Here is a 72,089-nt window from a genome sequence, read left to right on the forward strand (position 1 = left end):
CACATATACACCATGGAATACTATGCAGCCATAAAAAAGGATGAGTTTGGGTCCTTTGTAGGGATATGGATGCAGCTGGAAACCATCATTCTTAGCAAACTATCACAAGAACAGAAAACCAAACACCACATGTTCTCACTCATAGGTGGGAACTGAACAATGAGATCACTTGGACTCAGGAAGGGGAACATCACACACTGGGGACTATCATGGGGAGGGAGGAGGGGGGAGGGATTGCATTGGGAGTTATACCTGATATAAATGATGAATTGATGGGTGCTGACGAGTTGATGGGTGCAGCACACCAACATGGCACAAGTATACATATGTAACAAACCTACATGTTATGACATGTACCCTAGAACTTAAAGTGTAATAATAAAAAAAAAAAACCCAAAAATGGCTAAAACTATGGTTTATTTTTGTAATTTTAAGTTTGGATGGTTCATTTAAAGTCTCTGTATCTCAAAAAAAAAAAAAAAAAAGACAAATGTTATCATTAACCATTTTAGAATATAGAAATATATTATGAAAAATAGATTACATTAAAAAGAACAACATTTTACTCTACTTATTAGGAGTAAATTTACAACTACTTATTAGAAGCTGTTGATATTATGTGTTCATTTAAACATTTTATGGCATTGTAGGTATCTTATATGATGTAAACATTTTACTTTCTGAACTAGGGCTCTTAATGTTTGAAAATGCTGAGGGAATAGATTTCTGGCTTATTCTCTGACGTAATAATGTTCACAGTAACCCACTTTTCATTCAGAATATAGCTATTTTCCAAATATGAACTATGACATATAATGCAGTATGTATAGTGTATATGCATGCTTCAAAGAATAACAACCATTTGTTTCCCATGTATTTTGGAAAACAAGGTGAAGAAATAAAAATAAACATGCAGTGTAGTCCTTCACTCAGCACATCTCTCTGCATGCTGAAAGTGTTTAGGTGAAGCTATTTTACTCAAAGACCCCTTTCCCTTTCAATAAGTAAACATATTCTTGATCAGGATTTACCCAAACTCAATTATTGTTTTATCCTTTGAAAACATTAACCTGCATCTTTTAAGAACAGCAATCAGAACAAGATTAGTATATTTTTAATGCAGAAATAGCGTACATGTCAGCCTGTTACCCAATTTCTATGGTTCCTATTACAGTTCTCTTATTACAGGCTCACAAGCACTGTTTTCCTAAAAGCACCTTTCAAGTCCCCTGCCTTTCACTGAAATGTGGCTGCTACTGTGTACTTATTTTAAAAATGGCTTGACAGAATTGCTAATGTTCTCATTCCTTCAGGATATTTCCTAATACTTGTAGCCTTTTCATGTTTCTAATTAGGCCAGTAATGGTCCCTGAAGTTAAACCAATTAAAATTATTTACTGTGACACACAGTGTGGAGATAATTATCTGATATCTGAATCCAACTTCTGCTTACTTCGCAACATTACTTAATAGAAAACAGAGAAACTGATGCCCATGCTTTCATTTTACTTGTCTACCAAATGTGTTTGCCCTATAGCAAACTGTTTAAATAAAGCATTAAAATCTTTGTGGTGCTAATCAAAATGTTTAAAATCCATTCACACTCCCTTTATAGTTCTGAAAAGCATATAAAAACTCCTACACATTACCTTTTACATTATAGTTGCTGACCAATGTAGTATTATAGCCACATTATATAGAGATAATGCAGCTTCTGCATTTTCTACCAGCCTTACTTTTCTCTATTCCTCCACTCATTTTATCTAATTATTATTTTTTCTTTTTAGCATTTCTCTTTTTCTTTGCTTTGCTTTTTTTCTATGTTTTGTTTCTCCATGCTTTGTTTCAGATTATGTGATTCACTATAAGGGTATAAGGGGCACAAAATGAATGCACTTTGAAATATATGTTTCATGTGAACAGGAGGTAATTCTGTGTAGTCTAAACAGTCATTATAGCATCAAACAAGTGAAGATTATAATCATTTTATTCTTTGCATAGGGTTGGGGGTTTTGGAAGCTTGAAGGTTTACAAAGAAGATTTTAATCAACAGCAGAAGTTTTAGCAAAAGTTTAGTTCATATTTAATGTAAAGCAAAATCCTGCTAGAAAAAAAAAAAAAAAAAAAAACAGAGGGAGCAAGTAAATCATGTCATAAAACAATGCTTTTCATTAAAAGTTGGCTGCCATCATGTAGGGAATTTGGATAAACGTAAAGACTGAGCTTGTAAGTTAGGCTTGCATATGCTGTAGTTAAATGCCAAAGTGCAGTCTCATAAAGAATTATAGCTTAGACACTTTGAGAACATTTAGCCCATAATCCCAATGCAAATTATTCTAAGAGAAAATTGAGTTTCATGCCAAAATGCTACCTTGAGACTGGCAATGTACAGTTGGACATTTAGCCTGATCTTAGAATGGATTCCTTTACTGTTTCCTGCTTTTTTTTTTTTTTCAAATATTCATGAACATCAGTACAGTTACAGTACAGACAATTTTCCAAGTCACCATGTGCCTAACTGGAGGCCCCTGGCAGTTTATAATAACTTTAATTTTGGGAAACAAACTGCAACAGGGAGAATTTAGGCATGCCATTCAATTCAGAACCATAGTCCAAGAGCTTGGTTTTTAGGCATTTCCAGTCCAGGCTTTGGATCCTGTTTGAGAATTCCTGCTTGTGAGGGATAGTCTGAGATGTTTAGTAATTTTCCCCTTGCAGGTACTAAGGGAAATGTTTGCCTATATACTCATATGCTTGGAAAGGCATGAGGTCAGTGGAGTGCCAGGAAAAGTACTAGAGACTGTTTAGAGAGACCTTGAGACCACTCAAATGTGGGATGAAATTCTTTGTACAAGCTCTTCTACCTCTAGCACTGAATTTTATCTTAGAAGAACTAATTTGCTTTTGGTGGTTTATGATTAAAAAACTCTGTGTTTCTTTTTCTCTTATACCACGTATTTTGCACATACTTACATTAGCACAACAAGCTTATTGCATTCTAATTATTTGTCTGTGTTGGTGATATTGTTTGGATTTGTGTCCCCACCCAAATTTTATGTGGAATTGGAGGAGGGGTCTACTGGGAGGTGACTGAATCATGGGGGCCAATTTCCCCCTTCCTGCTCTTGTTATAGTGAGTGAGTTCTCACGAGATCTGATGGTTCAAAAGTGGGTGGCACTTCCTCCTTGGTTTGCTCTTTCTCCTGTTCCATCATGATAATACCTGCTTGGTTCCCTTTCACCTTCTGCCATGACTGTAAGTTTCTTGAGGCCTCTCAGTCATGGTTCCTGTTAAGCCTGCAGAACTTTGAGTCAATTAAACCTTTTTTCTTCATAAATTACGCAGTCTCAGGTAGTTCTTTATAGTAGCATGAGAACGAACTAATACAGTTGGTAAATAACTCTTAAATTTAACTATAATCAAAAGCATGTCTTCACAATTAGTGATTTTTGGAACAGATGAGGGTATGGATAATTAATTTTAAAAACAGTTAAAAGATCAGCAAAAGATGGATACTCCAACTATTTTTACTAATCTAAACTTTGCTATCTTTTAAATTTTTATGTGTGCACAATATTTTATGTTAGTTTATTTGATACCATATGTACTGTAACAATATTATCTTTATTTTCTCAACTATTTCAGGATTGTGGTCCAAGTAGCCATGGATTAGAAAGCATTTGCCACAGAGAAGTTTACATAATAAATATTCAATTGTTAAATTTTATATATAATTCAAGAGCTATGGATTTTGTGCTGTGAATACAAGTGCTTAGGGATAAATGGGATGCAGGAATAAATAAAAATGACTGAGTCCCTCTCCTCAGGATTAAAGTCTGAGAGAAAGAGACGAGACAATAAGCATATTAATAAATAAGATGATATCAGGCACAGATAAATGCAAAGAAAAAGACAAAGCAGGGTAGTGAAGTAGTTACCAATGATAGGAGTTGATATTTCATTTGCTATGGTGGTTGGTGCCAAACTATAAAAGAAAGTTATGTGCCAAAGTCTGGAGAACAGAATGGACTTGGATTGTCTGGGCAGTATGGCTAGAGGGGAAAGAGAAAGAGGCAAGAGAAAGGATTTGAGTTTAGAGATATAGGCCATATCCAGATCATAATGTACTTATGGATTATGCTAAGGCCTTGAAATCTTATAGTGATGTTAGGCTGCAATTGGAAGCCACCAGAGGATTTTAAACATGGAAGTGAAACAATCTGAATTTACTTTTAGAGAAAATGTGAAACTCATAAAGGTTAAGTAATACATAGCCTTTCAATGTTGAGCAAAATGATGAAAATTACTGAGTGAAAAGTTTTAATGTTTGAAAAAGAAAATGACTGCAATAGATTACTTAATAATTTAAAAAAGCAACTACATCTGTGTACCAACAACTGTATTAGTTTGCTAGGGCTGCCGTAATACACTAGGTGTCTTAAACAACAGAAAGTTATCGTTGTACAATTTTGAAGGTTAGAAGTCTGAAATCAAGGTGTTGGCAGGTTTGGTTCTGCTATGGACTGAAAAATTGTATCCACAGCAAAGGCATATGTTGAAACCATAACCCCTCATGTGATGGTATTGGAGGTGGGCCTTTGGGAGGTAATTAGGTTTAGATGACATTGTAAGGGTGAAACCCTCATGGTAGAATTGGTGTCTTTATGAGAAATGTCACAGACCAGACAGAACTTGCTCTCTCTCCACCACAGTAGGACACAGTGAAAAGGTGGCTGTCTGTAAGACAGGAAGAGGGCACTTGCTAAAACCTAATCATACTGGAAACCTGATCTTGAACTTCTCCAAAACTGTGAGGATTGCATTTCTATATGGTATTTTGTTATAGCAGCCAGAGCAGACTAAAACTGATTCCTTCTGAGAGCTATAAGGGAAAAATCTGTTCCAGGCCTCTCTCCTTGGCTTGTAGATGGCCATCTTTATTTTCACATGGACTTCTCCTTGTAAACATGCCTGGGTCCAAATTTCCCCTTTTTTACAGGACAACAGTCCTATTGGAGTTGGGGCTCACTCCACTTCAGTATGAACTCATCTTAACTGACTACATTTGCAACAACTTTATTTCCAAATAAGGTCCTACTTGGAGGTACTGAAGATTAATACTCCATCCTATGAATTTGCGGGGCAGGGGGGAAGGGATGCAATTCAATCCATAACAATAAGTGTTTTATTAAACAAGCTGAAATTATTAAAGTATAAATCGCAAAAAAAAAAAAAAAGAATTCTATGTTAACAAGCCTTTAAAGTTACTCTGCAGAATATCTCTTCCTTTCTGCATAGATGAAATCTTGATCAGATTCTCTAATCTGTCTTTTTTTTTTTTTTTTTTTTTTTTTTTTTTTTTGCTAGTTCATGTGATTTTTCATCTCAAGAATAGCATTATTTTAAAAATTAAAACTTCTACCTCGTGGCATAATTGCATAATTTCTTATATGTGCAATGTAAAATTTCTTCCTTCTTACCTTATTATCTCTTTAAGTGAGGAAGCCTAGAGGATTTTACTCTGATTATACTCTCCTAGGAGCAGGAGAGTATAGTCAGACATTCTGTCTTTCCTATCTCCAACTCCTACTCTCCCCGCTCTGTTGCCTGATTTCGGATCCCTTCAGTGTTTTACCAAGGTGGGGAGAGTGATTTAGGGGAAAAGGTCTTATTAGAGACCACAATTGTGTACCAGGCTAGGGAAATATTTAAAGCTGGCTTTGACCTTTTGGGCTACTTTTGTCAGTTAAAAAACAAAGTTATTGGAACTTCACTCTGCAAAACATGGTAAAGGGAAATGGGGGTGATTTACTCTCTTAGGACACTGGCACTCAGCCCCTATGTGGTTTCTATCCGGACCATTTTTGTCGAGGCCATTTCCCCTTTAAATGGCTGTCTTGAGCAGAGTCCTATTTCAGATGGCTCTAGGCTTTTTGTTAGTTCATTCTTGTGTTGTTGTAAAGGAATACCTGAGGTTTGGTAATTTGTAATGAAAAGAGGTTTTATATTGGCTCTTGATTCTGCAGGCTTCATGTGAAGCGTAGTGCTGGCATCTGTTACTGGTGAGGGCCTCAGGAAGCTTACATTCATGGCAGAAGGCAGAGGGGAAGATGCGGCATCACATGGCAGGAGCAGGAAAGATGGGGGAGGAGCCAGGCTTTTTTTTTTTATTTTTATTTTTTTATTTTTTTATTTAACTGACTGACTCTTATGTGAAGAAAAAGAGCAAGAAATGCCTTATTAACATGGGGAGGGAACCAAGTCCTTCATGGGGGATCTCCCCATCCCCCATAACCCAAACACCTTCCACTACCTCCCACTTCCAACATTGGAAGTTTCACCATCGGATTTGGAGGAAATAAACATCCAACCCATAGCAGCTTTCTCGTGTAGTCAACTTTCTTTCTTTCTTTTCTTTTCTTTCTTTTTTTTTTTTTTTTTTTGAGATGGAGTCTCACTCTGTCGCCCAGGCTGGAGTGCAGTGGTACAATCTCAGCTCACTGCAAGCTCCGCCTCCCAGGTTCACACCATTCTCCTCCCTCAGCCTCCCGAGTAGCTGGGACTACAGGCGCCCGCCACCATGCCCGGCTAATTTTTTGTATTTTTAGTAGAGACGGGGTTTCACCATGTTAGCCAGGATGATTTTGATATCCTGACCTTGTGATCCGCCCGTCTCGGCCTCCCAAAGTTCTGGGATGACAGGCATGAGCCACTGCGCCCGGCCTTAGTCAACTTTCAAAGTTCTAGAACCACAGGCATGTTTTCTGCCATGTGACACTAGGACAGTTTGCTTCCAATGAATCTCACCGTATGTCAACTAAGAGCCATGTTGCCTTTTTTGTTTTGGTTTCCTAGATGGGAATCAGAGGCTAGACTACCACATCCTTAATTCTAGTGATCACAACACCAGTTGTCTGAGTAACCCCCTTAAAGCCTTCTCTCTGGTTGTTAATTTGGAAGAATGCAACCTCTACAAATTTCTCATGGGGAGGGCTTGGATAGCTATTTAGAAGAGAGGAGGATGGGAAACTTTTATAACATTCTCAGATTTTGTTTTGGAAAAATGTTTTTCTTCCTGGTGCTGTTCGATTTCAACATTTTATAATTTGCTTACAGGTGTTGAAGGAAGGATCCTCTCATCACATTTAGGGAGCCCCCGCTTTACAGGCCTGGCATGCGTCTTTGGAATACAGATGAGATGACACCAATTCTTTTGTTGTGAGACTTCATGGTCTCACTTGAAATAAAGGAGTCCCATTTTGCCATTTGGTCACTCATGTGACAGACAAGTTCAGGTTACAGGAGGAAAGGAGTCAGCTAGACTCACACACAGCTAGAAGGTTCATGTAGGTCCTTCTGCCTACATTTGAAGAAGTCACCAATAAGATGATTTTCTGATGTATGTCTATCTGTAATTAGTAGAAACATCAGATGTTTTTGATTCCCTCTAGAGATACATTTACCTCAAATATTCTGATAATACTCTTAGGGGATCTTCTCTAGTACACAGGTGATTCATTTCTCCAGATCTTTGTCCATGAACTTTGGGAAGGCTTAAGGTGATGCAAAATGTCTCTTAACATATTTTTGATGCTCTGCTCACTTGCCCTTTCCTGACTGGCTTCCCATTGGCTGCTGGAGTGCTGGAGCTAATCACTTTCACCTGTGGACCCTGGAGACTTGCCCTTGCCTGACCATAGTCAGCTCACTGGAGATGACTGGGAAATTAAACCCTCTACCCAGGGAAAGCCAATAAATACTAGGGCACAAAAGTCTGGCCTTTCTACTTCAAGACCCATAAGCTTGCTGTGTCATTATGCTTCTGGGCTCCTCTTGCTGTTAAAGCCAGTGTTAGACTTTACCCAATACCATAACTTGCTTCACTTCCTTCCCCTTTCCTTTCCCTGTTCCTTCTTCTTACTGAGAGATTTTTCCTGAAAACAGATTTCTTCTGAATGGGGAGATTTTAACCTACTTATTCTGTTTACATAGTAGTTGAATTTTCTAGTTCTCTTTGGATTCAAATGTAGTAACGTCTAATTTTCTAAGAATGCATCTATTTCACCAAATTTAATGATCAATATTTTATGATCTTCTATGCTATTAATCTCTACTGAAGCTGCAATTATATTTCCTGTTTCACTCTGAAAATTATTTGTACCTATATATTTTCCTTTCATTACAGAGGTTTTTGTGTTTTATTATATTTTTCTAAGAAGTGGTTTTGGCTTTATTAATTAACTTTATTTAGTATTAGATTTCTATTTCATTAACGTATTTTCTTTATTATTTATTTCCTTTCCTTTTTTTGCATTTATTCTTACTTTCTCTAACTTCTTTCCTGTTTTATTTTCACATTCATTTGTATTAACACAAATAACTTAAGCAAATATGTTTCCATATCTGAACTGGTTTTTCAGATTCCAACAAGTGTTAGGTATAATTTTCTTCTTTTTCACTTCTGAGTATTTTCTAGTTTGCATTATAATTTTCTTTGATACATAAGTTGTTTTCTTATTTCATTTCTGACATATTTTGAGGTCACTGATTTCTTATGTAATATTTTAGTGATCAGAGAATACAAGCTATATGGTACCAATTTTCTCAATTTTCTTTAGAACTGCTGTTGGCCTAGTATATGATCAATTCCTATAAATCTTTCCTATATCTTAGGGGTTGAAGTGTATTCTCCAGTTGTTGCTCGTGAAAGAAGTCATTATATTTAGGTTCATTGATCTGTATGGTGTTGTTTCTTTTAGATCTGTTTGAATGTTTGCCTGTTCAATCTATCACTGAGAGAAATATGTTAATATCCCTCTTTATCGTGTCAGATTTAGCATTTTTTTCCAACAGTTTTATTGATTTTTGCTTGATATATTTTGAATCTGAATATTAGTTTAACCCTGGTTTAAGAATTATTGTACCATCCTGGTTAGTTAAAAGTTTTGGACTGGGCACGGTGGCTCATGCCTGTAATCCCAGCACTTTGGGAAGACAAGGCAGGTGGATCATGAGGTCAGGAGATCGAGACCATCCTGGCTAACACGGTGAAACCCTGTCTCCACTAAAAATACAAAAAATTAGCCAGGTGTGGTGGCGGGTACCTATAGTCCCAGCTACTAGGGAGACTGAGGCAGAAGAATGGCATGAATCTGGGAGGCAGAGCTTGCAGTGAGCCGAGATCCTGCCACTGCACTCCAGCCTGGGTGACGGATTGAGACTCCGTCGCAGAAAAAAAAAGTTTTGACAGTGCATTATTGCTGTCCTTACCACCGATAATACTTATTTTTCTCGGTTTGTTTTGGCCTTTGATTGATACACCAAAACCTCACAAATCACCACTAAACATACAGCTATCTTCACTCTCCTTTAGTTGTTATTTGCTTGATATATCTTTTTCCATCTGTTTTGCTTCTTATCTTCTGTAGCCTTATATTTTGGATTTGTCTTTTTCAATCGACATATTTACTTTACTCATTGTGACAAACAATTTTTATGACTTTCCTCAGATAGTTAAATTTTGAAATTGGAGTACAGATAAGTCAAGAAAAGACAGTGTTTCTCAGTCCTGCAACATTTGAATAGGTTAACCTACAATGCACTCCATTCTTTCCTTTGCTCTTTTCTTTTGCACTTACTGTTTGTACTTACTTTTCTTTCTTGCCAGAAGTGCTTTTTGATTGTTGCTTTCTTTGTCCTCAGATATGAGCTTAAATATCACTTTCTTAGTCATCTTCTTTGACTACGTTGTAGAAAACGGGTTTCCACCTGTATTCTCTGTCTTAGTACCTCATTTTTCACCACCACCCATTACCTTCAGTATTAATTTCATCTATTCATTCATATAGCATTTAGAGTGGACACACTCCAAGTTCCACAAAAACAGGTATTTTTATCTTTTTATCTTTCTTATTATCCGTTGTAGTCATAGTACCTAGTAGAGATCTTGACACACAGTAGGCACTCAATAAATATTAGCTAAAAATGAAATGTCATATTTAAAGAAAAGATGACTATTTTAAAAAGAAGTCAATATCTTGGGAAATACTGAAAATGAGAATCATAAGCACAGACTGGCAATGTTCCCCTCACCCAAAATTTTCCAGGATACAAGGTCAGTCTAGCCAACAGAGACTGAGAATATAGGCCTCAGGCAAATTTATTTTCCCTCTGCCACTGCCTTGCTTTGTGATCCTGAGCAAGTTAATTAACTCATCTGGGCTAGTTTCTTCATTATAAAATAGAGATAATAATAGAACTTCTTACAAGGATTTTTATAAAGATTAAATGAACTAATTCACATAAAGTACTTGAACAGTGGTTGGCACATAGGAAGTATTCCATAAGTCTTAGCTACTAATATTATTAAACTCATTTCTATTGAGAGATGGATACATTATCATGCTCTACTAGCATGATGATGTTAAAACATTCAATCAATCTAATTCCCACTTGCTTTGATTCCATATTCACAAAAGAATTTCCCAGTGATTGTTTTGTTTCACTTTTTATCTGCAGATAGGGAAAGAACGGTCTGGCCCCTTGCTTCAGATATATGACTGTTAGTTTCACTGTAAATTCACAAAGTAATATTATGATGAATTGACTCATAAATCTGTCCATAAGGGAAAATTATCTGGGCAGACATCTAAACATAGAATATTCTGGTTGTCTGTGTCAGTTATTTTTGTTAACTAATTAATATTAGGCTTTATTCATAGCCACATGAACTTTAAACATAAGTAAATCTGAAGATATTAATCTGCTTTGGAGATGTTGAGAAAAGTAGGTTGAACTACAGATTGGTGACTTTCTGGACAATGAAAGTAACTGTCTTAGGAGAGAGTGGACAGCCTTATCCTAGGCAGAGAGCATATGATCTATTTACACTGCAATATGCAGAGTTTTTTGCTCATTTTCAATTTTAGAATTTATGCTATTATCTTCATTTTATAGATAGTGATCAGAAAAGTAAAATAACTTACCTAAGGTCTCAAGAGCATAAGTGTCAGCGCCTATACTCACACTCCACTCACCAATAGTAAAAGCTCTTCACTGTATAAAAATACTTCCAGTAATAGTAAATAGAACGTTGATCAGAAAAAAATCTCCCTTTAATGATAAGAAAGTAATTTAAACTCTTTGGTTAATAGTGATCAAAATCAAAAGAACGTTTAGAACTATCCAAGTAGACTGAACAATACGAGTAGGCTGAAATGCCAGGATAGAATTCTATAATAAAGAATAATACATAGTAATATCTACAAAAGGAAAGAACCACAAATATATTTTTAAAATTGTTGAGCAATCTGGAAAACTGTAATAATAATGATGACAAATAAAGCTCAAGGACAGTAATAGAAAAAGTAAATATTTACTTGAATGTGATTTGGAAAGAAAAGCTAACAATATTAAGAAGACTTATATTAAAAGACTAACACTAAAAATAAATTTGTCTGGGTGCGGTGGCTCATGCCTGTATTCCCAGTACTTTGAGAGGCTGAGGCGGAGGGATTTCTTCGAGTTCAGGAGTTCGAGACCAGCTTGGGCAACATGGAGAAACCTCGTCTGTACACACACACACACACACACACACACATATTATCCAGGTCTGGTGGTGCATGCCTGTGGTCCCAACCACTCGTGAGGCTGAGACTGGAGAATCCCTTGAGCCCTGGAGGCAGAGGTTGCAGTGAGCCAAGATCACACCATTGCACTGCAGCCTCAGTGACAGAGCGAGACCCTGTCTCAAAATAAATAAATAAAATAAAATGAAAATAAATGTGAAGAAATTTTTATAGTATCCTTAAGACTTCTTTTTTTTTTTTTTTTTTTACAATTCTACTACAGTTCTGCTTCAATTTTTTCCTCACAGCACTATTGCTCTATTGCTGGTTTCCCTTTTTCTCTTCTAGTCATAGATCTTTTAGCACATGCTAGAGGTGCAGTCAAAATTGTCTACCAATATCACCCCCATTAGAAGATCATCTACTCTGCTCATTCCTTTATTTCTCACTACCTATGTCCTTATATTACATTATGTGCCTTCGCAGTTAAGATAGTCATCAAATTTTTCCTTCTGAGCTTGTCTTTCAGCTCTATATGCAATTTTTAAATGTATCCTATTTTTATATTTTAGTATGTTTTTATAGTTTAAATAGATACTTTAATAGAATTTTCCACAAAAGGATTACTGCATTTCACGTAGAATTTTCAGTTTGTTTAAGACTAGATTCTTGGTCCTAATATGGTTAAAGAAATTGAATTATATACAAATGTTAAGGGAGAAAAACCTATCAATATGTGCTTAAGTAACTGCCAACGAAGGCAAAATGAAGACCATAGCAGGAGAAAGAGCATTTTCAAAAATACGGACTGGTACTTAGTTCTAAGACTTTGGGCAAATGTTTTAACAGTTTCTGAGTAGCAAAATGGTGTAAATAGTGCAGAATTCATATGTATAATCCCCTAGACATACGAGCATTTTTTGCTTTACAAACAAACATTTTTGAGTAGAGCAAATGTTTCTTACTACTTTTCTGATTTCCATTGTCTTAATCAGATTGTAACTCTTCTATAAAGACACATTTCCCCATAGGAATTCTTCTCTTTTATGAAGTTCTTAGTGAATGTTCTTTTAAGACGGTCCTACTCTACTGAGAACAATAGGAAAATGTGAAATTTAGATGGCACAGATTTAGAAGAAGTAATATATATGGTCTCTAAGATACAGCCTAAGAAACAAAAAGCTCTATTTTCTACCATTATACCAACTAAATGACAAAGACAATCACTAAAATATAGTAATTTTAGATCATATTTCAAAAAGTGTATACACTGTATTAAACCTATTCAGTCTATAAAAGTTTTTAAAATATGCATTCCTACTACTAAGTGGACTGCATTGCACGAATAAAAGTTATAAAGTTCTGTAGGTAGTCTGTCAATGTAAGCAAATGACAAGTGATTCTAGTCCTAATGTCAGCCTGCTAATCACCACAACTAATCAGACCTGGCATTCTCATGGTTCAGTGGCCAGCAATGGAGTAAATGGCCAGTCCTTGGCATTAAGGAGTTAAATACTCCTTAGTCCACACTTTGAAAAGTTTTGCTCCATGCCCTTTTAGACAATGACTAGCTGTTAAGCTCAAAACTAATTAACATTTCAAAAACTAGTGTTAATCAGTATTAGGAAGACTCTAGGGAAACACTTCCCTGCAGAGACCCTTTTCTTCTTTTGCTTTAAAGCAATAACTTGTAAAATATTACTTTAATTTTAAGTGTGTTTGGCACATAGTAAACAAACCTGAAAAAAATGTAAACTAAAAGAAATGGAATCCAGGTTGGGTTCCTTATTTCTTACTCTCTTGAATAGAGGCAACTTCTATTTCCGTGATTTTACTTACCTATAGAAACCAATTCTAATAAGTACAATAATCTTGCTCTTAAATATGGGTCCATAAACTCATACCCATAGAATGTAAGAGTGGGTTCAACTTAATTCCTTACAGTATTACTCTATCACCGCTCTTATCTGCAGATTTAGTAATAGGGCTGTAAGAATGTCAAGTTCTGTAAGATTAATTTAATCTGACTTAAAAATTAGTATTTAGATTCAAAAACAGTTTTTTGTGACCAAAATTCCTGCCCACTCCTTTATTTTACACATGTAAGAACTGAGGCCCAAGATCAGAGAAGTAGCTATGGATGGACATGAGTTTTGAAAATCTACTCTCTCCTCTCCTCAGTGATGAGTATTTGATCAAATGATAGTAATTGTGTGTTTAAAATTCTAGCTTCATTTAGTTGGGGTATGTAAGTAGCAGTAAACCACTATTTTCCTATAACATATATGTAAAATATGTTTAAAGATTTTTTTTCCATAGACATATTCAGAAGGTAACATGTTTCCTTGCTAGATGCAGATTTGCGTAACACTTTTAATAAGAACTTGGTGGCATACTGGATTACATATGGATTCTGGAGTCTCTGGGCTTATGTCCTTGGTCCTCCATGTGATAGCCATGTGTCCTTGCAGCCAAGGTCGTCCTGTTGTTTTGTTTTCACATCTGAAAAAAAGGTAGATAATAATAATACTTACCTGATGCTCACTATAAAGCTGGAAGGAAATAGTGTACATAGTCTTGCCGGGCACATAATAAAAGTTTAATAAAGTACTAAAATAGATAAAAAGGTATTTAGATGGCAAGAAGGTCAGGACCAAGTGGGAAAATCAGCTCATATCATGGAACACTGAAGTACTATAAGATGCCTCTGAAACCATGGATACATTTGTGGGGGTACTTTTCCTTTTGTGGTAGTTTTATCAAAGAAACTGCATGTGACAATATAGATATGAAGTGATGTGTTCCTTGTTACCTTGCCTTTAAAAAATGAAATAAGTGGTTCCAGAGAGTTCATGGGAAAAAAATAATCTGAGAAAGGACCTCATACCTGTGAAGATTTCAAATAGTCACAGTGAGAGCGATGGAAGTCATCACCGACACTTTTTTTTTTAACCTTACAGGTTGCATCTCACAAGCTGAGTAACAAATATAATCTTGAAGCCTATAATGATTTGAGGTTGTGGGGAAAGCGATACTGAAGACTTCTGCTTTGGTTGGCACAATGTGCTCATCTTAAAGCCCTCTACAAATTGTCTTTCTTCCTGGGAGTACAAGGCTCTGCATTGACTTAATGTAACCTTGGGAGCTTTGCAATAGATTTTTACACTTAATGATATGCAGTTCAACCAGCTTACAAGAATGTTTGGTTTGGCCACCCAAGCTGAGACAACTTTTCTCCTAAATCGAACTCATTACTAACAAAGGAAGTAGTGTTCTATGGATTTAAGTGTAGCTGAGAGAAACTCAGATTTTCCTCAGCCATTGCTTAAAAATATTTTGCCTGCTGTTTTAAATCCAGTCTTGAAATGATAAAGGTGGAAGAAGGAATAATGACAAGGCCCTTCATGCCTCTTTTTTCTTAATTCTAGTAATTATACTCTTGTGATTACAAAACAACAAAAATTGCAAGATGGTGTCCATTCTGTCTTCACGTTGGGTTTTTTGAGGCCTGCAACCCCACTGCCTCATCTACCCTGGAGGATCCAGGGTCCAGTGTGCCTGTGTGCCACACAGTAGGAACTCTGTAAATATTTATGGTTTCTGTTCACTTCCTTCATTTATCCTATCTAAGAACGTACAGGGTAGATCTGCTTCCCATGTGTGTAATAACAGGAAGGTCAGGAAAGATTGGAAATAGAAGAAGAAGACAGTCTTTCAAGTTGAAAAGCTTACCTAATTCCAAAGTTTTGTGACTTTTGGGTAAACTTGTCTCCTGATGTTTAGGCAATAGGCAAAAACTGGCCAAGAAAGGATTATTTAGGAGGCAGAAAGAGCTGTAGAAAAAGTCCAAAACCAAGAATTAAAGCATAAGAACAAATAGTAAAGAATCGACGGCCTGTTGTATGCAACTCTGTGCACATGTTTAGTGGAGACGGGGTTTCACCATGTTGTCCAGGATGGTCTCGATCTCTTGACCTCATGATCTGCCCACTTTGGCCTCCCAATCTGCTGAGATTACAGGCATGAACCACTGTGCCCTGGACTTTTTCTATGGAATGCCTACTTGTAATGTTTGAAACTTAGCAGCAACTATGATTTATACTTCTAATAAGATAGTGGTGAAGAGAACGAACTCTGTGTTTGGAATTTTGGGGACCTTCTGATTACTAGCTAGTAGTTAATATCTACATGCTTTTGTTTCCTCAGCTGTAAAATGATGATAATAATAATTCTAACCTTATAGAATTTTGAAGGTTACATGGGATAAAATATATAAAATTTATCCAGTGGTGACTGTAAGGTAGGAATATTCAGTAAATATTCCTTCACTGGTATATTATTCATTATTAGTAGTATCATTTTTGTTACTAACCAGGAAAAGCAGAAACATTTTAAAAGACTAAAAATATACTTGGAAAGGATCTGATTAAAAACATTAATTTTAAAATTACTTTGTGTAACGTCTGTTAGATCTAGGTCTGCATAATCTGTCCCTAGTAAGAGCTTCCCTCACCATTTTTTCAAAGTATGTCCCCTAGTTTTCCATCCCAACATCAGGTTCATTTTCTTCTTTACATGTCTCATTTGATCATTAACTACATATGTGTTTATTTATTTGTTCATCTGCTACCTTCTTTGGGAAAGTGTTAATCCCATCAGGCAGTAACGACATTGCACAGCAACACCGTACAGCTCTGCATACTGAGTCTTAATACAGGGTCCAGCCATACTACATATACCATTAATATTTGGGTCACTTCTCTTTGGCTTCATGCGACATGCACCCAGTTCCAATTTTCAAAAGAGAAGGATCTATTGGCTTGGACAAACCAACCTTGGAAAATATGAGTATAGTAGGCTTCCCTGCAGTCTAGATTCAGGGACCCTGCAGTGTCCATATGTTGTCCCTCTTTCTCTTTACCTCTTTTCACCTTTTGAAGGCTTGCTGTGTTGCAGAGGGCATGATTGCTGACAAGCCTGACACCACATCCCCATAGCCTGTCCAAAGAGAGACAGAGAACTTGACATTAGCTAAGCCTGGGTCACATATACAATTCTTGGAGGGAGTGGGAGTTTGCAGACTATTACCCCCTGAACCCAAGGAACCCAATGCTGTTAACAGATTTTTTTTTTTAAAGGAATGCTAGAAAGGGAAAAAATTTACTTTCAATAAAGTCTATTGTGTAAGACAGTATAGTTGTTTTCAGATTTTTTAAGCTAGAAGTGCTGTCAAAGATTTTTCTTAAGAAATAAAATTTAAATATAAATCTCAGGCCACATTTACGTAATCTAAACAAAATATTTTATTGAAGTGATAGAGACGAACATAAACCATTGATATCGCCAGCCCACTTCTCCATTGTGACAGGACAGCAATTGCTGAATGCAGAAATTCAGACCTAATTGTCGGGGGCCAAGGTGATAGATCACCGGTAACTGGAACTGCTTCCAGTGACATGCTAAAAGTCTTCTATACTTCCATCCTTGGGATCCAAGTCGTGGAAGCATGCAAGAAAGAAAACTTTACAACTGATTCTTCCATAGCAATTTCCAGGATTAAAGTGGTGTAAAAACCTCATACGGCACCAAAAATCCAATGAAACAGAATTTTGTCTTTATGTTAGACTCTATTATATATTTATTACTTGGAAAAGAAGCTCAGGACACATTCTCTATCCAAAGTAATATTATAATTGAATTATGTTTAAAAAAATGGGACAATATGATGCCCATCTTTCTTTTTCTTTTTGTTGTTATTTTTACTCTTTATCCACTGCTGCTCCACCTACTATAGACATAAAATTAATAAGCCTGAATGACTGAATTTAGAAATTAGTGAGACTTAGCTTCTGAAATTTCTAGCAAAGGTTTTTCAGAATTAAAGATGGTTGTCTTTGAATGCTTAGTGTTTATATTGAAATAATTTTAGCCTTTGATGTTAGAAGGTTATATAAAATATCTGTGGTTTTGTACTTGATAGCCATATATTATTTTTAAAAAGTGCTTATGAAAGGTGATGGTAGACTTGGTGTTGTTCCATGATCCATGAATGGACACATACAAGGTCGTTAACTGATGGAGGAGGTTCGCCAAGGAAAATCTACTGCTTTGATAAATGCAGATGATGATTAAATATGTGACATTGTTCCCATTTATTTGGTGCTGATTCAATCAGTGCCCCCAAGTCAGCCTGATGCAATGGGCTACTCTAGATGTGGTCTTCTGAATAAGGCAGAGTGTTAAAATGAGGTCATGACCACTTTTCATGGTACTTTTTTTGCTTGGCTACATTCCAGTTTCTCTAATTAAAGTCTGTCTTTCTAAGACCCCTTTACAGTTTTAATTGGGTATGTTATTTCTTGTGAATTGTATGGAATTGTTATTCATTGTCATAAGCAGTGGCTGTATTTCACCATAGAGGTGGTTGCATTTCATCATAGGGATCAAAGGAAGGGAAACATGAATATAACTTTTTTAAAAGCATTTTGCAATGCTTTGAGCTCTTTGGAAGAAAGCAGTATAAAGCAAAATAATGGTGTTCTTAAAATGTAAAGTATTGCTATTATCATTTGTGAAAGAAAAGCTGAAGATTGAGAATGTGTTTTCTAGTGAAGTTCAGGAAAATATTATTTTACTGTTTCAGAAAAAGGACATAAATATTATTATTTGCAGATTTATGAAAAAAATGTTGTTATCTCTGAGAAGTCTCTTTTTTATCTGTGTTTAGGGAAAATTGTTGGAACTCCTAAGCCTTTATACTAGTTTCTTAGTGTTGGGAAGTCTACTATACCTGTCCCTTAGCTTATATGTTAGCTAAGTTTTGATTTACAGTTAATTTTATCTTTCTTCTATACAGATTGACAATCTATATTGAACAAATATGCTCTTAAACAAATAATAAATTTTCACATCACACTGAGTTTCTGTTTAATCTATTTAGTTGCCTTAATTGATTAGCTGAATTACTCCTCTTGGGGGGTGCACACCCACACACATACACACAAACACATACAAAACAACAGACTCTTTAGTAAAATGTTGAATGGAGGAAGGTGTAAAATACCGCTTTCTACTCCAGTTATAATAGCTGATAAAGTTATCGACTATTTTCCATGTATTTTTATTTGCTAAAATCAAGAAATGAAGATGATTTAAGAGAAAACAGTAAAACAGAATGCATTAAAACTGAGGACAAAAAAAGAAATATGAATAGATATTTAGAGAGATGGAAACATGCTTGCTATAAAAATTAGTTCAATTATACATATTTGCTACAGGTAGATTGCCAAGTTGGCTCTGTGCTTTTAAACAATTAACACAAGACACATAAACAAACAAAGAAAAACTTAGTTGCATAGTTCACTTTATTGCTAAGATAAACATAAATTGCTCAGAAATATAGAACCATTCCTGTTCCTGAAATTATTGGGTTTTCTTTTTCTCCTTAGCATTCCCACAAAGAAAACACTGTGCAATTTAAGAACAGCCTCAATAACATTCTTATGGGAGACATGATGATTTTCTGAGGTTGTTCATTGCAAAGACCTTAAAAATAAATGTACAGCATTGCACAGGAACACAATCCAATAGAAGACTTTTGGCTTTTGCTACCCAGATAACACATAGTATAACTCACTTTTGTGCCGCACTTGTCTGACGGCTAATTTCATAACGGTCACTTTAACCATACTACACTGGCCAATATGGCCGCACGAGACTCAGCATAATGCCGATTATGCAATAACATGAGAATAATGACACATGACAGAGCCATCTCACAATATAAATTGCATGAATTTATATATACAAAAGTTCACATATAAATACCCAGTAAGAAAGAAAACCCAACACATTTCTATCTCTGCATCCTGTTTTATTTTTCTTTTTGACACGTAACACTTATAACTCTCTGAAAACAATACACGTGTGTACACACACACACGCACGCACACACACACATCTCAGGAACATGGAATTGGATTAATCATAATCCGTGGTTCTTAACATACTACCATCTTTGGTCCTTGCATTATCCTCATTTTCATGCATTCATTCAATCATTTGATCAAAACATAATGAACACCCCTGAATGCAATATCCAACCCTACATCTAAAACAATACAAATAAGCTCTACTAATGTGTTCTTTCTCTTTCTCTCCTCTTGCTTTCCTCAGAGACAGCTAAACACCATCCTAAACTCTGTGTATATTATCTTCTGTTTGAACACACATACATGCACATGCTGAGTGATTTTTAAATTATTTTTTAACTTTATAACAAGTCCTTATGATGAATGAAATATTCTGAGGCCCACTTCTTGTGCTCAAGTCCAATCTATCCATGTTGTTGCATGTTATTGTTGTAGTTATTTGGTTCCTGCACTGCATAATATTCCATAGGATCAATACCCCAAATCCATTTTTACTATTTGCTACCTATGGTAGGTTCCAATCTTCTATTATTAACAGTGGTGTCACGTCCACTTTTGTACACATCTCCTGGTGCAAATGTGCAAAAGTTTCTCTTGAGTTATGTACCTATGAATAGAATTGCTGGGTTATAGATTATGTTCAAATTACAAGTCAAAAACAAATGATCATCCAAGTTTCACTTCTCCCAGCCATATTCAAGATATCTTGTTGGCCTATCATCTCTAATATTTTCATAAGACTTCTTAACATTTGCCAAACAAATGAGTATTAAATGGTATTTACTTTTGGTGGCATTTCATTATTTATTTATTACTTGATTCTTTCCATTAGAATATAATCCTCATAAATCCTGGTAGTTTGTCTTTCTTGTTATTTTATTTTCAGAACCTATTATAGTGTCTGATACCTAAGACATGTTTAATCAATAATTGTTAAGTGAACAAATATGAAATTATGCATAGTTGATCATAAATTGATGTTGGTTCCATGTTTATATTTGAGAAAATATACATATAATTAAAACATATAGTCAATTCCTAAAAGTGTTTATGATAAAAGAAATCACAGTCCATTTTTTAACTTTCATAAATATATATATATATATATGTGTGTGTGTGTGTGTGTGTGTGTGTGCATCAATTGTTTTAACATCTTTAGCCTACTTACTCAACTTCTTTGTGCATTTCCCTGGACAGAAAAACTATGAGATCATTTAAATTAAAAGTGTTTAGAGATACTGCTAAGACTAAGGAGGCAATGTTTCCACTAATACGTCCTCAAAAGTTGCCACAAAACACACACACTCACAATATCAGTAAAGAAGGCACTACATTACAGTTGGTACTCCAAAGACCTAGAATATCTGCCAATCATTAACACAAACTGTTTTAATACTTGCCTACATAATTATTCAAAGACATCTCAGAGTTTTACAGCACTCATTTATCATTGTGGCTATAACTTTATACCAAAAGTAATTAATTCTTTATAACTCTTACAAAATAACTTTTCAGCTCTGAATCTTTAAATTTTGATTCATTTAATACTAAATGGAATGTTGCTAAGACAATTTAAGTGAGATTTGAAAAGACATTCTCTAAGGCAGTGATTCTCAAAGTCTAGTTTGGGGAACTATAGAATTTTTCACAACCTTTTAGAGATTCACAAGGTCTTCCCTCTTCCAACTATATGTCCATGTGAGGCCAGGTTGCTTTCTCATGCTTTATCCAAAGGAACATATTGTAACAGATTAAATGTTGAAGCAGATTAAGAATTTAATTATCCTTTATAATCCAGACATAAAAAAAGATTTATAATAATATAAAGTGATGCTACTCTTCTCAATTTTTTTTGTTTTGGAAAATATAAATATTTGTATAAACTTATTTTGCTAAGCTTTAATGGATTTCTTTTTGTTTTAAGATAAATTAATACATATTTTCTAAATAGTTGTTTTAATTTCTAACATGGTAACCTATGATAGAAATGACTCACCTAAGCAAAAGCTCTTTGCAAGTCTCCATATTTTTAAAGAATATAGACAGGTCCTAAAATGGAAATGTTTGAGAGCTGCTGCTTTTGGGGAACACATGTTTTTAATAACTTATAATAGATACAAGGAGGTCTATAAGATGTCATAAAAATTGATACAAGTAATTGTGCTTATCCTTAAAAGATTCACTGATATATTTATTCTTTCATTCAAAATGTATGGAGCTCCTACTATGTGTCAGGCTCAGTGGCTTGGTGCTAAGCAGTCAAAATACAGTGATGAAAATTAAATATATAATCATTTCCCTTGTAGAGTACCATTGGCCTAAGTCAGCACTTACAATACAGTGTGATAGCCGTGGGATCAAATAAGAAAAGTTTTAATTTGCCAGTATTGTTTAAATTATATTTTGAATTCCTAGTGTTAAGGAAAAACATAGTTGCTGAATAATGTGGGACAGATAAACATACCTTTTACGTAATATATGTTTATGTTCCTCTCTTTACACATAATCAAACAAATGTTTTTTAAAGTTTTTTTTAAAAGATCAGAGACATGAATCTGTTTAAAAGCAATTATTTAAATGTCACCCCTTAAAATAAGTAGAAGTGGAAAGGCACATAATTATTTTAGGAAAAGCTTTCAGAAAATCATAAATAACAAATAATATGCAAAAATGCCCATGATGATTAGAAGTTTAATGAAAACCTTTTCCCCATTAGATATAGAAGCAAATACACTAATACTTCTTATTTATTGCTCCATATTTTAAACTTATAATAGCTTAGTTCCCTAAAAATAGAATATTTATAAACACAAATGTGATAACATGATGTCCTAGCCTACCTACTGAGCTGTAACTGAATCAAAATATATTTTTTTGGCCAAAAGTAGTCTTAAAATAAATAAATATATAAAATACTTCCAAGATATTTCTGAAGGTAGAAAACAAAACACTAAATCAGAGAAGAAAAAAGAACATATAATAAAAACAAATATATTGATTGGAAAAAATATTCACTTATTTACATTCTTTGATTGCTAATTAAAATCTATATAGCAAGCTTCATAAGCCTGGGAAGAAAATTCTCATCATATTCTCTCATAATGTCTCTATATTGCTGCAGATTCCTTAATCTACAGTGAAATGCATGTTTGCTATAAATTGAAAGGGTTTTACGATCCTGAGGTGAAACCAGAGGAGGCTGTAATACTCACTTCATTACCCTGTTGCCATCTTGGATTTTTCATGCTGTGTTATATATTGACCTACTGCATTTTTACCCTATTGATATAGGCTTCTTATACCAAATGCTTCTCTATATTCTGTTTAGCTATCCTCCTAGGTATTTTTAACTGGATATAAAGGTAGGACATTGCAATCTATTCTCTAATTATAAGTATAATTTCTTTTATGACTGACATCTTTCATGCGGTAAGAGAGTGTAACCACAGGCTTACCATTAATGGCTCTTAAATCATCTCTACCCCAAAGAGGAAAAATTTGCACTCAGCATTATGTTTGGAACACAAAAGTGTGGTTTCATGCATTTGAAACCATATTGGCAGGTTCATGCTATTTTATTATGTACTTGGCTATCTATCTTCTTCTTGTTCATTGTGGCGATCTGCTTGTTCCATGATGTCCACCCCCATCCTGTCTGGCCCAGTATCTGAGCCAAGCACCATGGGCACCCATGGGGTGAACTTGGCAGCCATGAAACCCAGATGCTGAGTTCCAGTATGTAGTTTTCCAGCAACAGCATCTGGGTGTTTGGTTGGCCTTTTATCTGGCTTATGTTGTCTGACAGAGTGTAGAAAGTCTGTGAACCTGGCACAGAATTCTTCTCCTTGTCTGTGGGACTATCTTGCCCATAAAAAATGTCATTTCCTATTTATTCTCATACAGTTATCCTCGGCAATACATCTGGATAAAGAAACAGAGTGAAATTCCTTGGAAATCACCTTACGCATTTACCCTTTTCATGTCTTCCCCCCTAACTTCCCTGCCCAATCACATACTCTGTATTTTCTGCTTACATTCTGTGGTTGTATGTATAGTCTTGTCTCCATTTCTGCTGTGAATCAGAAAGTGTAATAAAATGATTCAGTGGTTGGCACATGTGTGCAGGAGCCATTTCCCTGTGATTGGACCCCTAGGGCTCTACGGCTCCTTTTGGTTTCAAGTTCTAATTTTAGAATCCAACTGTCAAAATACAATTCATATCTCTTATACCATATTCATTGTTTGAATCAAAGAACAAGGTTATTAAAATTAAAATAGGGTTGGTCTTTTCATCAGAATATGCTGTCTTTAATACACTACTTCAGCAAATGCAGAATACCTTTTCATTTTATGTCTCTTCAAAACAAGATAACCTGATTTTACAAAGATTATTTTTTTTATTTTTCCTCTTTCCTGGTTTTAATCTCAAGGAATTGAAAAAAAAAAAAAAAAAAAAGAAACAACTCTCCCTTTTACTAATGACTTAATAGATTACGTGTAGTTCATTGGTAACACAATTTCTCTCCACATAAAATATTCACATATTTGTTGTATTTTTAAACCAATAAAATGAATAATGAGTTCAAAATAATAATCACCATAAGAAAATATGATAAATGTATTGAAGTTGGATGCTAGAACAACCATTCTGACATTGGGAAAACTGGATTTGATTTATTTTCTCTATAATCTAACCTAAGAAAAACAAAAAATAATGTAGACACACAGTTGTCCTTGATGTGAAAGCATAACTCCCTGTACAGTAAGATATGTGACATCTTTCCTACAGACAAGTGCTTACAATCCTGTTCATTAATTTTATCACTAACATAAACTTTTAATATGCATATGATCAGAATATAGGACTTTCAGGGCAGCTTAAAGTGACTGTAACCTGTAATTACTGTTCCTGTACTTGATTATAATAATCTGATTGCAATTATTCAGTGATTTTTAATACAAGCCTCAAGCTACATAACAATAATTCAAGAGCAGTGATTGGGAACATGTTTCTGTTTGGCTGTGAAATGACGTTTTAATCCATAGTGATTCAAAGATCTGACTAGAGCTCTGTTCAGGTAATTAAAGCACATTTATATTGTCAGGTAAAATAACCTTATTTTGAAGTAGATTAATTAATGCAAAAAATCCATATAAGAAAAATACATCATGATAATATATTCTTTAAGAAAAGGTAATAAAGCAAAGATTCTTATGATTGGGAAAATTGACCTTTATGACCATCTACCTAAAAATTGCAAATGGAGGTGAAAGAGGAGAAGAGGTGGAGCCAACCAAAAGATGTATCTATTATAGCACATTAATGCAACCCTAAGTATTTCTACTGAATATGGAGCTTGAAAGGCTCAAAGGCCAAATGAATAATGTATAATTTATTCTGTCAAAAAATGTTTATGAATACCAGTATTTAAAGGAAATATTTGGTAAATGAGTAATTCCAGACTATAGGAGCCAAGTGTAAGGGGCAAGGACAGAAATACACCGTTGTCAAATATTTTCAAGGAAGCTTCTCCAGAAAAGATCACATCTTTGGAGATAATAAAAATATATTGCCTATGAGATCTGTGACATTATGCTCGTTTTTATTTTGATGTTTGTTTCATTTCCTTTTCTTTTTAAAATTAATATTAAGAAGCAGTAAACCTTGATTTTAAAGCAACAAATGTAGAATACCAAATAGTGCTCCCAGACACTTAAATTTAATCTAATAGTAAAGCAGTAGTTTGAAATGAGAGATATACAGTGCTATGAGAGAGAGAATAGTTTTAAGAAACTGCCTTAAACTAGAATGTCAGAATTACTGGACTGCCTGAAGGGTTGGAAGAGGCAGACCCAATAGACTTCCTTGAAAAATGGATCCCTAAGGCTCTTCAACTCAATCTAACAAGCGACCCAATTTTCTTCTAGAGGTGCTTAAGAATTCCAGGAAACAAAGGAACAAGGAGACAAAGCATAATCCTGACTTTTAAAGTCCCCAATTGGAGAAATAAAGAGTGAATTATCATCTCTACGTGTGACAAATGAGGTGCACATTATGAAAAACACAAAGTACTTTTCCCTTCTGATACTAAACCCACATTCAAGTGAAGGACCAGGAAAATACCTTTCATGCTGGCTGATGAAAAGCTGTATTATAAGGAAGTAAATGAGGGTAAAAGGTACTTCTTTGGGATTAAATGTAGTATGAAAAGCATAAAATCTGGTCAGTAGAACAAGCAGTCTGTTCAAGAGTAAGTTTCCAAGTATAACTCAGGGATCAAGGGAACATTTCTAAACAACTGACCATGATCAATTGCAATTGATTTTTTTATAGTATAGGAGGAATTTGGTAAAAGATCACCAGATGCAGTTGGCAACATTTTTGAACCACATTCCCAAGTGAATTTACTTTCTTTTCCTTTGTAAGTGATCTTTAAAAAATATGCTTCACCAGCCTTTTAGTTTTGGTGTTAGTGTCAAATCATCTCTATCTTTTTGCTAAAATGACTTTTGGCATGGGTTTTTTCAATTACATTCTTAGGGTTATATTCCTTGCCTGGCTTTTGAAATGGGAAGGGGGAGTCAGAACAGAAACAAAAAATACACTTTATTGCGTAAACTATGTTCTTTACAGCTGGAAAAAAAAAATCACATTGTTTATAGGACTGTTAAAGCAGTGAAAAAAATCATAAATTTTAAAAATATAAAAAATGTTTTAAAAAATGATTATATTAGCTTGAAGTTAAATAGAAATCTCTCTATGTTTATTCCTTAACATATTCAATTTCAAAAAACTGCATGTTTACATAATTAGAATTCCTGTAGGGAGGCATTCTTGATCTAATAAAGTTTACCTAGAGATGACAGTCTCAAGCCTGCTCTTCATTGCTGAGCCATGAGGATCCTATTCGTGGACTCCATGTTCACCAGAAAATGCAAGAATTTCTTCGATTAGTGGGCCTTAGTTTTTCATTCCTAAATATGACTCAAGGCTACTTCCTACTAACCTACTAGATAAATTACTCCAAAATTATAAAAATTGGGTATTTATAAGTAAAAATAGTCTAATTATGGAGTCTTCTGGGAAGTTAATTCTGAATTCCACTAAGTGTAGCTGCCTATAGCACATGGCAAAACTGCAAAGCTTATACTGTGAATTTGCATGTATAGATGGCTCTGGGATTCCTGCAATTATCTGCAAAGATGTTTTGCTATCAGTGAATCATCAATATTTTCAAATTAGACATGGTTTCTGACAAATGTTTTTTTTTTTTTCTTTTTTTACTTTTTAACTATAAACCTTTTTGGTTTAGTTACATCATCATCTAACTGATTTATTGTCTGTTGTTTGGCTTACTCAAAAGCTTATAGTGATATATTTGCACTTACTGCATTTTCATACAAATTTTTTTGAAAGCTCTATTTTGAGACTTATAGGCATTATAATCCACATACATATCATTCATCCCTTAATTTTTGTTACTACTTATTCTTAATGCGAGGATCAATATTTTTATTTATGAGACTTTGCTAGTTAAATCATTGTCTTAAAATCTTAGTTCATTTTTTCTAAGACCACTTTATATACAGCAAACTATTTTCCTAAAGGCAACTCTAAAACAATGCCTTTGAAAATGACATTAAGGAAGGAATAAGTAACTGTATGCTGAAATACAGCAAATTATACTGTTAGTAAATTTGTATAAAAATATCTTATGCTGCTACTTGCAAAAACATAAAACGTTTAAATTATCTCCTCAAAAATGAAAAAGGATCACATCTTATGAATGTATAATTTCTTCTAAGTATTAGCAATTTTGGAGTGAAGAGTCTAAATCTATGTATGTTAACCTGACATATGATTGAAATCCAATAACACCCTCCAGTAGAAAAAGAGCCATAAAGTGTTGAGTAACATCTCAGTCACTGCCTCTTTAGCCAAACATCCAAAGGCATGTGCACACACTGTAACATTTTGTATCATGCGGCTATGTCACTGAATGGGCCTAGTATCAGATCTCATCCAAATGCAGCCCAAGTGCCAGACATGAGGGAGAAGAAAGCATATCAAGTAACCATAAAAAAAAAAAAAAATTCTACTATACATCATTGTAAATAATTGAGTTAATAAGACCTTTCTTTCATGGGAGTATAAAACTGAGATTCAGGCCACTGCACTCCAGCCTGGGCGACACAGTGAGACTCCGTCTCAAAAAAAAAAAAACAAAAAAAAAAAAAAAACAAAACAAAAAAAAAAAACTGAGATTCACAGAGTGGGAGTAGAAATTTTAAAAAGAAAACTTTTTAGAGAAGTGAGGAAGAAGAAGCCATGAGGTAGAAGTCAAGAGCTAGAAAAGAAAATGGAGACAGCAGTTGGTAGCAGAGTAAGAGCTGAACTGGGCCATGGAGAAGGAAGTATTGAGAGTAGGTGAGTGGCTGGTATGTTCACCTCCCCAGAATAAGGCTCAGTGGAGCCCCAGTCCTGAGAGTTTGCCCAGTTGAGCTGCCAATTTCCTGAATGATGTTGCAGTTCTTCATAAAGCCTGATTGATAAAGTGCTGAAGCCGTTTTCATTATTTCTTTTCTCTCTGTCAATCCTTAACATAAATCTTGACCATCTGAAGTAATGTGAGAAAGGTCCAAGAATAATGGAGAGGTCTGGGAAGAGGGAGAAAAGGAGAGAGAATGTGAAGAAGAGGGGCAGGTCCATGAGATGTGATCAGTGGTATGCAGTTTACAAAAGATATGGAGCTGTCCAGTTTTTTATTTAGTAATTATTATGCTGAAGAAAATCCTTCTCTCTACTGTCAAGCCTTTATTAAAATTCTGCTACATGCATTAGCCCGTGCTTGTGATTACTCTGGGATGTAAAAGGAAAGGCATCCCAGACTCACATTAGGGCCAGGGCAACACAGAGAAGACACAGCCACAAGAGGCAGAAGTAGAAATATGCAGCCTAAGAGGAATAAGACAAAAGTAAATTCCTTAAGGTTACAACATATTGTAAGTGGACATTATGATACAGAGGCTTCTAATATTTATGTAAGATTTCACAAAGTTAGATAGAATATTTCAAGGAATACAAGCAGCCTACCTTTGAGTATATTTGAAGCCTAAAAGAAAACCAAAGCCTGTTTTCTAATTAATTTTTAGAGAATATATGAATAAAATAAAAATAATGAAGAAAAATAAGAAATCATTTTCTATACTTTATGACATGAACTTAAAAAAATAATATATTAGTCATTTTTCATCAGTGATCAATATTTAAAAGCCAAAACAAAATATTTTCTGTTTCTAGGTTTTAAAAGAGAAAAGCAATGACATATTTCATTAACAATTATATTTATGTAGTTGCAGTTCTGCCTTCAAAATTGAATGCCTCTAGGCCTAAGGCTGCCCATTACCTAGAGAAGGAACCCAAAGAAGGATTGAAAGGTCATGTATTTCTAAATGTTCCATGGTAAATTTTAGAATCATAGAGGTCACGAAGTGACTGTTGATGGTCTCCATTATCCTAATGACATGGCCTCTTTGGAATGTACCTTTATGCATATTTAAGAATATCTTGGTATAGTGATCTTTCTGTGACATCAGGTTCACAGTTCTAGTTCTGCATAAACATTGCCCATTAACAATATGAAGTTAACTTCAGGCAGTTGGTAGGAAAATTGTGAGCTACTTTGTGGAAAGTTAACTGTTACCTCATTGTATTAACAGTAAACCACAAGACAACCCTAGAAAATTGCTACAAATTTAATTTCACCTCATAAAGAATTAACTTGCTTATAGAAGCATATCCCATAATCACAGGATTTTGTTGCAAAAGGAAACTGCAGATATTAAATAATATCTAAGGTCACATTTTCAGACAACAGAAAAACCAGGAGAGCCCAGGTTTTCTGATTTCTTATTTAAGGTATTTTCCACTAGATCCTGTGACTTTACTCATATTCCAATATTAAATAAATTATTACAATAATGTATAATTTTATCATGTAGTTAAAGCAAATAAAAAGTACTAATAGGAACAAATAAATCTAGCAAAGAATCCCTTAATTTGTATTTTTCTAAAACTAATACATATATATAACATAAGAATTCAAAATATAAATATAATTTATTCCCGAGTTGTTTATTATAATTATTCACTTCGTTACAAAGTAAAGCTTAGAAAAATTATATAATTTCTCTTATCTTTATTCTTCCTTGAAAGCTATCACAAGGCAAAAGTCCCTACTATTATGATGATCTCTTAACAAATCTGTAAGAATCAAAAACATATTAATGGGAGAATCCGTAATGTAATTTTATTCCACATTTATTATCTTAAGATAGTGTCATGAAGACCAACATTTGTAACTTAAAAAATAAACTAAAGAAAGATGCTGAGACCCATCTACTACTATTATATTTTAAACTACTTATCAGCTGTGAACACTTTAAATATTAATCTCACCCAAGCCTTTTTTTTCCACATTATGCTTTAGTAGACTGGTTTTTATTCATTTGAAGTGGTTTCAATTTCCAATAGTGCATCAAAGTCAATAAAAGAAACGGATATACTGCACCCACTTTTAGATCTCTAGAGCTTTTTTTCCAAATCATTAATCAAGGTGAGCATCTTACCACTACTTCCACAATTGCTTTTGCCTAATGACTCTTGGTCCAGCAAAAGGATGCTTCTATCATAACGATAAACCATTGGTCACAACTGTATATCATAGTATAGGAAACCACATTTTCAGTGACCACAACCACCACAAACTCAAATTTTGACTTCCTTTTTTTTTTCTGCATGAGCAGTAGTTTGTTCCAGACTCATATTTGTTGCATATTAATATCTTCAGCACTTAAAGTTGGAATGCCCAGCTCTATCTTAACCCACATGTAGTAATATTTAAGAAAAGTGCCACACCTGTATATTTGTAAGCCTGGTTTTTAAAATAAAGGCAATTTGTTTTGAGAGAAAGAATAATCTTATTTAAAAGAGTGCTGGACTCAAAGTCAAAAGACGCAAATTAGAGTCCTCAATTAAATAACTAGGAAAGTCGTTTAACTTCACCATGGCAAATTGTATTTTCTTCTTTTTCGCATCAATAAATAGATAAAGACATACCTCGAAGGGTTTAGTACTAAAACATGTATAATCATGTTATAAATTTTAAAATTATGTACAGTGTAAAATATTGCATTTATTGTAAATTAAGTATGAGTTTAAAAAACTAAAGATTCATTGAATGGAGAACATTTAATTCTTAAAATTTGCATTTCAGGTTTCTCTTAGTATTGCTATTTACCCATGCTTGAATGCAGAGAGATGCTGCTCAGAGCAAGAATATGTTCATCTGCTTCTTAAAGCTAATCTCCTACTGGCTTGTATATCAGTATACCAGACACCTCCGCGAAAGCTTCTTAACAAGACTAGAGTTTAGAGCAGTTTAGAGCACCTTCGCAGTTTAGAGCACTTGTTTTCAGAGCACGGCCCCCTAATCAACAGCGTCAGCTTCACCTGGAAACTTGTTAGCACTGTAACTTCTTGAACCTAGATCAAGATCTACTTAATCAGAAACTGTGTGGCTGGGACATGCCAGTTGCTTTTATTAAGCCCTTCATCTTATTCCGATGTCCACTAACATTTGAAAACATAGGTTTAGATAAGTATCTGAAAAGTTCCTTGTAAAGGACTAAAGAATAAAGATTTTAGGCTTTGCAGGTCATATGATCTCTAAAGCAGCCATCGACAATATGTAAATAAGTAAACATACTTATATTAAAAAAACAAAAACAAAAACAAACAACATTATTTACAAAAATAGATGGTAGGTTAAGTTTGACCCTCAGGATGTCGCTTGCCAGCTCCTGGTTTGGAGAAAGTTTTTTCATGAGGGTTTGAATAGTTCTCTGCCATCTGCTAGATGACCCCTTATTAGAACCTAAAATCATCTATACAGGTACCCCAAATATATCTACAAATCTAAGGTAATTGAGGAACGGAATGGACGAAGGCTTTGAAAGACAGAGGGCATGTTCCCGGAAAAGATTACATGGAGTGTGCATTTTGAGTTTGTAGGAAGATGATAGCTGACTTAATACATGACGGTTTGGTCTAAGACTAGCCATGCATTGATGTGAGCAGTATTACACACATAATGGTAAGAGTTGTGTGATTTAATCCTGTAGTAATTGGATTATCACCACTAGGTCATAGAAAACCACAGTTTGCTTAGATATAAGATGTGTTTCACACTTATTATATAAATTACTCAGTGATGCTTTTTCTATTTAGAAGTATGCTTTGAATTATTATTTAGATTTAAATTTAAATATTGATTTGGAATATACTTATCAAAGCAATGTAGGCATTCCTTAACTTGGAATTACTTTAAAGCCATTTACATTGGCATTGCTTCTTGTCTAGTAATATCTGACAGATCTTTCCTTTCTCTTCTTGCATAGATGAAGTAACATACACCCATTAAGAGGTAAAGCACGGTAGAATCTAGAATTGCACTGGTCTCCAGATTTCCTTTCCATGCTCAATTCTCTCCATTTTGGAGTGTGCCTTTCCAAAGACGGGCCCATTTTGGAATGGGCATTTTTTGTCTAGAAAATGGCCAAGAATATTAATTTTAAAACTGATAACACAACATAACTAGTTTTTGGTTTTGCTTTTTGGGGCAGTAGGGTGAGATGAGGAGTGGAAGTTGTGAGCCAGGAATACAGTGAAATCTCAATTTTTTCAAGTTGAAATGCCAGTAAATCCCAATCGTAACACAAGGGGAACACACTCTAACTTGAAAAAGCTATCATAGTGCATTTGTTGTGATGTAAACTTTATGGATTATAAAGAACTTTAATATGCATTATTTTATTCAAATCCAAACACATGTTTTGGAATAAGAGAATGTATGAGAAATATAAAGCAGATACATTGTCTTGTGTAATTTTCTCAAAATTGTTAAGAAGGTTTAACTCTCTCATAAAGACATTAGATCATCATCAAAATTGTCCTAGAGATATTATTTAATATTTTGTGACGCAAGTAAAAAGAGTTTAATTAGAGATAGATTCTTTGAAGTAGACTAGACAAACTAGCCAAATTTTGCAGTTAAAGACATATTAACTTAAGAATTATAAATGTACTATCAAATAGTCTATTACAAAATGTTTACTCCATTGCCCTGTCTTATTGAAGTACACATTTTGGGAGCTTTAAAATTTCCAAGATGATAGTAAATCTCTTTCATTTAATGAAATAGGCAATTTTGCAATCAGATCTTTAAAATAGTAGATCTAGAAACCCTTAGTGAGAAATTTTCAACCCCTCATAATTATTTGCTGTGTGAAGTGGGACTCAAGCCTGTATGGATAATAACATGAAAGTATACATTTACATAAATGTCATGCAACTTTGGATTACAACCTTATATTGTTTGCTTGTCTGCAACCAGAAAACCCAATAGATAGTCATGGCTATCATTAGATTGAAATATTTTCACAGGTCACATCAAACAGTACACCAATAATAAAGAAATACATGACTGAATAAAGAGGAGTCACTCACAAAGGTAACTGAAGGAAGTATCTTAAAGCAGAATTAAACCGGAAACCAACTTGTACACTCAGAGCCTTACAACTAGAGAGCAGAAAGAATCACCTATGGTCACTGTGCACAGCCTCTGGCCTTGTTTGACTAGCAACGGCTTTGAGTTATGTTTTACCTTAAAGAACATGACAAGGTCACAAACAAAATTCTGGAACTCCTCCAGGCCTAGTGTTTCTAATTTCCAACTAATATTAACCTTTAGTATTTAGGAACAAGAAATAGGAATTCTTAAAAATTGTTGGGAATCATGAGATCATGAGTTATTCTTTGTTTTCCATAACACATTTTTTTACATGTTTCTAAGTATTAATGGTTGAATAAAATAATAGTGAAACCTTTTTACATGCCGAAAGTATACTAAAAGTTGCAGAAGTTTTTAATAAAAAGAAGCAATGAATAATAAATGCACATTTTATTACTATATATCACTATGTTGTGACAAGTTTAGATATTCCAATAATGTTAAAATTATATATATCTGCAATAGGTATTTGATAATAGGTAAGAGTAAAGAAGGAAATATTAATGTAAAATCAATGCCAAATAAAAATTATTTAAAACATTGAAAATAATCCAAATATTTAATATTTCTAAGTTATAATACTTAAAAGTAATTTTGAAACACACAAAGTGTAAGCAAAACACACAAGTACTTATTTTCCTACCTAAGTCTTAATATTTGTTACATGATAAATATTCTAGATGTAGAAATATTTTGTATTTTGTTATTGACATTGATCAAACTGTTATAAGTGCTTCCAAAAGTGTTTACAACTTGGGCAGTAGGTTACATGTTATTTAATATAATCTCTTTTTTAAATAATGAAAACATGCTCTGATTTGATTTTAGTATTAAAATATATATACTTTTACCAACTTAGATTTTAGATCAGTTTTGGATTTCACCTTGGAGATTCTATACCATTCTTATCTTCTTTTCTTTGTTTTTATTTCAAAGAAACAAAACCTATAGCAAATACTGAAACACTGAAAATTACCAGTGTGTATCATTGGGTAGTATATTAGTTTGCTCTCATGCTGCTAATAAAGACATACCCAAGACTGGGTAATTTATAAAGACAGAGGTTTAATGAACTCACAGTTCCACATGGCTGGGGAGGCCTCACAGTCATGGCGGAAGGCAAAGGAGGAGCCAAGTCACCTCTTATATGTGACAGGCAAGAGAACATGTGCAGGGGAACTGCTCTTTATAAAACCATCAGATCTCATGAAACTTATTCACTGTCATGAGAACAGCATGGGAAGAAACCGAACCCATGATTCAATTACCTCTCACCGAGTCCCTCCCACAACATATGGGGATCATGGGAGCTACAATTCAAGATGAGATTTGGGTGAGGGCAAAGAGCTGAACCATATCAGGTAGTATTTTTAAAAATTAAACATTTGTATCTCCTGTCAAGGTTAACAGCAGTACAGGTGTAGATTTCAATTTAATGATTTATTTTACTTTCAAGTCAAATTGCTTCTTGGAACAGTATTCATAGTATTTGCATAAAGTATACGATATGTATTAACTTATTAATATTTATTTATGTTTTAAAAATGACTTATTGTAAGCAGCCAACAGCCCATGAACATTTTTATCATGGCAATAACCACAAGCAAGATTGACTAATTAGATTGTGACCTCTTCTTGCCTGTGTGTTCTTGTCTTGGTTCCAGGAAATATCGACTTTAACTTTTGACTGACTGTCAAGGTGTCTTGCTTTTGCTTTTAACTTGATGTCAATGGATTCCTTCAAACCAATAACATCTCTGTGATGATATTTAAGCTTTAATTCTCACAGATAATTATAATACTTGTTTTTATTTTTTTAATGTTTCTCATTTGATAATTATCAGGATTCAAGATTTGAAAAACATATAAATTTCCCAAGAAAGCTTGTGAAGGAATTCCCATATAGAGACAGCATCCAGGTCATTTGTATTACAGTGAATATTTATTATAGCTCCTGTCTCAGTATTTGCATACAGTCCACCTGCTTTCACATTTCCATAGTTAACATCTCACACAGCAAGGAAAAATGGCATTGATAAGACTTTTGTTTTTTTTTTTTTTTTGAGATGGAGTTTTTACTCTTGTTGCCCAGGCTGGAGTGCAATGGTGCGATCTCAGCTCATCACAACCTCCACCTCCTGGGTTCAAGTGATTCTCCTGCCTCAGCCGCCTGAGTAATTGGGATTATAGGTGTGTGCCACCACGTCTGGCTAATTTTGTATTTTTAGTAGAAATGAGTTTCTCCATGTTGATCAGACTGGCGTTGAACTCCTGACCTCAGGTGATCCGCCCGCCTGTCTCCCGAAGGGCTGAGATTATAGGTGTGAGCCACCGTGCTGGGCATGACAAGATTATTTGACTTGTTAGTGCAAAATAACATTCAGTCACAATCAGCAAATTACTCCTAGATATTAGCTTCAAATAAATCATTTGTCCAATGACCTACTATATGTCTGAGAGCATACTAGAATAGAATACATTGTTTATGAAAAGGTACTCAGCTAGTCAATGAGATGAGGAGGTAAATCTGTCAACAGTGACAGACTCTGCAAACAAAAAAAAAAACAAAATCCAATAAGTGGGGAAGAGATTCTAAGAGTTTACTGTAGGAAATCTGTGATTCCTTTTAATTTCAACCTTCCTCACTTAACAACAATGTCAAAGTAATGATTTATGTGTACAAAAGACAATATCATCGTGAGTAATAAAATTAGTACCAAGAAGCACAATTCAGGAACTCCAACAACATTTGTTCCAGGACCATTCCCTACGGCAGTGTGTTCTTCCCTACTTATGTTACTAAAGTGCAAATATCACCAAACAAACAAAGAATCTTAAAAGATAGATTGTCAAAATCAAAGAGATGAATGCAAAATACATGCCCCAGAAAATGATATGATTTTTTTTCTTATGTTATGTATGACAGTGAAGATATTACATTCAAGTTTTCTTTTTCCTTTAGCACCAGCAACATTAAAAACATATAGATTTTCTGCTGGAGAAAATAAAAAGCTAAGTTAAACATCCATGCACTGAACTCTTTGATCCATATGACACTGAAGATTCCAGAGGTGATTCCAAAATTCATACTGTCATTAGCATATTTTTCTCAAAGAATTCCTCAAGTTTTTGGTGAAGGCTGAACTTAGTTATCATGTCCTTAGCATATGTTCTTTTGAAAAGCAGCTGTTCTACAGCTTTGCAGAGCAAAAACCACAAGACTAATATGAAATCTAAAGCAAACACAGGCATGGTCAAATGGTCAGTTATATGTCAATTACAGCAGGCTGGACAATCCTCCAGGGCATCAACCCTACAGTGCCCAATTCCAAAGCAGATGTCAGTGAGAACTATATCTCACTTATCCACTATAGGCTTTTGCTTAAATTCTGTAAATATTGAGGAAGATTCATGAAGTCAAAGTTTTTTTTTGTTTGTATTTGAAAAAACAAGGAGCTCAGTTATTACATATCATATGATGGACATTGAGTCAAGAATTGGGCTTATCATTACTGACATCTAAAAATCACTAATTTTGTTAAATATTTAGGTAGTTTATGTCACTTAAAAAATATTAACTATTAGTTCTTCTTCCTGTGTATTCCATAGTTATCTTTGCTAATGAGGTACTGTAACATTTTGACAAAAGCATTAAATATGTCATAATCTAAGGAAGATCAAAGCGGAAGTTATAGTAATCGTTACTTTTCCTGCAAATATCATTGGAAGTTGAAAAACTAGCACTATAAATGAATCAATCATTGAAAATCTCCTCAAAGTTAATAGAAAAATAACTTTTATATTTTTTTTTTTGGAATTTAAAGAACTAGAAAATGGCAACTTCTAAATTATGTAATAAAAATTCTTATTTTACCAAGCTGTTTACAAACTTTGCAGGCTGATGCCACACTGAGATAGTTAATGTGTTGCCTCATGGTGGCAAACCATTAGAATGCTCTGCATTATAGGGATAAGGGATTTTAAGATGAGAAAATTTCACATTTTTTATCTAATCGAAAATTGACTCCAATTAATATTTCCTCTAAGGCAAGAGAGAGATTCCACTGAGACATGTACCTTCTTTCACTCAAAGGTAATTATCAAGCCCCAGAAATGATTGGTTTAATAAAATTTCTAGTGATCATATACAAAGTATGTGTAATATAAATCAGAAGACTGAACATTCCTATAAATACTGCCAGACCTTAAATACTTGTCATGGAATGTATCCATACTTGCTTTCAGATTTATCTACAACATATGCCTCGGTTAAGAATTTTACAAATACATCCAGCTACAGGCTATTGCTTTTGTCTTTTAAAAAAAATCTACTAATTTTGGAAAATAATATGTGTAAGCATAACCATAGATTCTTAAATGATATGGCATATATTATTAATATGTATAATTACAGATATATTTATATATAAATGTTTATATGCAAATATAACACATTTCTTTTAACTTTCTGTATCAAGTTTTTCATTAATATAATTTGATTTCTGAAATTCTTTCCTATTTAGAATCACTGGAAAGAGGCTTTGACCTACTGGGAGAGATACTAAAATAGATTCCTGTATGAAGAGAAAATAGAAGGAAATATTTTCTATTCATACTAATCCTGAAAATGTTCCAGGTCACTGACCCACACTGATAGGGTGTACATTAAACTCCACCTATCGTTTCATGATACATTTAATTTCTGGATACTAAATCTTAAAATGTTCCAGTTGTAACCTATCACATTGTTTTTTCATCTTTCAAGGGGAAAGAAGATACCATGCAATTCGAGCTCTTTGCACACAAAAATGAAAACACTGGACACTGCAGATTGCTTAATATCTGTCAAATTTTAAATGCCAGTGTGAAATTAAATATAATGTTAAGTATTTGCTGCCTGCCTTTCTTTAGAAGAAAGAGAAAATAACACGTTTTGCTTTTGTGGGCTCAGTAAATAACTAGATAAAAAGTTTAGGTTATTGACAACACAAAGATTATTTTGACCTAGATTTAAAGTAAGGTTTTTTTTTTTTAATCATCTTTTGCTCATTAACCACCCTACACATGTACTCTGTGGGTATTACACAGAAGTGTTTCAGTCCAAGGTCTGTAAGGAAGACTTCATTGAGAAGAATTATGTATTTTTATTTATAAACTTAGGAATTGTGATATGGGGAAATGAGTATTTCAATTTTTTTTAGAACTTTAATGAGCACATTTTAGGAGATTAGTAACACCTCTTCAACTCACCCAACTTCTCAACCCTGCTCTAAGGGAATCACATGAACACTTGACCTCAGTAAGATTTTAAGAAGAAAAACAAACTTCATAAAACTTAATCACATTAGTTGAAAGCTGGAAGGATGTTTTAATGCTTCTCCTAAGCCACCAAGTTCCATTACCTGAATCCCATCAACATAATCCTTTCTAAGGAAGAAAAGAATGAATCAAATGGAAAAGATTTGTAATTGAATTATCTTCAGTCTCAGGGCCAATTAGAAACATTTTTTATTGGCACACCTAGATACAACCTTGACGATTTCTAATTAGTCCATCAACTCAGATAATAAGAAATGCAGGAACATTTTTACAGTGTTATAAATTGAAAAGAGTTCATATTGCGGATAACATGTGTACTACTCATATATGAATAGATGGAGAAGGAGGAAAGAAATAAGTGTATTTATAATAGGGTAAAGTGTTATCCCATAAAATATTTCCATTAGTGAGTAAAGAAGGTCATTCCTTTGCATAGAAAGATTCATAATTCTATCGCTGTCTATACCATATTCATTTTAGCTATTACCATGTTTTAGCTAGTTGGCCTGTTTGAGAAAAAATGAACGTGGTATATAGTTTATCTTAAAATAGACCTATCAATACAATAAAGAGTTTAGGCATCGTCTTCCATAAAATAGATAATAGCAAAATTGGATATTAGGAGTGATGGAAGATGTGCACTTCAAATTGATTTCTGAGTAGTTAGAAAATTTTTAGATGTCAAGGTTCATTTCAGAAGTGTAATTGAATGCAAAAGGAAGCATGCTTAATTCTCTATTCTGATATTCTGAAACAGAAACACAACATCCCTGTGACTTCCTTTCTTAGAAGGCTTGATAAATAAACACCCTGGGTTCTCCTGAAAAGAGAGAACTTTCAGGAGTTCTCTGTTATAGAAGTAGACAAAAAATGATTATTTGCTGCACAGAATATTGTTTGTGGGTTATTATTTTGATTTAATACTCTTTACGCATGATATGTATTTCTCAGTTCTGGGTTTTAAGAAGTAATTTTACTTCTCAAACAGCAAAACTTTTTGGACAAAAGTTTTCCATGTGTAACTAAAATATGCAATGGTTTTGTTAAAAATATATTCAGTCTATTTTAACAATTATTAATGAAAAAGATTTGTTTTAATTTTAAACTAAGATGACTATAAGCAATTTCTTTTTTTTTTTTTTTTTTTTTTTTTGAGGCGGAGTCTCGCTCTGTCGCCCGGACTGGAGTGCAGTGGCCGGATCTCAGCTCACTGCAAGCTCCGCCTCCCGGGTTTGAGCCATTCTCCCGCCTCAGCCTCCCGAGTAGCTGGGACTACAGGCGCCCGCCACCTCGCCCGGCTAGTTTTTGTATTTTTAGTAGAGACGGGGTTTCACCGTGTTAGCCAGGATGGTCTCGATCTCCTGACCTCGCGATCCGCCCGTCTCGGCCTCCCAAAGTGCTGGGATTACAGGCTTGAGCCACCGCGCCCGGCCTATAAGCAATTTCTTTAACCAATCTGATTATTTGATGGGCTTTTATTTCCAAACATAAGGTTCAGTTCAATTATCTTCGTGCTTCTTCTTCTTCCCGGTGCATCATTGTAAACAGTTTTAAAGCAAACTGCATGTATCTAATTATGGTACTTTTATTCCATCCTATCAACGGTACTTATTGAGGATCTAATAGAGACTAGACACTTACTATAGATAAGTGTAGTTTAAAAAAAATAAATAAATAAGACCCGGTCCCTATAGTCAAGCAATTTTTGCTCTAGATATGTTTACCTGAATAACTTAATGTGAGAAAAACTTTAGTGTCTAAATCATAATAGTATTCACAGAAGTTAATAAAATGAAAGTAAAATTTGAAACAATATTTAACTTTTTTCAATCTTTATAAATAAATTTTAATCTATTTCTTTAAAAAATACTATAACTATTTCTTACATGTTGTTTTTCGTTATTAGACTATAAAGTTTGTCACTCACTCATGCATTTGAAATAAAAGCAAATCTTTGCAATAAAAATAAAACATTTCCGTACTTAAGAAAATGCCCATTTGCCAAATTTGAGATACAATAAATCAGTTAAATGTGAAAAAGGAATTTTATATTTATAAAAATACATTCTGTATCATCAACTTAATGGTAAGATAAAAGAATTACTTTAAAGTGTTTTTGTATACATTTTTATTCTATGTAACTTTCAAGGTCATCAAAACAGTCAGTTATAGAGCTGTAAAGTTACTCCAGACATAAGAATTTTACCATTATCACTTTTCACTTTATGTAAATTGAATGAATTATATTATCATGACTAGAATACTTAAACAATAATTAACCCTATAATTCAGTACCTATTTTTAATAGCATATTGTCTTCTAGATTGTTAGTAACTGTATTGATGGTTGGTAGGGGGCTACCATTTTTCCTAGTTATCTGCATATATTGTACAGCACTATCTTTAGCAATTTCTTGTTATGCTTGCATATACTAATTGGTTAAGGGTGGGAATAGTAGCAGGGAATTCCCAGTTGCTCTTATGAATTTGCAATTGAGAGATTGCAATTCTAGGTTCTGGCTCTTTTGCTACTAGAAATACGTAATCATTTAAAAATACATGTACCCTTATTGGGTCATGCTCTTTCTAGGAACATGTAGGTCACATACCATCTCCTGATATCATTCCCTTGCACACAATACCATATATATGTAATTATGAAATAGGACTTCATTCTTTGCCCCTGGGGAGAATAAAAAGCTATACAGCTATGTAAAACTGAGATATCCCTTTCCATCTATTCAATGGAATCCCAACCATTCCTAAGAGAGTGGTTCTTAGGAATGGAAAAAAGGAAGACTGTGAGGAATTAAATTTAGGTTTAATATTGCTCTAAGTTTATTAATTTAAAAGGGAGGGTACATTTTCAGTTGTTTGTCTGAAATGGCAACAAATGTAAATAAAATTTTAAGATACAAGTTTATCCCTTAAGTTTATCGTAACATTATGTTTTTATTTGTACTTACATTATGGTAATTACCTCAAAAAACTGAAGAAACTGTAAGGAAAAATATGTCTAATATAGCTAATAAAAATAGTTTTGCTTGGATGCTATGAATTAAACAGGTGGTATTTTGGCATACATTTGTTATTGAGAAAGAAATGGCTAAAATACTAATTGTCATTTCTTCCCAAAACATAAAATTTTCTCTTTTAATTTTTTCATTCACAATTATTTCTTCCAAACATTCTTAGTGTACAAGTGTAAAATGTAATCTACCTTTTGAACATCTCTGAACATTAACAGAAGATATAAAGATATTCAAAAAGGGTAGTTGTGACAGGTACTTTAAAGCCATTAATTACATATTTGTGTTTGTTACTGATGTCTTAATGTCCCAAAGTTGCTCTAAGTAGTTACAAGAACACAGAATAAAAACCATGAGCTTGGAGAAACATATTTTCTAACCAGTAGAACATCAATATGCCACAAATATTTTCTCTACTGACAAACCGTAGTGAGGTAAAAATGCCTTACTGCAGTAACACCTTACCTTGAGGTTAGATGCCATCTATCTGTAGCTAAGGCATCAAAAAAAAATAAAAAAATAAAAAAAAAGATATAATTCTTAACAATACAAAAAACAAAACTCAGACTATTTTAGGAGTCTGGAATTTTTCATAATAATTTTATGTTTAGTCATAATTTTACATTTTGTAATATTTTCAATTTTTCTGGCTTTTTTTTAACATTACTGGTGTCCAAAACAAGTAAAAGAAAAGGGTAAAATATAGTGAATGAGATGACAAATATAGCAATGACCTCACATTTGTGTAGTTCTCTAGAATTTACAAAGTGCTTTTGGATGGCACAACAACCTCAAACTGAAGTCCAGATTAGAATATTAAATTCATCAATTCTTTATTATTATTACTAGCATTGTTTTACAAACTGTGAGGAAATTCATTACAGAGTACAGAGATCTGGTACTCATTCTGAGGAGTGAAATGTAATGACTAAACACAGTACAAACAGTATAACCTATTTCACGTTTCCTAGAAAAACTATTTGCTTTGGGTAAGTAAATAAATCCTTTCCAATCAGAAACAACTGTTGCAAATAAGTAAATTTTAGATAATCAAACACTGTCCCTTGAAATAGTCTATTTATTGTAACTAAAAATCATGCTGGGGACACTTTGCTTAATCTCAGGGAACATTATACATTTCACACATTGAACATTTTATTTTGTAAAAAAGGCCATTGAAATTGAGTATCTCTTTATTTTGGTGGAGGGTATTATGATCATTTTTCTCTAACTTTTAGATGTCAGGGAATAGTACTTGGATTTTACATAGATATGTTTTATTTCTTCAGAATGCAAGCTCTGATTTCAGATTTAGTCAGAAAAGAGATACACATAAATCCATATGACCAGAAGAGATAAGTAGATCGTAAAAAGTCCACACACATCATAACCCTGCACATCTAACACACAGATAAGGACAGTTACAGATTATTATGGCATGGATAACTTGATAATCTATGGTGAATCTATGATAAATTTCAAACTATAACAAATACAATGACTCATATTTTTTAAGGAAACAAACCACGAAGGCATAAATTTACGCTGAGATTTGTGTCACTAAGAAACTGAATAGTTCAAAGTCAAACATTATATGACATGCTTTAGATTGCTCTTATGAAAGGCACTATAGAAATGTCACCCTATTATAACCTACTGTATTTAAGAATTAACTGCAGCAGAACAGCCACGGGAGATGAATATATACTGATGTGATCATCCCCTCCTATTACTCACAAGTAGTTAATACAAAGCATGCTTTAGAAAAGAATGTATAAGACAAAGAAATAAACACAATGTTAAAAAAGGACTGCATTTAATATCAGGATTTTTTTTATTAATTCTAACAGATCCTTATATTATAGTATTTTATCTGTAATAATAGGAGCCTTTCATTTAAATGATGCAATCAGTATGCCACAAGCGGATTCTTTCTTTAGTGGGAGGAGTTAGCAGCTCCAACATTCAATTGACCTGTTTCCAAATAATCTACAGGAAAAAAATGAAGATTAAGTCCTCTAACAAGAGCAGTTTTCACAGCCTTGCATACAAAGAGAAGGATTCGGTAAAAAGATGAGAGGGCAAGCCGCATTGTGCTGGCCCACTTAAATCTTATTTCCAATTCACTAAATGTGTTATTTGACTTGGCAAGTGAGCTAGTATGTGTATTAGATCAGCAGGGAGCCTAATCAAGGAGATGCCAAGTTTACTGCAGCCCCTCTGAGCTGCATTAGCCTCAACTAGTGACCTTAAGCAAAGTGGGTGGTTGAACCCAAAAGAGAATAGCATTAACTTTTGCTTGAAGTTCAGCCTGAAGTCTCCTTTTGTGCCTTATTCAAAAAAAAAAAAAAAAAAAAAAAAAAAAAATGCAAAAAGCATTTAACAGAATTGAATATAACAGAATTGAATCTAGTCTGCTCAGCACCATCTTCACATGCAAGGCTTCATAGAAGCTTGCCTCCATTAATGCTGACACATGCAAAAGAAATGAAAAGCATTAACTCAGCTGAGGCACTTGATTTTGCAGCTGCAGAACAATTCACTTTGTAACTCAGTAACTAAGATGGGGTTTTTCCGCCCAGATAAATTGCTAATTTGCTAATTGATACAAAAAGTATTTTCAAATATTAAATAAACTGCAAATAAAGCAAAAAGAAAAAGAACACTAAATTACAAGGACACCTGAAAGATATATAGCTTAGTATTAATAGATACACATATTTTTAAAGACCTCTTTTACCTTGTACACAGCATTGAGCATCCATTCCCAATTGCATATAATAGCTTGGATGTATATGTGAACTCTTCAACGATGTATTTTATACCAAGTAAAATGCAAACCTGTATAGTTAAAAAAAAGTTGTTATATAATAAATTCAAGCAATAGATTTATCTTTAGAAACATCTTTGTTCTCAATTTGGTCTCCCTATTTTAAACTTTCTATCCTGTCTATATACTCAAAGACTTCTAATAATGTCAGTTTTACACATTGTTTAGAAATACTTCGAAACCTATCTTTAATTCCAGGATGTTCGACTCAGAAATACTCATACACCAAAGATTGGTTGGATATGAAGATTATAAAGTTATTGAAGCTCAAAACCAAAATATTGTATAAGACCTTCTGTAATGCCTTTGGTTGTAAAAGTTTTCTCTTTCCTTAACAGAACATAAGGCAAGGTTCTTTTCTTTTCTTTTTTTATTCATCCTTCATTTTCCACTGTTTGTTCGGCTTCCCTCCTCAGATCTGAATCAAAGCCAAGCAAAGCACCATCACCTTCTGGAAAGTGCAGAAACTGCAATCAAGATCAACAAAGAAAAGCACCCTTCCCATAGATTCATCTCTTTGGCGTTTAAATGTTGGGGTGAGTCTACAAAACTCAGATTCCTCATTTAACTAGATGTTCCAGGTCACGGCAATATTCTACTGAGGAAATTTTCAAAAGACCATAAAACCACCACATCAATTTATGCTTGCAGGTAGTATAATTGCCTTTGTATCATATATTTTTAGAAAAACTGGCTTAAAACAATTTGAATAGTGCTTTAGAAATAAGACCCTTAAATAATTGGCACTGGTATTGCCTTTCTTAACTCTGGGATTTCAAAACATTTTCCAAACATTAATTGCAATGGGACCCCGGTGAGGCTGATATTATCACACCTATTTTCCAGGACAATAAGCAGGGAGCGCAGGGCCCATTTCTTGTCTTGCCCCATGCCCTTCAGAGCTTGTCCAAGCTCAGAGCTCCCTTAAAAACCATTGGATCAGCTCCATGGGAGCACAGAGGAAAATGAGAAATGGGCTCTTGGAGATTTAAGGGATTTTGTAAGGTCGTGTGTGAGTGAGCTGTAGCTAAAAGTCAAAGCTGGAAATCTAAGATTCCTTATTCAGCACTTGGATATATTTCCTCATTAAGACAATTCATGTAGAATATCAGGTTTGCAGGAATACGCTGGTAAGAAGTGGACTCTGTTGCTGTTGGTTTTTGAGTAACTTATTTAATAACAAAAATGTCTCCCTTTGATTTGAATAAAAATAAATGGCTGGATTTTCACAGGCAGCATGCATAGAAGACCAGCAAGGGCCAACGATGAATTTCGACACTGACTTTTAAAAATTGTGAAAGAGATGCTAACAGCCTAATTTGCAGTGGAGACTAGATTCTGTGGCTGTATCAGGTGGTGGTATAAAGAAGAGCCATATACAGAAGGTGAAATGAGGGGTTAAAAGTCACGCTAAACATGCTGCAAGGACCTGTGGGCATCCCAACCTTTTTTTCTTTAATTGGGAGGAGAAGAGCTTTTTACTAAAGAGTAAGTTCCACAATGTAGGCCGGCAGCCCAACTGGGAAATACTCTTGATTTGAACAGTTTGCAGCAGTTCTTTTCTGAACTCTTTATATAGATCCTCTTTTAATACTGGGACACATATTTTAAGGTAAAAAGGGTATTTTACTAATTTTTTTAATGAAGCTTTGACTGCAAGCAATACTTGGAGTTGGTAATCACCGGCTGGTTTCTTCCCTCCTGCACTGCAGGAATGAGGCCACTTTCACAGCTGGTTGTCAGCACAGCTCTTATTACTAACACCAATTATTGATTTTTAAAAGGCCTACGCTATTAGTACCCTGCTACATCTCTTCTCGTACAATATGCGTTTTAAAAATTCCTTTTGTAAAAATATAAAATCCGAGTTCAACCTTTCTATCATCACTGTGCTTGTTCTTTACATTTTATCTTATACCTTCACAGGAAAGCAAACCAGGAATCTTTTTTTTTTTTTTTTTTTTAAACTTTTGGGCTAATTTAGAAGCAGAAATACTTTGCCCATATGATCTCTCTGGAAGGTAGCAAATGGTGCGTAGTAAGGGAGGATGAAAGAACACAATTAGAGAGTTTAGGATCTTCTATCCCCTTTTCTCTGCCTTTATTTCATGCTATCCCAATTTATGTTTAAGCCAATCATAAAAACCCACCTGGCCTCATCCCCACTAGGATGCTTGCTTTTGCATAGGACTGCACCCCAAATTGGACTTTTGTCTTCTCTTTGAAAGTTCTCAACGAAGGTCAATTTTAGGATTTATTTCAAAAGACACTATTCACACGTCAGTCACTCTGGTTGTTGATATATTGTCCAAATGATAGGCAGTTCTGAGAATATTTAGTTCCAGCAATATTTATACATGTATTAGTTTTGTAGAGCTGGTATAACAAAGCACTACGAAAACTCTACAAAGCTCACCAAAAACTGGATGGCTTAAACAGCAGAAATTAACGTTCTCATAGTTCTAGAGGCTAGACATGCACCATCAAAGTGTCAGTAAGGTTGGTTTCTGCTGAGGGATGTGAGGGAGAATCTGTTTATGCTTTTTACCTAATTTCTGATAGTTTTCTGGAGATTTTTTGGCATTTTTTGGATTATAGATGCATTTTCTGGTATCTTCCTTCATGCTCACATAGGATTCTCCCTGTGTGTCTATGTCTGTGTCTAAATTTCCCCTCTTTGTAAAGACTCAGTCGTATTGATTAGGGACCACTCAAATGATTTCATCTGCTAGGATCCTATATTCAGTTAAGGTCACATTTACTGAGAGAAAGCACTTCAACAACTTTTTGGGCAACATAATTTAAACCATAACGTGGTTTGTTAAATGTCATATATATGATATTTTGTATAATCATTATTATAGATTATATATATAATCAAATTCTATTCTATTATTTACAAAATACATGGTGATCATAAGATAATATTTTACAAATTACAAGTGGGAAAAGTACATGGCATTACTAAAAAGTCAGTGCCAATGCTTCAGCAGAGAAAAATTAGTGTATTAAATAGTTACCCTCTGATGGATACTTTCTAAGTAATAGAGACAGGTATTGGTAAGCGAAATGGAATTTTAATTTCATGAGGATGCTAGAAAATTGCAAGTTGGAAGATCAATTTTATTTACTCCATCATTAACATGTGCTAAGTGAATATCTAAAGCAAGCTTGTCCAACCTGCGACCAGTGGGCTGCATGCGGCCCAGGATGACTTTGAATGTGACCCAAAACAAATTTGTAAACTTTCTTAAAAGATTATGAGGGTTTATTTGCGATTATTTTTCTTTTTGCTCATCAGCTATTTTTAGTGTATTTTATGTGTGGCCCAAGACAATTTTTCTTCTTCCAATGTGGCCCAGGGAAGCCAAAAGATTGGACACCCCTGACCTAAAGTATAATCCATACTCTGATAGATGGTTTTCAGTAGCACAAATTCAACATAAAACTGAACATACATTTTCATGAGCAACTACTAGGTTCCAGGTACATGACTGTTATAGAGCATTAGAGTTCTAATACTAAGTAAAGAAGTGTGTGTGTGTCTATGTTTTTATATCTAATTACAATTTAGCCAGGAGGAGTGAAGTATAAACCGATCATCGAAATTTAGAGGGCGCTATAAAGAAAACCCATATACATGGAAGAAAGAGAAGAAGCAGGGTCACCTTCTTAGTTGTGAGGAAGGATTTTGAAGAAAAGATTACTCTGTTTTTGCATTGCCATGAAGAAATACTTGAGGCTGGTTAATTTATAAGAAAAGAGGGTTAATTGGCTCACAGTTCTTCAGGCTGTACAGGAAGCATAGTGGCATCTGCTTCTGGGGAGGCCACAGGAAGCTTCCAATCATGGCAGGAGGCAAAGGGGGAACAGGCACATCACATGGAGAAGGCAGGAGCAGGTGAGAGCCAACAGCGAAGTGCTGCACACTTTTACACAACCAGATCTCCTGTAACTCACTCACTATCATAAGAACAGCAGCAAGGGGATGGTGCTAACTCATTCATGAGACTCCAATCCATGATCCAATCACCTCTCACCAGGCCCAACCTCCAACATTGGGGATTACAATTAGACAATTCAATATGAGATTGGGGTGGGGACACACATCAAAACTATATCAGATAATGATAATATGACTTAAAAAAAAAAAAAAAAAAGATCTGTATAGTCTCACCTAACAGTAGCCTGCCTGGGGCAGGAAGACAAATGAAGTTCATGTCTCTAAATATTTGCAATTATAAATTAAGGTAACAAAATTGCTACCTAGAATATATTCAAATGTTCTACCTTGTCAACTATAGCTTTTGAGCAACAAAATATAAAACTAAGTGCATTAATAAATTTTTATATGACTGGGGAAAGAAAAATATTAAACATGATGGAATTTGATTTTTCCCATATTTAGATCTTCTGTTTATGAGTAAGGACATTTAAATTAGTAATAAAGGAAATATATAAAGTTTATAAACGTATGTAAACATTTTATAAAATTTATTTTTCCTACCTTTGTTTCAATATAATTCAAAAATTTTACTCATATTTTCAGATTTGCAGAAATTATGAAAAAACTCACTTTTAACCTGAGATTTTTAGTTTTTTATTCAAAAGTATATTTTTCTAAATTAATTTTAACTATTTTGATAACATTTAATCCACATTACCATCATGTGTGCCCAAAAAAAGGTCAAATTTGATATGTGATTTGCTTTTAAAGAAATAAATGTAATCATCTGGATAACTGAGCAATAGAATGCTAAATATACACTTACTTAAGAAGATAGATAATATTGCAGTTCTCTATTTTTCTGCTTATTACCTGATTTCAAAATGGTGATTTCCATAAAATTTCTTGGTAATTCTAAAAGATAGTAGAAACAAATCAAAATGAGAAACAAATATAAATAAAATGCAATATTTTATTTTACTTTTGAAAATATACGCAGTCTTAAAGCTATAAACCTTGTAACACCAGATCTCCAAAACATCTGGATATGAGGTATTAAATAACATTTGCATGTCTGTTTTTTTTCACATTTCTCCTAGTTTTGGTATAGTGCAGATGCAAATTGCAAAGAATCAACGAAGTCTTCCTGATCTATAATTTTTTTTTTTCTCAAAAGTTTTCAAGGAAAATGCAACCAGGCTTGGTGGTCCGATCATCTGAAATCTCTAAAGGAGTTTAAATATAGGTAAACATCAGCATGAAATCATAAAAACAAAACTGGTTGTTATTTCCAACTGCAATGATTCAATGTTGATGCTCACCCAAGGCAATCCCTTGGTTCCATCTTCTGACACTATATTAGAATGTCAACTTGTGGATTTGCTTTAGCTGTTAATAAGAAATTTTGTCTTTATCATGAAGATTGGATCTTGGGTCTTCATGTCAACATTAAAATGGTAATAGAGTGATAAAACAGAAAATACCTGGGAATATTAAAGGATCTGAATCTTCTAACTGGGTACATAGACACTTGAGCACATCAAATGAATTAGTGTTAACCATAAGTGTATTATGTAACTCAAGTAGATGGTGTGGCCCTGGAATTCCTGAAAGTTGCCTGTTGTTTAACATGCTGCCAGAACTTGAATGCTGCCACCACTCTCCCCACACCTCACTCCCTAGGGGCCTAAGCAGAGCTTATTAGACTCCAACTTCCAGAAAATGGGCTATGCCTTAAACATATCTAAGATTATTACTATAGAAATGTTATTGTTTAATTTTAATGAGTATATTGACCATTTAAGTTGACAGTCCTTGTCACAATTTATCAAAGACAAATTAGCATAGTTAGCGTCACCAAAAGGAAACTATTAAAACATAAGTGTTTTCACTTCTTCTAATCTGGCACTTTTCCTATAGAACTATATATCACTTTAGTGCTTCTTAATTAAAAGTGATGTCTTCCTCCAACTTAGATCTGTACTGCAAGCACTCCCTGTCCCATGTTTCTTTTGATTTACAAAGTACAATATAAAGCTGGATTACATTATCTTCAAATAACATCAACACCAATGATGTTGCTTTGCGTGGTTTATAACAGTGATTTCACTAGATGCAGTAAAAATGCACAATATCTGGGAATTAGAAATTTTCTCTTTTCAAATATTGAAAAACTTCCCTTTCTTCTAAATTAACATTATATTTTATTAACCTATAAAATCTCATACTATATGTGTACTTGACTTCTAATATGTTAAATTTAGGGTATCTCTTCTTACCAGGTATTTATTAGCTATTAAATATCTAGAATAATTATTTTAAAATGCCTATTCCTTTTGTAAATTTAGAGGCTATAGATAGATCAAATTATAATTATGTAACATTTAATTTTTAGATGAAAATTTTATTGAGATAATTATATATTCACATGCAGTTGAAAGAAATAATAAAGAGATACTGTGTATACTTTACCTAGTTTCTGCTAAAGGTAGACTACAGTATAACATTAGCCTAGGATATTGACCTTGATATCAGTTTTATTCAGCTTTCCTCAGTTTTATTTGTACTCATCTGTGTGCATGTATATTTAGTTCTATATACTTTTATCCATATATTGTTATCAATATTTAATTTTAACATGTAAATATTTTCTTACATTTTCGGTATTTATTAACATTTGCTTATGAATTATATGACATATAATCGATCCTTAAAAATATAAAATGACTACTAAAAATAGGTTTCATTTAGTATTCTAATTGATAAAAACATTATTTTTAGACTTGGCTAAATATTACTATCAAGTAGTTTGTAAAGGTTGACTAATGGGCTCCCCAAATGAATAGTTTAAAAACACTATTGACATTTTTTCCTTTTGAATTCACACCACAGTTTTTAACTAGAGGTTCAAAAGAGGTTAAGAAATATGAATCCATTTTCAGTATTTGGGGCATCAGCTCATTAAGAGTAATAGAGCAGGCTTCCAGTTTGAAAAAGGCACTGACTCAAATGTGTAATGATTTCACTTTCAAATTTCTTTTATCTCAGCTGCTTCTACTTCAACAAATACAAGTGCTTCAGATATAATAAGAAGACTAATGAGCATTGCAGATGATTACAACAATACTTCCCAAGGCATAATGACATTTTTTTCCCCAAATTAAGAAAAAAAAGTTTTTTCTTGTTAGAGTCTTTATTGCCTGAATATGACCTCAGTTAAAACCAGGAACCTAACTTTAGAACAAATCTATGAATAAGTATTTTTTGAGTAAGATTTCTCAGCTTATAAGGGAAGTTTTATTAACTTTAGCAAGGACTATGTATGTGCTACAGGATTACATCCTTAAAATAAAATGTGCCAAAACGGGTCGTTTGACATCACTGCCTCATTGCTGTTCAGAGTTGGCATTTTGCTGATCACCTCACCGTGTCCTCTTGGGTACTTTCTCTATAAAGTGATTACAAGTCCAGCCTTCTGATGTTATAGTTGGATGCACTATACAAAAGGGTCATTTTCTACTAAGTACCTTACTTGCTTCAGAGCCAGAGTGCAACTCTTTCATCAGTTACAGTTTTGAAACAGCAGGGGTACAATGTATCAGTTTGTTCAAAATAGACATTGTGCTGTTTATGGAGAAATTGTGACAAATCGGGAAAGAATTTATAACCAACGCTATACAACATAACTTAAAAAACAAAAAACAAAAAAAATAAAGTGCATAATCTGACTCACAAAATGAGACATCTGCAAACCACTATAGCAAATTGTATAATGAACAGCCTCTCCAGGGTCCCTTCTTATAATTCAAAGCTGTTTTTGGCTCCCTTTCATTCTGAGTTTGAAGACAGATTATTTTACAAGGTACATAAGCCTTTAGGGAATAGCAATTTCCTCTTTCCCTCAGTCTTGCCTCCCCACAACACAAATGTAACTTTTTAAACTGTTTATCTTTGATCAAAAATATATTACTTAGCATACTAAGTAAACAGCCGAACAATTTGTCATAGAAATTATTGCTTCCTGTGGCTATTTTTAGTGGCTTTTTCCCCCTACATTTTCTGGGCAATTGGTATTAAGGCTGATAACCCTGCCATTTGTTTCTGTAATGATCTCAGAAAAACATTTTGAAATACGATCTGCTCTTTAATGTAATGGATAAACTACTATGCTGCCAGGAATTGTACCCAACTTCCTCGCTCAATAGTCATGGGAACTTAAACAACAACCACAACCCACACACATAATGCAGGAAACGATACGGAACACATATATTACATTTCTGTGGTGATGTGGTTACCAAGAATGGCCACTCTAGCATTTTGAAGTATCAGAAATATTAAATCAAGATGATGCAAAATATGAAAATGCTGATATACTATACTCAATTGCAAATTATTTCGCTGTTTGAAAGTTTACTAGCCACCTATTAAATGATGAATTTTCTCTAAAATAATACATTTAAATATAAAAAAAAGCATTTTAAATAGAATGCCATTCAGTTTTGTTTTTTGCTGTAATACAAAATCCTTGTCAGTCCAATATATATTTGCAATACTTCTATTGTTCTTGAATACAGCTTTGTTATCTTTATCTTAATTTGAATTTGAAAATATTATAATAAAACAATCAGCATGCTTCTATTGTTTATTATTTATAAATTCTTTTTAATATAAATATTAGAGAAGTTATGTATTTGTACACATTGCCTGTTTTTCTGTTTCCAACAATTGCTGTGGATGATTTATTATTTGCATATTTTTATTTTTTTAACTATAATTTTGGAACTACACCGCATCTTACGTTTGGAATAGACCTTAAAAGTTAGGGGTTATCAGTTCTACTTGTTTCTCCTATGTCTGACATATATCCAGAGCACATAAAAGAAGTCTTTACTTGTTTTCTAATACTTACTGATTGTACTGTGGATAGTTGAATTTAGAGACAAATATTTACCTCATTTTTATCAAAAATATATCTACTATCCTACTTCTTATGCTTAAGTGAATGCTTTTATTTTGTTTCTTAATATAGAACTACCAATAATTCCATGAATGGTGAAAGAAAAATAAGTTTTGTTGTTTCTCTTCTAATATCTGTCTTAATCACTAATCGGATAATTTAAAATATATATATATATATGTGTATATTCTCTCCATATATAGAGAGAGAGAATTTCATGCTCCATACTATGCTTCCCAAATCCTATATCCCTTAAAAAGATTATGGAACCTGGAACCTGGAGAGAGAAAAAAAAAAAATGAAGTCAAATAACATCTCAGAAATATAGAGACTCGGGATCTGTGAAGTCGCTTCTGATGTGGAGATGCTTTTTGAAGTTTTAAAATGACAGTGTTGAAACATCTCTCTGCCTTCCCTTTGCGCTCTCTCATATCTGCTTAAGTGTCTTTGTCAGAAGTATTCTTCTGGTAACTGTGACTCAAGCCAAGAATTCTCTAGAGAATTCTTAAATATATTTGTTAACAAATGAGAAAGTTTATTACTGAGAGCAGATCTCATTTTAAAAGTGTTATTCTATTACTAAATGTGCAAAATTGGATATATACATATATACACACACACATATATATATGCACACAACTGCTTAGCAATCATGTTATATATTCCTCAAAATTTCATTTATCTTTATGGCATAAGACTATTTACAGTAATTCTCAAGGTCTGTTTTCTGACCAAGAGAAGGTGGAGATGTAAAATGATATTAATTTTTCTTCCTAAAATTGTCATAGGAACATGTTAAGTCCTTAGCTTCCTGGTCCCCACTGAAGTCCAGAACACATGGGTAGATAATGTAGCAAAATCAAAGATCACTTGATTTTAAAAGATAAGTTTCGGCCGGGCGCGGTGGCTCAAGCCTGTAATCCCAGCACTTTGGGAGGCCAAGACGGGCGGATCACGAGGTCAGGAGATCGAGACCATCCTGGCAAACACGGTGAAACCCCGTCTCTACTAAAAAACACAAAAAATTAGCCGGGCCAGGTGGCGGCGCCTGTAGTCCCAACTACTCGGGAGGCTGAGGCAGGAGAATGGCGGGAACCCGGGAGGCGGAGCTTGCCATGAGCTGAGATCCGGCCACTGCACTCCAGCCTGGGCAACAGAGCGAGACTCCATCTCAAAAAAAAAAAAAAAAAAAAAAAAAAAAGATAAGTTTCACATCTTATCTTTTACAACCCAAAAGGAACGTAAGTTCAGAATAATAAAGCTGATATATATGTTTTTATTAATAATCTTGTATGATCTAAGCATATGTTGTATTTTAGGAAGCAATAGTTGAACTACAGAATTTCAATATTGTAAAGAATTATAGAAATTATAATGTATGACAAAAGAAAAAAATTCTATATAGCCTCTATTAGATTCAAATTAGTATGATAAGAAAAATATACAACCAAAGGTATAATTTTGTCATCACTTCAAATTGTCAAGCACAATTTAAGAAATGTAAGGAGTATGCCTGCACAAAGAAAATCTGGCAATCCTTTTCCAATTTTACTAACGCCTAGGATGTAGGCAGAAAATACTGATGAAAAACAATTACCTAATAAAATTCTGATATAAGATATAAGAAAATAATCCTGCTTAACAGAAGTGCAATTTAATCATTCAATTTTATTACATTTTTTACATTTTCAAATTAAAGTAGAATGCTTAAAAACAGAGAAGTAGCTTTGATATATTTTGAATTATTAAAAAAATGAATAGTGAGAAAAATTCCAAAGGAAAATAGGTGTAAATTAATGCAAACAGTACTTGAGAGACATTGTTCTCAAGGATAGCTTTTTGTACAGATTCATTTTAAAAATCTCAATTATTCAAGGAATGCATTGATTTTAACATCATTTTTTTCTTCACAGGCTTTGTTATGAAAATAGGTATATATAATGAAGTGGGCTGCAAGGAAATTACATTCTGCAAATACTCTCCTCTTATATCAAAGATAAGGGCCATTCAAGAGTCTCATATATTAGACTAGCTTTGTCCCAATGGAAACATAAAGGAAATTGTGACAAAATATACATTTTTCTTGATCAGTTAAGACTGTACTCTAGTAAGTAGCATTTTTTTCCCCAGAATAAAACTTTTTGCTCCCCTTTAACTCTTCCACAGTGTCAGTAGTGGCACATCAGGGTGCACACGAAGGCAAGTGGGATTGCCACGTGTTCTCGTCTGGTTCTTCTATTCAGTCAATCGCTATGAGATTCAGTTTTATTTTGAGCAATACCTGGAAGAACATATGTAAAAGTCCCTAATAGTACCTGATCCAAAACTGGTTTTTAAAAGACAACTATTTTGTTTTACTTCTTGACATGTAATCAGAGATCTTGGTATGGTTTGATTCAGTCTGTTATCTCTGTGTATTCCTCCCTGTCAAATTCCTTAATTACACAAAACCCATGTTCTTGGAATGAACGTTTCGGTGTCTTTATAGGGTTTTTATCTTTCTTAAATCTAGCTCTCTCATGATGAATACTAATATCTACCATAGAGTACATACTTCTATATGCCAAGTGCTTTGTGTACATGGATATCATGATCCTTCTATTATAATGAAGGCTCAGAATGTTTATTTCAAAAGCCTCAAACCACCCTGCTGGAAAGTTTCAGATTCAAAATTCAAACCTAATCTGTCAGATTTCAAAGCAGGTTCTCCTCTGAATATGACACACTGACCTCTTTGACATCTTTGTCCCATTATCTCAAATTGTGTGACATGTAAAAAGTTGACCAATTCTAAAAAAATCTAAAATGTCTTCATATTGATGCCCACGGCTTTCTTGTATAGGCTGTTTAGAAGTGTTTCTTGAAATTCAAATGTTGTTTTCTTTTGCATTGATAATCTTCCATTTTGTAGAAACTATTAAGGGTTAACTGAGTCCTTCTAAAATAATATGTTCCCTCATACCACAACACAAAACGAAACAAAAATGAACAACTCAACTTCTTTAAACATTAACTTTGGTCTATAATGTTAAATATGATTTTTAATTTGGAAGATTTTGTAAGGGTACTTAAAATGTAAGTAAAGAGAGAGCATTCTTATTTTTTGCATTGTATATAACTTTCAAAGTGACTGAGTGAATAAAATAATTTTAGAAGTGAAATTTGTATTAATCATAGAACTTCTAGAAATGGCTGGTAATGCAAAAAAAAAAAAAAAGATTTTCAGTCTGCTTTCCCTAGGATACAACTTTCCTTTCTTCAGGGAAAGCTAAGCCAAGTGATCATGGATACAAACTGGCTGTGGTTGGGCCGGCAGCCACTTAACATATCCCTTAGCTGATAATAAAGTGTATAGTCAGCAGCTGATTTTTAAAAAGACAGAAAGAAAGAAAGAATAAAGAGGGAATGGAATAAAGGAGTAACAAAAGCACCACTAGAAGATACTACGATGGGGATAAAAATGAGGATACAATCTAATTTGCCTCGACATTGGATGTCAAAATATTTAAATAAAACAATTATACTTGTATAATACATCTTTATTATAAATAAATTCTTTAAAACTTGTCCAACATAGAGAAGATACTATAAAGAAAATTTAATTATCTGCTGCACTATATGCTCCTCAATAATAGAAATCTTTGTTTACTTTCTTCAATGATGTGTGTAAAGTATCTGGATCAGGCTTGGAACTTAGTAGGTATTCAATAAATATTTTATGCTTGACTTAATTATTTCATAATATTCTAATCTTGTATTCTGATGTTAATAAAGAAACTCAGGAGAAACAAGTTTTACTTTTGAATATTTAAGCATTTTCTGTGGAGTTTTAATTTTCATTTGTATAAATGTTTAATATTATGGATATTAAAGCTATGCTTCCACATGGGATCTTGTGCCATTTTAGAGTGAGGACCCTGTAGTCAGACTGTCCACATTAGCATACTGGCATTACCACATAGTAACTTTGTGGCCAAGAGAAAATGGCAATTTACTTGGGACTTGGTTTCTTGTGTACACAAGATAGGTGTTATTTAGGTATCTATCTCATAAAGTTGAAAAACTACATATTCAAGAGGCGTTTGGGTTCTAGAATTGTATTCTATTTGATATATAAAATAGATACTCATTCATTGATGTATAAATGTGGTACTCATATATAGACAGTCTTATGAATAACTTACAGAATTAAAGGATCTGAATGATTTTTAAAGGGTCAGCCATCTTAAGAACATTCTCAATATCTTTGTTTTGGGGATTGAAATGTGCATATTGGTACCTCTTTGAGGATATACAGTTGATAAAAGCACATATTAAGCCATTGCCAGTTCAAACAACACTTCACACGAATTTGAAAGAAAGCCTAGACAAGAAGCAGAATTGGAAGAGAATAATAAAAGCTAAAGTTTATTGGGCACTTTCTAATGCTCTAAGCCATCAAATATTAGGTAAGTTTTAGTGTGATTTCAATGGGTCATGAAAAGGACATTGCTGGGGAAGAGAAAAATCTCCAGAGAAGGAGGGTCCACATATAAAACCAACAGACACTTTTTTTTTCAATACTTTAAGTTCTAGGGTACATGTGCACAATGTGCAGGTTTGTTACATACGTACACATGTGCCATGTTGGTGTGCTGCACCCATTAACTCGTCATTTACTTTAGGTATATCTCCTAATGCTATCCCTCCCCTCTCCCCCGACCCCATGACAGGCCCCAGTGTGTGATGTTCCCCACCCTGTGTCCAAGTGTTCTCATTGTTCAGTTCCCACCTATGAGTGAGAACACACAGTGTTTGGTTTTCTGTCCTTGCAATAGTTTGCTCGAATGATGGTTTCCAGCTTCATCCATGTCCCTGCAAGAAAGGTATTAAAGCAATTATACCATATGAGATGTTGAGGTGGTTTATAATAAAGAGTCTGGGAGTCAGACTGCCTGTAGTATTAATGGAATCTTGGCATCACCACATACTGATTTCATGAGTTTGGAAAAAATTACTTTATGTTTGTGACTTAGTTTCCTCTCTGCACAATATGTTTTCATATGTGAGAATTAGGTATACTATGAATTGATTAGAAGAGTTTGCTGATAGAACTTCAATAAATGTTAGCCACTAGTGCATTCAAGAAGGCCCCATTCTCACAAAGACCTGATGCTTAGGGTCACTATTTTGAAATTCTTAATAATTTTATCTTTTAATTTGTGTTTTTGTAAGGGTAGTCAAATGGACAATGGAAAAAAATGCTGAGAGACTTGGAGTCCTTGAAGCCTCCCCACCTTCCGAAAACAGATTCTCAGACATCCAATCAGCATTCCAAAGCTGTCCTCCACCCACTGCAAGGCCTGGGCACAGAGATGAGGCAGGATGGTGTTGGCCACATGCACTCTGGGGCATCTAGGTGGGGCCTGGAGGCAGCCAACTCTATTCTCCAGGATGGCATGTTCAGTGCGCACCCTGATCCAGGAGCTAAGTGCATCTCAAATGTGAAGGTTGCAATCCTTCAGGGGTCTCATCTGCTGCAGATTCTGGTAGCAGGCCCATGGGAAGGGGATAATGACTTTCCCTCCCTTGCCAGGAACACAGTGTGTCAATCCAGCACAAATGCCACTAACAGTATGGACCACTGAGAGGCTGTAATCTGCACTCGCCCCGTAAGTGTCCCATTCCATGGGAGCATGACAAATAGCACAGAGAAGTTGAGAAAAAATAAATTCTGAAAGAAAAGAAGTTTTGTGCCTTAGTACCTTTAATGGCAGGCACTCTTTCCTACTCTTTGAACTATACACGCTATGTTTTTACTTTTTAATGAGTTTTGAAAATTATGTAGTTGTTTATCTTAACTCCTAATTACTGAGTCTGATAAACAAGTTTGTTTATAGAATAGTTCTTGAGCATGTAACATATGCCAAGAACTGAGAAAAAGGGAAACTGACAGGAAACCTGTGCTTATCTAGGCTTTGATAGGTGGTGGTGCACCTTGCTTTTGGCTTGCAAGGCATGTTAAAAACATTAAAAACTGCTGATGACTTTGTAAATTACTTGACTGATCTCTCCGTCTCTCTCTCTCTTAACGAGGGTTTGGCTGGAAATAGTTCTATTACTAGAAACACTTAGAACAAGAATACAGTTGCTGAGAACTTACATTTGATTTATTCAGCAAACGTCATATAGAAACAGCTTCCTGGCTTTGCTGGCTTAACACCATCTCCTCTCTTTGTTTCCAGCAAGGGCTATAATTTCTAATACTTCTAATAGTGTCTCAGGAATCAGAACTAATACAGAAAGAATATCAAAAGTAAATGCAGAGCACCAAATAATCGCTTATATGAGAGACAGTGTAGAAAGCTTGATGGAAAACCTTAAACAGTAGGACCATGGTAACATAATGAAATATTCAACTCAGTAAAATTATGCCATCTCATTGATGGCTAAAGGACCAGGGTTTCTTCCAAATTCCGGGCAATCTTAGTAAATGTGTTCATTTCATATTTAAAACAAAGGACATGAATAGTATTTTATTCCATGTCAAATACATAACATAATACTGGCTTTCTTTTCATATAATGGGTTCGCTTAGTAGATAGAACATGAATCTTTCAAGTGAGTTTTGAATTTTCGAATTGCAACTCAACACTAACTGTTTCAGTGAGTTAGGATTCTTTTGAACTAAGAATTATGACACGTTTTAGGAGATAATTAGGGAAAACAAATCCAAATGGAACTAAATATCTAATAAGAAGCATAAAAGTTTATGTTAAGAGATATGTTTTCTTATTTTTCATCACTCTATGTGATTGTGTTCTATTCAAGGGTGGGCAAACTCTAGCCCATGGGCCAAATCCAGCCTGCCATCTGTTTTTAAATAGCCTACGAGCCAAGAATCATTGTATTTTATGTGGTTAATAAAAAGAATATTATGTGACATGTAAAAAATTCAAATTTCATTGTCTATAGATAATCATTTGTTTATGTATAGTCTATGTCTGCTTTCTCATACAAGACAGAGTTGAGTACCTGTGACAAAGTCCGTGTGGCCCACCAAACCTAAAATATTTGCTATCTGATCCTTTGCAGGAAAATTTTGCTGACTCTGTTCAAGCTCACCTACTGATCGTTCCGTGAAATAAAATACCACAGAAAATGAATGCTTGCACAATAGTCTGAGTTCAGGCAACTTAAGCAAAATAACTGTTTTCATTCCCTCTAGTACCTTAATTTTAATTAATGAGTAATAAAAATTTCCAAAGTAGTTATTGCAACAGTAGAAAAGCAACTCTAAAAGTGAAATAGACTTTTGCGGCTTACAAGAGAAATATAGCCACTTCTGCCCAAAAATGTTTTTAGACTTTGTGCCCAGCTTCAATCTAGACATGCCATGATTCTAACAATGACAGCATATCGTAAGAGAGGACAGAGTTGGCAAAAATCTGACTTCAGACCAGCTGCATGAATTTGCTCCAGTATTCCAGCGGGGCCCTGGATCAATAGATCTCTAGTGAGAACACAGATTAACTAGATGTCTCTTCAGTAGAGATCTGCTTTCTCTTCTCCAAGTTACTTGACTTCATGTAATTGAGAAGGTCATTTTTTTTTTCCTGTTTCTTTCAGAGCTAGTACAACCATCCATTCTCAAGCATGTACCAAGCCGTCACTGGAATGTAAAATATTTATTTTCATGCAAATGTGGGCATATATCTGGAAACTTCTGGTTCCAACCTAATGGGCCAGGCTTTGAAAATAACTTTCTCAATGTGTTGGAGAATGTGTTCTCCATTTTTATGGCATTGCTTTACTTACTATTATAGTGATTGTTGTACACCATTACACTTTAAATATATATTTATATCTTTACACACTTTGCTCATCATATGCACTTTAAAAAGATGCTTCTAAGTAGAATAAAAAGATATTTTCATTTATGACAATTCCACTCTGTGAGGCAAAGATGAGAGTTTGAATTCTTATATTAAGAGTCTTAAACAAACTGTTTAACTTGCACTTATTTCACTTATTTTTCTTTAAAATAATTACTTTCTAGGCAGAAGTCAATATCTTTTACCTGTAACTTAAAGAAGTAAGACTTTCACTAGCACTACAAAGTTACGGCATTGCTTTTTAATTAGAGCTTGTAGATTTACTAGACTGTTGGTTGAAATGCCAATGTAAATTTAGAGTGTCACTTAGAAAAATCATTGTATTTGCAAAACAAATAGATCCTCAAAATCCTTATTATATGACCAGCTTAAAAAGAAGTGGGGACTAAAAAATCAGATATTTTAAAAAATATTTTTAGCTCTGAACCTACTGATACTTAAACTCTAAGTCAAGTGCTTAGATCATAGGAAAACAGTTCCAGACCAATAGGTCTCAAGCTGTTCAGACACTTCCTAGGATGATTTTTTTTCCTACCAGTATGTAAAGAGAAACTTAATTTTAAAAAGAAAGTTTAACCAACAAGTTTCTACAGTACATAGCAAGCCCTATATGTATAAAACCTGCAAAGATTTGATGCCTTCTGAATTCTAATCTCACATATATATTTAGATTGCATCTAATTTACAAACAAAAAAAAGGTTACCAGATTGCCAAGCAAATTAAAATGAGAAAAAGGAAACCAGCCACTTTTTTGCTCACAAGGAGACACAGAATGAGAATCTCATTCTTGCTCTGTTACTAATAGAAATTCTGAGTTTATAGCCTTAATGTTAATTCAACTTTGGCCATATTTTTTATTTTTAATGTATATATGTTTTTCAGAAAAATTAATTTGATAAGTATTTCCCTTTCTTTCCCAACTGATTGGTCTAAATTTCTGTTATAAAACCAAACAGGCGGCTGGGCACGGTGGCTGGCGCCTATAATCCCAGCACTTTGGGAGGCCAAGCTGGGTGGATCACCTGAGATTGGGAGATTGAGACCAGCCCGGCCAACATGGTGAAACCCCATCTCTACTAAACATACAAAAAAATTAGCCAGGCATAGTGGCAGGCACCTGTAATCTCAGTTACTCAGGAGGCCGAGGCAGGAGAATCACTTGAACCCGGGAGGCAGAGGTTGCAGTGAGCTGAGTTTGCGCCATTGCACTCCAGCCTGGGTGACGAGGGCGAGACTTCATCTCAAAAAACAAAGAAACAACAAACAACAACAACAACAAAAACACAGGCATTTCTTACACCATTGAGTTGGACATACCAGCGAATTTGTACGTTTCATGATATCTCTTATCATTTGGCTCTCTCACCCTAAAATGTGAACTTTGGCCACTTCGTGAACATCTATTCATTCCATCACTGGTTATTAGCTTTGCACTGAGACTCAATTTTTCTTTTTTAAAATTATACTTTAAGTTCTAGGGTACATGTGCACAATGTGCAGTTTTGTTACATAGGTATACATGTGCCATGTTGGTTTGCTGCACCCATCACCTCTTCATTTACATTAGGTATTTCTCCTAATGCAATCCCTCTCCTAGCTCCCCAACCCCAACAGGCCTTGGTGTGTGATGTTCCTTGTCCTGTGTCCATGTGTTCTTATTGTTCAACTCCCACCTATGAGTGAGAACATGCGGTGTTTGGTTTTCTGTCCTTGTGATAGTTTGCTTAGAATGATGGTTTCCAGCTTCATCCATGTCCCTGGAAAGGACATGAACTCATCCCTTTTTATGGCTGTATAGTATTTCATGGTGTATATGTGCCACATTTTCTTAATCCAGTCTACCATTGATGAGCATTTGGGTTGGTTCCAAGTCTTTGCTATTGTGAATAGTGCCGCAATAAACATACATGTGTGTGTGTCTTTATAGTAGCATGATTTTTTATCCATTGAGTATATACCCAGTAATGGGATCACTGGGTCAAATGATTTTTCTAGTTCTAGAATCTTGAGGAATTGCCTCACTATCTTCCACCTTCCACAATGGTTGAACTAATTTACACTCCCACCAACAGTGTAAAAGTGTTCCCATTTCTCCACATCCTCTCCAGCATCTGTTGTTTCCTGACTTTTTAACCATTGCCATTCTAACTGGCATGAGATGGTATCTCATTGTGGTTTTGATTTGCATTTCTCTGATGAGCAGTGATGGTGAGCATTTTTTTCATATGTCTGTTGGTTGCATAGATGACTTCAAGTCTCAATTTTTCTAAATATAGTGCTGGGCATTTTTCATTTTTCTTAACGCAGATCATCCTTTATTGTCTTTGGCTTTGTATGTGCTGTCCTGGCTTTCTTTCCATTTCAAGCCCATTCCCTACATGCAAAAGCAGGAGGAAAAAACAATTTTTTTTAAGGTACAGAAGTTATGCTCTATATGAGAAAATGGAGAATTGTTCTCTTATGAATTCAGCCACATTTTTGTTACCTCTCACCAAAGCTTCTTTTCAAATACCCAGTGTCTCAGAAAACCTCTCATGAAAATAGTTCCTCCCACTTAGTTTATAGCGGAAGTTTTTTAACTTCTATTTTCGGCTCAGGGGAACACGTGCAGGTTTGTTATACAGGTAAATTGTGTGTCGCGGGCTTTTGGTATATATATTATTTTGTCACTTAGGTGATAAACATAGTACCCAATATGTAGCTCCTACAACTTTGAATGAACCATCCATCAATCAGGCCTCCTCTGCCTTGATTGCATTCTTGCCACCAATCTAGGAAATAAAAGTTGTTGATTGGCAGTCTTCTGTCATATAATTTTTTTTTATTTTATTTTTTTATTTATTTTTTACTTTTTCATTTTTTTATTATACTTTAAGTTCTAGGGTACATGTGCATAACGTGCAGGTTTGTTACATATGTATATTTGTGCCATGTTGGTGTGCTGCACCCATTAACTCGTCAGCACCCATCAATTCATCATTTATATCATGTATAACTCCCCAATGCAATCCCTCCCCCCTCCCCCCTCCCCATGATAGGCCCCAGTGTGTGATGTTCCCTTTCCCGAGTCCAAGTGATCTCATTGTTCAGTTCCCACCTATGAGTGAGAACATGCGGTGTTTGGTTTTCTGTTCTTGTGATAGTTTGCTAAGAACGATGGTTTCCAGCTGCATCCATGTCCCTACAAAGGACGCAAACTCATCCTTTTTTATGGCTGCATAGTACTCCATGGTGTATATGTGCCACATTTTCTTAATCCAGTCTGTCACAGATGGACATTTGGGTTGATTCCAAGTCTTTGCTATTGTGAATAGTGCCACAATAAACATACGTGTGCATGTGTCTTTGTAGTAGAATAATTTATAATCCTTTGGGTATATACCCAGTAGTGGGATGGCTGGGTCATATGGTACATCTAGTTCTAGTTCCTTGAGGAATTGCCATACTGTTTTCCATAATGGTTGAACTAGTTTACAATCCCACCAACAGTGTAAAAGTGTTCCTATTTCTCTACATCCTCTCCAGCACCTGTTGTTTCCTGACTTTTTAATGATTGCCATTCTAACTGGTGTGAGATGGTATCTCATTGTGGTTTTGATTTGCATTTCTCTGATGGCAAGTGATGATGAGCATGTTTTCATGTGTCTGTTGGCTGTATGAATGTCTTCTTTTGAGAAGAAGAATGAAATGTCTGTTCATATCCTTTGCCCACTTTTTGATGGGGTTGTTTGTTTTTTTCTTGTATATTTGTTTGAGTTCTTTGTAGATTCTGGATATTAGCCCTTTGTCAGATGAGTAGATTGCAAAAATTTTCTCCCATTCTGTAGGTTGCCTGTTCACTCTGATAGTAGTTTCTTTTGCTGTGCAGAAGCTCTTTAGTTTAATTAGATCCCATTTGTCAATTTTGGCTTTTGCTGCCGTTGCTTTTGGTGTTTTAGACATGAAGTCCCTGCCCATGCCTTTGTCCTGAATGGTACTACCTAGGGTTTCTTCTAGGGTTTTCATGGTATTAGGTCTAACATTTAAGTCTCTAATCCATCTTGAATTAATCTTCGTATAAGGAATAAGGAAAGGATCCAGTTTCAGCTTTCTACTTATGGCTAGCCAATTTTCCCAGCACCATTTATTAAATAGGGAATCCTTTCCCCATTTCTTGTTTCTCTCAGGTTTGTCAAAGATCAGATGACTGTAGATGTGTGGTATTATTTCTGAGGACTCTGTTCTGTTCCATTGGTCTATAGCTCTGTTTTGGTACCAGTACCATGCTGTTTTGGTTACTGTAGCCTTGTAGTATAGTTTGAAGTCAGGTAGCGTGATGCCTCCAGCTTTGTCCTTTTGACTTAGGATTGTCTTGGCAATGTGGGCTCTTTTTTGGTTCCATATGAACTTTAAAGCAGTTTTTTCCAATTCTGTGAAGAAACTCATTGATAGTTTGATGGGGATGGCATTGAATCTATAAATAACCTTGGGCAGTATGGCCATTTTCACGATATTGATTCTTCCTATCCATGAGCATGGTATGTTCTTCCATTTGTTTGTGTCCTCTTTTATTTCACTGAGCAGTGGTTTGTAGTTCTCCTTGAAGAGGTCCTTTACATCCCTTGTAAGTTGGATTCCTAGGTATTTTATTCTCTTTGAAGCAATTGTGAATGGAAGTTTATTCCTGACTTGGCTCTCTGCTTGTCTGTTACTGGTGTATAAGAATGCTTGTGATTTTTGCACATTAATTTTGTATCCTGAGACTTTGCTGAAGTTGCTTATCAGCTTAAGGAGATTTTGGGCTGAGACAATGGGGTTTTCTAAATATACAATCATGTCATCTGCAAACAGGGACAATTTGACTTCTTCTTTTCCTAACTGAATACCATTTATTTCTTTCTCTTGCCTGATTGCCCTAGACAGAACTTCCAACACTATGTTGAATAGGAGTGGTGAGAGAGGGCATCCCTGTCTTGTATCAGTTTTCAAAGGAAATTTTTCCAGTTTTTGCCCATTCAGTATGATATTAGCTGTGGGTTTGTCATAAATAGCTCTTATTATTTTGAGTTACGTTCCATCAATACCGAATTTATGGAGCGTTTTTAGCATGAAGTGCTGTTGAATTTTGTCAAAAGCCTTTTCTGCATCTATTGAGATAATCAAGTGGTTCTTGACTTTGGTTCTGTTTATATGCTGGATTACGTTTATTGATTTGCGAATGTTGAACCAGCCTTGCATCCCAGGGATGAAGCCCACTTGATCATGGTGGATAAGCTTTTTGATGTGCTGCTGAATCCGGTTTGCCAGTATTTTATTGAGGATTTTTACATCGATGTTCATCAGGGATATTGGTCTAAAATTCTCTTTTTTTCTTGTGTCTCTGCCAGGCTTTGGTATCAGGATGATGTTGGCCTCATAAAATGAGTTAGGGAGGATTCCCTCTTTTTCTATTGATTGGAATAGTTTCAGAAGGAATGGTACCAGCTCCTCCTTGTACCTCTGGTAGAATTCAGCTGTGAATCCATCTGGTCCTGGACTTTTTTTGGTGGGTAGGCTATTAATTATTGCCTCAATTTCAGAGCCTGCTATTGGTCTATTCAGGGATTCAACTTCTTCCTGGTTTAGTCTTGGGAGAGTGTAAGTGTCCAGGAAATTATCCATTTCTTCTAGATTTTCTAGTTGATTTGCATAGAGGTGTTTATACTATTCTCTGACGGTAGTTTGTATTTCTGTGGGGTTGGTGGTGATATCCCCTTTATCATTTTTTATTGCATCTATTTGATTCCTCTCTCTTTTGTTCTTTATTAGTCTTGCTAGCGGTCTGTCAATTTTGTTGATCTTTTCAAAAAACCAAATCCTGGATTCATTGATTTTTTGGAGGGTTTTTTGTGTCTCTATCTCCTTCAGTTCTGCTCTGATCTTAGTTATTTCTTGCCTTCTGCTAGCTTTTGAATGTGTTTGCTCTTGCCTCTCTAGTTCTTTTTATTGTGATGTTAGAATGTCAATTTTAGATCTTTCCTGCTTTCTCTTGTGGGCATTTAGTGCTATAAATTTCCCTCTACACACTGCTTTAAATTTGTCCCAGAGATTCTGGTATGTTGTATCTTTGTTCTCATTGGTTTCAAAGAACATCTTTATTTCTGCCTTCATTTCGTTATGTACCCAGTAGTCATTCAGGAGCAGGTTGTTCAGTTTCCATGTAGTTGAGGGGTTTTGAGTGAGTTTCTTAGTCCTGAGTTCTAGCTTGATTGCACTGTGGTCTGAGAGACAGTTTGTTATAATTTCTGTCCTTTTACATTTGCTGAGGAGTGCTTTACTTCCAATTATGTGGTCAATTTTGGAATAAGTGCGATGTGGTGCTGAGAAGAATGTATATTCTGTTGATTTGGGGTGGAGAGTTCTATAGATGTCTATTAGGTCCGCTTGGTGCAGAGATGAGTTCAATTCCTGGATATCCTTGTTAACTTTCTGTCTCGTTGATCTGTCTAATGTTGACAGTGGGGTGTTGAAGTCTCCCATTATTATTGTATGGGAGTCTAAGTCTCTTTCTAAGTCTCTAAGGACTTGCTTTATGAATCTGGGTGCTCCTGTATTGGGTGCATATATATTTAGGATAGTTAGCTCTTCCTGTTGAATTGATCCCTTTACCATTATATAATGGCCTTCTTTGTCTCTTTTGAATCTTTGATGGTTTAAAGTCTGTTTTATCAGAGACTAGGATTGCAACCCCTGCTTTTTTTTTGTTCTCCATTTGCTTGGTAGATCTTCCTCCATCCCTTTATTTTGAGCCTATGTATGTCTCTGCATGTGAGATGGGTCTCCTGAATACAGTAGCCTGATGGGTCTTGACTCTTTATCCAGTTTGCCAGTCTGTGTCTTTTAATTGGAGCATTTAGTCCATTTACATTTAAGGTTAATATTGTTATGTGTGAACTTGATCCTGCCATTATGATATTAATTGGTTATTTTGCTCGTTAGTTGATGCAGTTTCTTCCTAGCCTCAATGGTCTTTACATTTTGGCATGTTTTTGCAATGGCTGGTACCGGTTGTTCCTTTCCATGTTTAGGGCTTCCTTCAGGGTCTCTTGTAAGGCAGGCCTGGTGGTGACAAAATCTCTAAGCATTTGCTTATCTGTAAAGGATTTTATTTCTCCCTCACTTATGAAACTTAGTTTGGCTGGATATGAAATTCTGGGTTTAAAATTCTTTTCTTTAAGAATGTTGAATATTGGCCCCCACTCTCTTCTGGCTTGTAGAGTTTCTGCCGAGACATCTGCTGTTAGTCTGATGGGCTTCCCTTTGTGGGTAACCCGACCTTTCTCTCTGGCTGCCCTTAAGATTTTTTTCTTCATTTCAACTTTGGTGAATCTGACAATTATGTGTCTTGGAGTTGCTCTTCTCGAGGAGTATCTTTGTGGTGTTCTCTGTATTTCCTGAATTTGAATGTTGGCCTGCCCTACTAGGTTGGGGAAATTCTCCTGGATGATATCCTGCAGAGTGTTTTGCAACTTGGTTCCATTTTCCCCCTCACTTTCAGGCACCCCAATCAGACGTAGATTTGGTCTTTTTACATAATCCCATACTTCTTGTAGGCTTTGTTCATTTCTTTTTCTTCTTTTTTCTTTTGGTTTCTCTTCTCGCTTCATTTCACTCATTTGATCCTCAATCGCTGATACTCTTTCTTCCAGTTGATCGAGTCGGTTACTAAAGCTTGTGCATTTGTCACGTATTTCTCGTGTCATGGTTTTCATCTCTGTCATTTCGTTTATGACCTTCTCTGCATTAATTAGTCTAGCTGTCAATTCTTCCACTCTTTTTTCAAGATTTTTAGTTTCTTTGCGCTGGGTACGTAATTCCTCCTTTAGCTCTGAGAAGTTTGATGGACTGAAGCCTTCTTCTCTCATCTCGTCAAAGTCATTCTCTGACCAGCTTCGATCCGTTGCTGGTGATGGGCTGCGCTCCTTTGCAGGGGGAGATGCGCTCTTATTTTTTGAATTTCCAGCTTTTCTGCCCTGCTTTTTCCCCATCTTTGTGGTTTTATCTGTCTCTGGTCTTTGATGATGGTGACGTACTGATGGCGATTTGGTATATGTGTCCTTCCTGTTTGATAGTTTTCCTTCTGACAGTCAGGACCCTCAGCTATAGGTCTGTTGGAGATCGCTTGAGGTCCACTCCAGACCCTGTTTGCCTGGGTATCAGCAGCAGAGGTTGCAGAAGATAGAATATTGCTGAACAGCGAGTGTACCTGTCTGATTCTTACTTTGGAAGCTTCCTCTCAGGGGTGTACTCCACCGTGTGAGGTGTGGGGTGTTAGACTGCCCCTAGTGGGGGATGTCTCCCAGTTAGACTACTCAGTGGTCAGTGACCCACTTGAGCAGGCAGTCTGTCTGTTCTCAGATCTCAACCTCCGTGTTGGGAGATCCACTGCTCTCTTCAAAGCTGTCAGACAGAGTCGTTCGCGTCTGCTCAGGCCTCTGCTGTTTCCCCTGTTGTTTTTTAGGTGAGCCCTGCCCCCAGAGGTGGAGTCTATAGAGACAGGCCGGTTTCCTTGAGCTGCTGTGAGCTCCACCCAGTTTGAGCTTCCCAGCTGCTTTGTTTACCTACTTAAGCCTCAGCAATGGCGGGCGCCCCTCCCCCAGCCTCACTGCTGCCTCGCGGTTAGATCGCCACAGACTGCTGTGTTAACAATGAGGGAGACTCCGTGGGCGTGGGACCCTCCCGGCCAGGTGAGGGATATATTATTCTGGTGTGCCCCTTGCTTAAAGCGCGGTATTGGGGTGGGAGTTACCCGATTTTCCAGGTGTTGTGTGTCTCAGTTCCCCTGGCTAGGAAAACAGATTCCCTTCCTCCTTGCACTTCCCAGGTGAGGTGATGCCTCGCCCTGCTTCAGCTCTCGCTGATCAGGCTGCAGCAGCTGACCAGCACTGATTGTCCGGCACTCCCTAGTGAGATGTCCCCAGTACCTCAGTTGAAAATGCAGAAATCACCGGTCTTCTGTGTCGCTCGTGCTGGGAGTTGGAGACTGGAGCTGTTCCTATTCGGCCATCTTGCTCCGTCCCTCCCTTTTTATTTTATTTTTGATGCAGGGTCTCATTCTGTCACCCAGGCTGGAGTACAGTGGCACAATCTCAGCTCACTGCAGCCTCTGCCTCCCAGATTCAAGTGACTCTCCTGCCTCAGCCTCCTGAGTAGCTGAGATTACAGGCCTGCGCCACCATGCCAAACTGATTTTTGTATTTTTAGTAGAGACAGGGTTTCACCATGTTGGCCAGGCTGGTCTCAAACTCCTGACCTCAGGTGATCCACCTGCCTCCGCCTCCCAAAGTGTTGGGAATACAGGCGTAAGCCACTGAGCCCTGCCTGTCAGATAATCTTTTTTAAAGGAAAAAATTGCAAATCTTTATTTCTGTAGAGTAAGTGTATTGAGTACATTTTTATTTTCTGTTTAGCTATTTATTTGAGAAATGCAGAAATGGGTGAAGATAATTAGAAGAAAAATAATGTACTATTTTTGTGAAAATATAGCTTAAAATGAAATTAAAGCACCATATTTATGATTTGTAACAGAACATTGGATACCTTTCAAAATCACTCAAGAAGTAACATTCTAAAGTGGATTTGAACTAATGACCTAGATATAAAGACTATGTGAGCCGCTAATTGTAGCCCTCAGACACCAAGTCCACTAAGGATAGATAGTGTTAATTTGTGTGATCTTTAGGACAAGAACACTTATATAAGGCAATACATTTACCAGTTTAAAGTGATACAATCAATTGATTGTATTGATTTTCCAACACATCACATACATTCGTTGAAGCTCAGTGTGAGTGGCATATCCACATACATGTATAGCATATATAATTTTATAAATTCTAATAAATTTTATAAATATAAATTTTTTTCAGAAAGAACATAAACTTATTTTTATTAATATTTAATAAATAGTCTTCCATCACAATAACCATTTTAACAGGATTGTTTAGTTGGAACCATAAGGTGACGTTAGTAAAAAGGGCTGGTTTTCTGTAAATACTGGATTTTAGGACTGAATGTGAATAGAATTTGTTGGTATCCAATGGCAGTTACAATTAAGAGGCATTGCTACAGCATGTGGTATGTGACGTTAGAAAACCTGGTTTTTTAAATAATTGTTAGATAGAGTGAATCAATTCACTTTATTTAAGTTGCTTTGATGGTAACATTTTTATCAGTTTTAAGGGCTAGACAAGAGACTTTTGAAAGTATATTTCATTTCTATAATCCAAAAGCATATGGTTTCAAATGACATTTCAAAATTAAAATATGTATCAATCAATAATTTAATAAAACCAGCTCCAAATAAAATTATATTTGCTTACCATTTTTTTCTGCAGTTTAATTTGTATGCTAAAATATAGGATGATGAACATTTATTTTATTTTTGACTTCTTGTATTTAAAGTAAAGGAAACTTTTGCCAGTGGACATTTTGTAAAACCATGCACAAATACAGTTTTGAGAACTGGATCAAAACTGATGTCATTAAATTGGAAAATTATTGGTTATTTATGACAGTGCAGAACAGACGTAAAGAGTTAACACAGGACTAGAATAAGTGAGCATTTCTCAGTCCCGGGAACTTTTTAATATTAAAGTCCATTGAAAAACTGGTTTGAAAATGTTTTAAATGATTTAAGTGAAATTCATCTTAGTGATATGCTGAGCTGAGGAGAATATTTTATACAATTGTTGTGCACAGAACTCTAGCCAATAATTTTGAATGTGAAGAAACGTTCAGTAAGAAATAAATAATCCAAACAGTTAAAATAAGGAAAGGGAAGTGAAGAAATTGATTTGCAGATTCAATTCCTTTCAATAATAGAAAGATTCAGTTTCTTTCAGTATCTCAAGATGGTGGCATGGAGGAAAGGGATAGTAAACAAGAATGAAGTTTTTATTCATTCTCTTCTGAGTTACTTTTGATTTGTTACTATGAATATGAATTTTTTATAATTAATAAAAGGCACATGTTGTGAGTGAT

The sequence above is a fragment of the Rhinopithecus roxellana genome, chromosome 3 (genome assembly GCF_007565055.1).
Source record: "Rhinopithecus roxellana isolate Shanxi Qingling chromosome 3, ASM756505v1, whole genome shotgun sequence".
Lineage (NCBI taxonomy): Eukaryota > Metazoa > Chordata > Mammalia > Primates > Cercopithecidae > Rhinopithecus > Rhinopithecus roxellana.